Source organism: Thermobia domestica, chromosome 6 (genome assembly GCF_964235325.1).
Source record: "Thermobia domestica chromosome 6, izTheDome1.hap1.1, whole genome shotgun sequence".
Classification (NCBI taxonomy): domain Eukaryota; kingdom Metazoa; phylum Arthropoda; class Insecta; order Zygentoma; family Lepismatidae; genus Thermobia; species Thermobia domestica.
Genome location: NC_137459.1, coordinates 104,360,508 through 104,432,596, shown reverse-complemented (window position 1 = coordinate 104,432,596; position 72,089 = coordinate 104,360,508).

Genomic DNA, 72,089 nt, shown 5'->3' with positions numbered 1-72,089 from the left:
ATAATAATAATAATAATAACAATAACAATAATAATAAAGTAACAATCTGTCATGTTAAGACTATGTTCGATCTCATAAGGATAAGGAATTATCTTGTTTTAATTACGATCCTGGAATATATTCTAAGACCCAACAAATGCTTTCTAAACACACAGATTCAACGCCCATTCTCAATCATATTTCGAACAATGGTTGAGACTTACCTTTCACTTCCCGGCTTTACCACGTATTATATCCCACGCTCTCTTTCTCTCCGTAATGCGTCAGAAATCAACAAACTATCGTAACATACAGCGTGAAAACACTTATACAAAAATTGATACAACTATCAACACATATGTAGCAACTTGATGGTTTAAAAGAGCTCGGAGATGCCAACTGCTAATGTCACTATATCTTTAAATATAGCATTGGGTTTGTTTCATTACACGGCAGACTATCGTCAACGATTTTCGTTTCTTGGTTCACAAGTTTCAGAACATAAACATGTACACTTTCTTTTATTATTAACACAACGAAACACACCACCACACGATGGACAAAAACGAATTATTTAGAAACACAAGCTTGACTGAAATTCCGCAGCCATTACGAACAAAATACCACTATTGAATGTTCTGTAATTTTTATTAACGCTTTGAACCGGAACTTTGTGCGAAAGCTTTTCGGAATTATCCTACATCTTCATTGAACAAATATACAAATGCACATATCACCGAATATGTTGTATTATATTAATTTCTTTTTTACCACACACACATACACACACTGTCGACCTTTCAGGAACAACACACCCAATACTCGCGAATAGTGATGGGCACTATCGAATGAATACTATCGAATTATTCGATAGTTTTGTACTATCGAATGTATTCGATAGGCCCGACAGACTATCGAATGATTTTTTTTTCTTTGTAGAGGCAAACACTTGAGCTTAACTATCTGACAGGCTGCTTTCGTTCTCCAGACCAGACTATCGATAGTTTACCGTTAGGCGGCCCTGCTGCTTTGCTGTATGTTGAAAGGGAAAAACCAGAAGTGTTATTACCCCCTATTCCGCCCACGTGAATGAATGTTTCTGAACCGCAGCGAGTGAATTCCAGCCTGTTGAAATGTTTCGTACTATACATAGTTATATTAAGACTTCAGGAGCCGTAGTGTCTTTCTATGAGGCCCTGAAGAAGGCTTAATATCACTACTAGTTTTTCGCTACCGAATGAATTTCAACCAATAGTAGACTGTTAAAAACTATCGAATGAATTTCAGCCAATGGCAGGCAACGGAGAATTGTGGAAAGAAGTGACTGCATACATATGCTCATTTTACAACGTTATGGTGTCACCAGAAGAGAGAGGGGAGCGTATAATTCCCCTTCAAGTTCCATTTCGAGGGGTATTGCATCCCGAAAAGAGATGCACCGATCTAAGAGGAGAGTTAATTTACCCTACGTGGACAACTGTCATTTAATCTCAGCAATTTTCAAGCGCGCACCAGTTATGATAAAGATAAAATATATGTAGTATATGCTGCGAAGAGGAAAATCTTGTGATTTTGCTTACCGTAATTAAAATTTTGAAAATACTAATCTTTCTTTCTTCTGACAATATTATAATTTCATAATTGGACTGAAAATATTTATAGGTTCTTAACTTAGTGATGTTTAAAATAGGTTTCTTAAAGAATTTAAGGTAGAAATGAAATCAAATTTAATGCTCAACAGTTATGCCTCTAAGTGGAAATTCTTTTTTTTTCTTTCTTAGTATTATGAGATAAGCGGAAGGTTGGTTAGCGCAAGGGACATTATGATACCAGTGGCTTGAGAACACTTTCTGACTGGCATACACAGTCATCATATTAGTATTCTTAGGCACTGGCGCAAATCCTGGGGGAATGAAGGGATTAATTCGTCCCCCCAATAATTCGATTTGAAATGTGCTTTTTCGGGAGAAATGTGATGATTTTTGTCCGACTTCCTTCCAGTGTTGAAGACAACTCTGCTCCCCTGATCCTCTACAGCAGTGGTTCTCAAACTTTCCGATAACGCGGACCCCCTGTTCATTCGGAAAGTGAGCTGCGGACCCCCTTGCAATGCTAATTTGAAATTTCACATGCTATTAAAATATACTAATTAGAATTATTACTGGCAAGAAAAATAATGCAATAAGTAATTTATTCTAAAGATACATGGTTGTTTCCTATTGAAGGAAATTTCAATTGAAATACAGTAACTTTCAAGACTAAAAATCATTAAAAAAAAAAAAAAAAAAAAAAAGAAAAAGAAAATTCACTTGATAAACAACGTTCTCAAATCTGTGGGGTCACTAATGTGAGAAATGAAATTCTTTGTGTTTCTCCATAATTGCATTGAAATGTGGAATAATTTTTGTCACCACCAATCTTAGGTCCGATTCCATTATTAAGACGATTTCGCTTTAAAGTTTTAATACTGCAAAGAGCAGGAAAGGTCTGCTTGCATAGGTAAGTGGTAGGGAAAGGCATCAAATGTTGCAATACCTTTTTAGACAACTCTTTGTACTGACAGCACACACACAAATCAATTTGAGTCATAAATTACTCGCAGTGGCGGATGTAGGAACATTTTGGGAGGGGTTTCTCATAGGTTTTTAGTTTCTTAAATACCAGAATTGGGAGGATTGATGTTTATAAGCATAGAAATGAATAACATTTACTTTTTAAAAAATGTGGAATTGGTCGTAGTGCTGGGAACTTTCCGCCACTTGAAGTTGAAATCCATGAAATTCCGAGGCATCGTACAGTTAATGTAGAACTGCTCTTGAAAAAGTGTCCTAACAAAGAAGAAATTTCTCGCACTTCAAGTAGTCCTATATAACGGTTGACTAGCCTCAGGGCAGAAATTTAGTAAAGTAGGAAAACATTTAAATTTACACACGTAGGTGTAATTTCTAATTGCTTTCTTTTTAGTAACTGCTTTAGTAACCGAAAAAATACTTCTTGCCTAAGAGGTGTGAGTTCCATTTTATTACAACACATTTCAATTTTTAGGAGTCACAGACCCCCTGGCTAGATTCCACGGACCCCACTTTGAGAACTACTGCTCTACAGTATTGTTTTTCAACTTTATATCGTAAATATTTAAAACATAAATAGAAAAAAAAGGAATGATCGTAGCCACCCCCCCCCCCATGTTGAAGAAAGAGTTTCACCGATTTAGGCGAAGCATCATAAGCTATCTGAATAGACAAATATAAAAAAGGGGGAAAATAATGAAAATTAAAAAAAGTAGATATTCTTTATCGGTCTATGTCTACTCTACACACAAATACTGTTGCAGTCCCAACAATTAAGGAGATTGCAATCGTTATTTCAATTCTACCACGTGGCCCTGCGTGGCATAGTCGCTAACGCTCTCGCCTTTGGTGTGAGCGGTCTCCGGTTCGATTCCCAGTGGGGTAACTCGGTCGAAAAGATGTAACATCTTTTTGTGGTCAGCCATCCTGAGTGAGGTTTTTCCTGGTTTTCGTCAGTAAAGACTGCTTCAGAAAAAAAAATCGCCAAGCAATCTTTGCATTCTCGAAATGTATTTTTTGTTCCACTTTGAATGCTATCAATAATATGTTTGATATAATAGCATGAACATCATAAAATAAAAAAAAAAATAAATAAAATAAACCAGAGATTGGATTGAATAGTAGCTGAGGGAAAAGTCTGTTATAAACACTGCAAAGGAGAAACGAATTTCTTTAGTCGCCGACCTTTCATTCGAACGACGCGGAACCGCGCTTCTGCTTCTACTTGTAAACAACGCTCTTCCCTCCTTAACCGCCTTGTCAATCTGCGGACCTCTCCCTAGAGACTCCAGGGAGTCTAGTCCAGTGTACATTTGCCAGGCAGACTATCGAATGAATGTTTAGGTAGCAGAGAAGCACGTTAAGAACACGATATTTGAATGAATGAAAAAACTATCGGACTATCGAATAAAAACTATCGATAGTTCAAAACAACTATCGAATGATCATTCGATAGGAAAAAGTATTCGATAGTGCCCATCACTACTCGCGAAGCGTATGCTGAATGAACAGCTCTCTTTCCGAGCTTGTTCTGTGCACTTCGCATGGGGGGAGAAGAGCACAAGATCCGTTCTGCGCTTGCGTCAAACGGAGTGTGGAATGTTTGACTGTAGTGGTGGCAACAGGGTGTCCAACTATATTGATTTTCACTCCGCTTTTCATGAATTTGTTCCACATTTTGATTGTTTCGTTCAGGCCTCTACACTATAATCATCATTTATAACCTAATTTGGGGATTTTCTTCCCTCCACAAATACACACGTTTACAGAGGTTTGGTCCTTAATGAATGCTACTTTTAAATGAACAAAGTCTTATTAATAATCCTTTACAAAGTAAAGAAAAAAGGAAAGGAAAAGCTCAATAAATAGTATCAACAAAAAGCCAAGGAAATTTATCGTGGAAAACGAGTATTGATAATCGATTAATGACAGCTTTTCTAAAATCATATTTTGTTTTAGCCTTATTACCTTTAGGAGCATAGAGTCTGCGGTATTTTTCTTTTTGTTTATTTTTAAAAATATTTCGCTATAAACAAGGTGTTTTGTGTAATCAGTGGCGTACGCAGAAGTTCGTCAAGGCGGGTGGATTCATGCTGCCAAGTTTATATAATTTCAGGTGTTTGCATACGTATGTTAATATGGTAAATGTTTATTTTTGCATATCTTGTTCAAGAGGGTTAAAACCCTAAACTTCTTGTGCGTGTGTCACTGCCGTTAATTATAATTTTGTTTGTGGAACCAGTGACGTATGTTACCAAGGTCTTCCTTGAGTTACCTCGTGGACAAGTGATTACCGGTCAAGTTTTTGTCGATGTAGATTCAAATTTGAATTAGGAATTATGTTTTTGGGCATAAACTGCAGGGGCGTCCGAAGACAATTTTCTAGGGAGGGGCCCATCTCCATGTTTGCTATATTACGTCTGGTATTTAATATACGTGGTTTGCTATATTACGTATACATTTTGTAAACCAGCGGGATACCCGGGCCCCGCCCTACCCCAACCTTCGGGCGCCCATGATTAACTGGTATCTATAGCCTAAGACAGTCTCACATGAGTGTTGATGACGTCTACCGACGACCACACTATCCAAGGAAGGAGGGAAGGAAGGAAGAGGTCTAGTACCTTTATGTTAGGTACCATACCGGTATTTACCTGGTGTTAATAAGGAAAATCTAGAAAAAAAACTCATTCAGGATGGCTGAGTTAAAAGGTTCAACCAAATATCCCACTGGAAATGAGATTCGGGCTAGGGTGGTTCAGTGGTAGAGCGTTCACCTCTGGTATATGGGGTCCCTGGTTCGATCCCAGCTCGCGCCAAGTGAACTTTGTGGTGGACAAACACTATATGCGTGGTTTTCCCGGGGTTCTCCCATTTCCTTTCACTTTCTTCATTCCACCATTTCATCCATTCTCATCATCACCGTTTCTTTTAGCCTAGCCGGCATAAGCGTGGGACATAAAACTTAACAATTTTATTTCGTGATTTTGGGAATGGGATTCGGATTTGATTCCTAGTTAGACATTGTATATTTCTCACCCCATGTTATGCTGTCCGTCCATTTCTCCTACAATTTCGGTGTTGAAAAGGGATGTTTGAAAAAAAAGCAAGTCCTCTGCGTCTCAGATTCTATAGTTTTATTTTTACGTCCTACGGTTATGTTCTTCAAACAAAAAGAGACAGATGATTAATGAAAGAATTGGTAGAATGATCATGTTGGAGGAAACATGAGAACCTCGAGAAAAGACACGGACATTCAATCTGGGATCGAACCAGGAATTCCTATCATCATCAGATGAGCGCTCTACCACTGAGCCACAGTACTTCGTCTTTCTGCATCTCAAATTCAACTATGCACCAATACATTGAAGATAGAAAGAACCTGGAGCCTTTCAAACTAATACAACTTCAGTATTTGCATGGTTTGTCTCAAGAACTGAGGAAACTTTAGTAAATACTATTGTTATATATGCTTTTCGCTTTTCTTTCTTTAGAGTTTAATGTCCCACAATTTATGCGTCGAGGCTAAGAGAGAGACGGTGATCACGCTGGAAGAAAGGAAGTGGGAGGAAACAGGAGAACCCCGATAAAAACCTAAGCACATGGTGTTTGTCCTCCACAGAGTTTACTTGGCAAGAGCTGGAATCGATCCACGCACTAGAGCTGAACGCTCTACCACTGAAACTTCCATATGCTAATGTTCGTGACTTTATTTTTCGGCACCTTTCTTGTCACTATACTTCTCATATCGAATGTATGAACAATATATTAATGTTTTGTGTATCAATAATAAATAAGTAAATAAAAGTATATAAAAAGTTCGTACCTTTGTGCCAAAATATTCAGAAGAAATAGCTAACATCAGTCAAATTCCTCCTTCCTCTGCTTTCACACATCGAGGAAATTTCGTATAGCCTTTTCAGCACTAAGGCTATATCAGACGTAGACCTACACTTTATGGTGGAATTCACACCACCATGATGCATTCAATGTTTTCCCAGGAAGCCGGAAACGCACGCCGCTAGCCACTAGACCAGCGCTGAGGACTGAACACTTGTTCGTGTATTTAACTAGGGTTTCAAAGCCAGAGTTTGAGTCTCCAACTTTAACAATTTGAGCCCTCTTTTAATTCAATTGGTTGGGTAAATTAATTAGTCTCTTGTTACACTTGTCAGTTAAACGTGCAGTTGAGTAGCAATGCATAAGGTCAATTTAAAGTCTCCAAGTTTAGAGGTTCCAAATTGATCCTGCACAACTCCATGGTTTGGGATAAATTTGTCCCCTTTCCCTCCTTCGGGGTTTCAATTTTTGGAAAAGCACTCGAACACAAAAGTATTTGTTTCCGTGAGATTGGGTATTCTTTGGAATATACATTTGAAAAATTATTATTTATCAGTTGCCCAGAGACAAAAGTATACTGTCCAAATTTAAGGGTTCTGAATATAGCGGTTTCGACTAGGTTGATTAAATGAGTCACTTTAGGAGTTTAATTGCCTAGGCGAATCCAATAAGATGTAAGCTGAAAACCAAACACGTCAAATACAAGTGTACTGGCCATACTGCGCAGTCACTAGTAGAAGTGGGTGTCCGTATCCACCTACACAAATTCTTCTCTCAAATACTTTAGACAGAGCTGTTTCGAGTTAAACGTTCCTTTTTAGCACCGTGGACGTTGTTACAACTTACCGCGGGATATAAGCAACATGAGTTTCGGTAGAGGATCGAACTCGTGTCTCCTGCGCCGGAGGGAACTCTAAAAAAGTTCAGAGAAGAATGTGACCAGATTGGATCAGAATTTGATGTGAAACCATGTCTGCTTTAAACTACAGAAATAAGAACTAAACAAATGGTGTCATTTCAAAAGTTTTGTTTATTTTTAAATGATTTGTATAGCCGGATTCTAAGTTTTTTTTCGCGATTGTACAATAGAGCTCCTACGTTATCAGGGTGTATTCTAATACTGATAAAAAAAAAGTAATCCTTAAAAAAAATCCATACAAGATATCGAATAGATTGAAACGTCTCTTGTTCACGTTTTACCAGAAAAAATATATACATAGGTAAATTGAAACACGCGTGACTTAGCGTGTAATAAAATTAGAAGAAATATGATTATTGCTTCTTCAAGACACTTTAATCGAATTAGAATTATGTTATCAGAGAAAACGAGAAGATGTCAAAACCATGAAAATAAGTTTTTAACATTTGTGAGAAACTAAAAAAAAAAAAAAAAAAAAAAAAACAATCAATACGATTTTCCTACAAATAATTTGGAATATAGCACTTTAGTCACCCCCCACTATCATAAATACTCTACTGTGCATGTCACCACGCTGTCAGGCCATTTGCTGTAAATTTAAGTATCTTTCATGCACGACGCTACGTATTAATGCCCTTCTTCAATGTAATTTTATTCTCCTCAGGTTTGTGTTCCGTTCACTACATCAACTACAACGTTCTTTAAAATGCAATGTCTTCGCAGTGTCATCAGTTCTTTATCCTCTTCTTTATTCTAATAATGTTCGTTTTCCGTTACTATTACTAATATTTTCATCCACCTAATTTTCTCCATTCTTCTCCATGACAATATTTCGAAGGTTTCTAGTCGTTTTTGGGTGAATGTCCCGTCTTTATGCCTTATTGGGTTAGTAAGATTGATGGTAAATGAAAATGAAGATGAAATTAATTTAATTAGTGGAGAAATGAAATGATTTATTTTTTGAGTTTAAAGTCCCACAATTATGTCCTTTAGGTTAAGGGAGGCGGATGATTAAGGGAAGTGAATAGTGATGGAAGAATCGGTGGAATGAGAAAGTGGGAGGAAACGGGAATACTCCAAAAAACCCACAGACACGATGTTGTCCATCACAAACCTACTTGGGCGGGGATCGAACGAGAGACCCCACGCACTAAAGGTGAGAGCTCTGCCATTGAGCCATCGTGTCATCATCTAATTAGTGGAATGAAAATGGCGATAGTCGAGAAAATTCATAGCCATTTTAAATATAGTTATTCTTTGTAAGACAAATGCAATATATATATATATATATATATATATATATATATATATATATATATATATATATATATATATAGACGAAAAGAAGTCTAAATTTTGCGGTACATTCGAGTAAAAATATGAACATTTGAAGAATACAAGAGTGTAACATGAATGTACAGTAACCATCAGAAGTAAATTTCTCCGTTCTCACTTGTTCTTTTAGCAATAAATTAAAAAAAAAGGCAATTTTAAGTCCTATGAGAAACTATATCAGGATATCGTCTTCTATACGTAAAGAAAGGGAAAGTATGCAGCTTTAGTATTCTACAGTGGCCAAAACCAAAAAACTACCATTCTTATCTCTATTGGATCAAACTGCTTCATTTAACACACTAAAACCTTATTCTTTGAGGTCCTCCTATTAATCCTACGATTTTTATAAGAACGAAAACGAAACTAAACTAGCCAACTTCTTGGTGTTAACAACCAACGAAAAGCCAGATGTCTTTTAGTTGGGTGATGTAGGTCAGCACATTGGCCTCTATTATCGTTATTCATGATGTTCTAGCAGAGTTCGATGCAATTTCATTCAAATACCCCCCCCCTCTTATTTTCAATCAGAATGCACGCACAACAAGAGATATTTCCTCCATATTGACTCGATCACAAGGGAACAATCATAGCAACGATACAGCAAAAAAATAATAAAAATAAGTGTTGTATTTATTGTCTTCAAATCTGGACTTTCATTCTATCTCCTGTATTTTTCATTTGTTAGAATGGAACGTTTTAGATGAAAATTACATGTCTCGACTATAAAATCAGTAACAAAAACCCACAAATGTAAATTGGTTGTCTCTCTAAAATGAAATGGCGAAAATTTAATTCAGTGTCTTAGCATTTGATCTGTATAGTGGACAAATACAATACACACGAGTTTTCTTAATTTAATCCTATTAATTTCGGTGATCTTTTCATTGATCATTCGCATTGCTTGTAGTTTAGCAAACCTTTCTAGCACCAACGCTGTATGAGATTACAGACACAGTTTAATGTGGAATCCAAAGCACATGTACTGTCACAGGATAGATTCTTAATAAGCATTTAGCCACGAACGAGATTGCTTACCTATATTATCAATTCTTTTAATCTAAAAGACAAACCAAATTAAACATTTCATTTTGTTCCATTTCAAGGTCATGAAGTGAAAAAAAGCTCCGAATAATTTTCCAATTTTTAATCTAATCTAAATTTGAGGTTTCGTCTTGTCTAAAATGTGATAGATATATCTTCAGAAGGAAAAATGAAGAAAGCAAAATGGGCAGGGTATATACTGAAAATACCAACTAGCTACTTATCATCTGTTTAAAGCAAATAATTAGAAAACGGGGAAAGTTAATCTTCTTTTGCAGGATTCGAATCTCCTGGTTGCCATCATACAGTATCACTGTACTGACCATTTAATTATGAATAAATTTGTATACGAAGCAACCAATCTATCTATAGTGAAAATATTGGTATACGTTAGCGTACACGCTTTCGGCGTGGAAATCCAGATTAGGCTTTCGGTAGGAACTTGCGTAGTTTAGATTTCACGTCGAGCTGTGGGTCAGCGTCTCACATAACCTCTGTTGTAAAAGGGGTATTAAACTCCAAACCAATCCACCGAACACATACAGGATATAAACCATTCTACACTGGAATCCCAAACAATGTATGAAATGATTTTTTAGACGGAAGTTGGCTAGGGCTTAGATGTTTTAGTACCATCGCGTCATTCATCCAGTGGAACTGAGAGGCAACCATGAAAAATAATAATAATAATAATAATAATAATAATAATAATAATAATAATAATAATAATAATAATAATAATAATAATAATAATAATAATAATAAGAAGAAGAAGAAGAAGAAGAAGAAGAAGAACAGCCATTTGAATGATTCAAAACTCGCAATACTCATAATGTTAACCGTTATGGCAGTCACAGTATTCAATTTTCGATTTTGTCTGTATTAGCTATAGATACTGTTTATCTCCATTTATAAACAAAATGTTTATTAGATTTTAAGTGGCTAGTGTGTTTGGATCATCGAAGCTTAATGAGTTGGAGGTCAACATTAGATCTAAACCAAGGAACATCCCAAGTTGGATTAAATCCAAATATCTCATTCCAAAGGCAAAAACGTTAACTTAGCGGTACACGCCTTCCACGCGAAGACCCGAAGTCAATTCCCGGTGAGAGATCATGCGGTTCGGATCCCATACTAAACTGTAGATCCACGTCACGTATAGCTTAGGCACTGAAAGAGGCGCTAAATACCAATTCAACCAGCTAACCTAGCACTGCAGCAGACTACGAAAGCTATACCGTTAATTCCAAAGAACAAAAGCATACAATGGGACGAAAGCTAGAATAACATTAATATTTGGGTATATCTTGTTGTTGACGTCGAGACTCAAACCCTAGTCAATCAAGCAGTAACATCATAGAGACTGAGGTAAATGCATGGAGATTTACTATTCTTGAAACTAGACTCAAATACTGTACTGTATGTCTACAGTATTTCTCATAGTTCCTTCCTATAGTTGTTGCTTTGTCATTATTGGTAGAAAACCTTAACTTATTATCTAGGTTTATTCTTTTAATGTCAGTAGTATAGTCACATGTAAAGTATGTACAATGACAAATAAGTAATTAATTTATGCACACACAGAAAAAAAGCGAGAATCAGAAATTACTTTTAAAAAATATAAACTGCTTTCACGCGTCTTTACATCTGCACAACTTCAGTGTATCAGTATTGCATCCAAACAAAGAAGCTTTATGTGACATGGACAACTTTCGCGGCCGCTTTCTCTCGGCTTTTGAAGGCATGTGAAGTGGGTTGGAAGTGCTGAGACAGCGCAAGAAGACAGAGCGGGGGTTGATGGGTCTAGTAGCTAGCGGAGAGTCAAGCAAGAAGAGCTTAAGGCCTTCAGCTCTGAGGAGTTGGTAAACCTGGGAGTGGGAAGAACTACAGGAGTTAGGGGCAATGTTCATTACCCGCATTCTTCAGCCACGTTCAAAACCAGCTGCCACATAATAATGCCCAATCACAGTGAAACACCGACTATTGCTTTCCACGTACCCGGAATTTAAATTTCCAACACAAAAATATTCTGATTTCTCATTTTCCTGACAACTTCCATTAATATTAATGTAGATATCCAGCTACAAATTAGCATACAGAGATTTTCTCCCAAATCATTCTTTGAAAGAAGGTTGCCTTCCAGCAGAAGCATAAAATCCATACTGTTCACCATGTTTGGGTCGTTTTCATATCACCCTTCGTGGGCATACATTTCTTTCTTCGTTCGTTTGCAGTAGCACTGGTTTCACTCCTTTACTAACATACAAGAATAGAAGTACTGTACATAACTCTTATTGAAAAGGTAGTAGATTACAAGACTGGACTATACACAAACAAACAATAAATAATAAATAAATAAGAAAGAAAGAAAAATAAATGATAAAATAAAGTTGGACAACAGTAAATCACTAAATCAAACATTTCAGTCTAGTAATATGAGATACAACACAGTGAAGTTAGCATTAACATTTATAGCGCATTTAGCTAATCTAGAGTTTTATTCTTAGCAGAACTTTATAGAGATTGGAACGATCTTGCATCGTTTGGCCTAATCCTCGTTTCGCCTAACCAATTATCTGACATTTTTATGGCAGATGAATGATAAGATTTGTGTCCGCCATTTTAGGCGAAATAATAATCCTCGTTTGGCCTAATCCTCGTTTGGCCTAAAATGGCGGACTATAAAAAAAATCGCGGAAGTAAGACTGGAGGTAAATTTCTAAAGATTATTCCCTACTATATAAAGAATTGAGAAATATTTTATTTCTCCAAAACTAATTTGTAGTACGAGCATTTGCTTTAGGGAAAATGCTTCGACATTTGTGTTATGGTTATTTTTTCTTTCCATTTTGAGAACATTAACTTCGAAGCATTTTTCATTTAACTTAACGCCCTCACAGCATCTATAGTGGCTATATTTCAAATGAGAAAAAAAACAAGTTACACATACTTTATTCCCTATTATTAATTTCGTTTAAAGGTGGGTGTTTTAGTTTGCAGTTTGTTTCCAAATATCTGATATTGTTAATTGTACTGCTAATAAGCATCTTAAAGGAAATATAGTTTGCATGAGTATTACGAAAATATGGATTTTATATTTCTGTTTCGTACTAATGTGGATGCAGAAGTTATATTATTGTAGGTTTGCTGGTTTTTCAGAGGATTTCATTCCAATTTCAATGCTTTTTTTAAAACTGTTAATCCATTATAAGAGATCCTATTGTGATTCTATATTATTTTAATTAATATGAAATTTGAAAACGTTTCGAGCTAGATCTGACAAGATATATCTAAATTAGCTCATAAAAATGGACAACTGTGATTGAAATGAGTGATTTGGACAAATCGCTCTACTGGCAAGTGATCTTTGCATAATTCCACAATCCAAATATCTCAATGTGGGGGTGCGGTGGCTCAGTGGTAGAGTGTTCACCTCCTGTGCTTGGGGTCCCTGGTTCGATCCCAGCTCGCGCCGGGTTCTCCACCATTTCACTCATCTCTCATCATTACCGTCTCCTTTAGCCTAATCGTGAGACGTAAAACTTAAAGATTTCAATGTATTACTAACAAAGAAAAAATGAAAATATATTTGAATTCTAAGTAACCATTAGCAAATAGCTATTGAAAATCTGTTAAGGAAATAAAATTGTATAAACGAAAAATATATATAAGTATTTTTAGGCATTTCCTTCAAATATCGTGGACAGGCATTCGCACAATCACAGATAAGGATTTGTTTACAATTTCCAGTTTTCGGCCAATCAGAAGCAAGTAGAAAAATATTTGTTTACATCTTTCAGGCGTGTCCTATCATGTATTCAAGTAACTGTCCTTTTACTTTTCTATAAATAATCCTTATATTTATAGAAATCTTAATTATTGTTCTTAGGACCTATGAAAAAGATTTGTTATATATTGTTATTGTATAAATTTTTATTTAAAATAATATTGTTTTAAAAGCAATAGTAACAATTACTGATGATACTATTATTTATTTTCTTATTTGGATGCATGTTTAAATGAATCCCAAAGTGAAGTTCGGGTAGGAAAGTTTTTGTCCACGAGCTTTCACGTTAAAAGTGGCCTGAAACAAGGAGATGCTTTTTGCCATTACCATTCAACTTTTGTTCTGGAATACGCTATAGGGAAAATCAAAGATAGCAGCCAGGGCCTAAAGTTGAACGGTATTCACCAGGTTATGGCATATACTGATTATGTAAATTTAATAGGGGATGATAGGAGAACAATAGAAAGAAATGCAGAGATCTTATTAAACGCTTGCAGGAACATGGGTTTAGAAGTAAATGCAGAGAAAACTAAATACATGGAAATGCGTCGGGACCGTAATACGGCAAATTATGGATGCCTTAAATTATTAAATAATACTTTTGATAAAGTGGATAACTTCAAATATCTAGGATCAATATTAACAGAGGAAAATCATATTCACGAAGAAATTAAATGCCGATTAAAAGTAGGGAATTCGTGTTATTATTCAGTTCAAAATCTCTTGTCGTCGCGAATTCTGTCGAGGAATTTGAAGCTTAAAATATATAAAACGACAATCATACCTGTTGTTCTATATGGTTGCAAAACATGGTCGCTTACTCTGAGAGAAGAACATAGATTGAAAGTATTTGAGAACAAGATCCTGAGACGAATATTCGGGCCCAAGAAGAACGGAAATGGGGAATGGCGGAAACTTCATAACTTAGGTTATGAAGGAACTACATAATGGAGGAACTACATAAATTATATGGTTTACCAACCATTGTTAGGGTCATCAAATCTAGGAGGCTTAGGTGGGCAGGTCATGTAGCTAGGATGGTTGAAAGTAGAAACGCTTTCAAAGTCTTGACTGGAAGACCAATCGGAAAACGACCATTAGGAAGACCTAGGCGCAGATGGGAGAACAATATTAAGATGGATCTCGCAGAGATAGGAATACAAAGTAGAAACTGGATTCAGTTGGCTAAGGATAGAGGTCGGTGGAGAGCTTTTGTGAACGCGGCATTGAACCTTCGGGTTCCATAAGCCATAGATTTAGTTACCGTAGTTTCTTATTTTAATGCTATGTTGTAATGCATTCATTTAGAATGTTAGATGACTGAAATGCTAAGTTGTGTTTTACTTGTTAACTTTAAATGCAAACTTTATTTTTTAGTTACTCATTTTACATAAAATTTTGGGAAATAAAAGTAACGTTCATTCTAAAAAAAATAATAGGTTTCTCATTTTCCTTTCAACATTTCTGAGAATTCACTATTGAAAATAAGCGTAATATTTTATTTTTTCGTTTGTTTAAATCTCATTTTTTTTGCTCCAAGGCTAAGAGAGGCGGTGATGATGACAATGAACGAAACTGATGGGGTGAAGAAAGTGGAAGGAAACGCATGAAGCCCAAGATAACCCTTACACAAAATTTGTAACGTGCACTTGTAAATGGTATTTCATTCCATTCAAACATATCTGCTATTTGTGTAATTATTTAGTACTATGATGTTCCGTTATAGATTTTTTGTTGTTGTAGCAAGTGAATTTCACATAATACTGGAATATTTCCCAGTACAGTATTTGTTCAAATCTTAGAAATTCGCTACAAAGCTCTTCCACTATTTTCAACATTTGTATTTTTTATTGCAGAATGTTCTGAAGTATATTAAGGTCAGATGTGCAGGAACACATCTGAAAGAAGCTCAAGATAAACAAATATTCTTCATACTCTAGCAGTTTTTTATACCGCACGTCTCTGCTTCATTTATAGTTTTGTCGTCCCAATACAGTACAACTTGAATTTTCTCAAAGCACTTAACTAGTTTTTTAAAATTATTTGCATTGGTGAAATTATAACTTTTGAATTCAAATTTCACTCGTTTGACATACTGCCGGAACGTCCATAGCATAAGTCTCTGATTAAGATTGCTACGTCTCGGAGATGATGTAAAAATTGAACAAATTTTAATGATACTAGTTAAGGATAATCCGGAGTTGAAGACACGAATGATACAATCAAATTTAACTGGTGTGCATAATAGTGAATCTAACATCCTTATTGCATAGTAGTGATATTTTTGTCTCCCGAGCGGACTCACTCTCTCTCTCATACAGACACACACACACACACACATTATATATACGGACATGGTAAATACATAAAGGAGTTCTACTAATCCTAACTGCTTGAAAATATTGACCGCGGGTTAATATAATATCAATATTAATTTAAAAATTTGCATTTCTTCCTAGGGAATTTTCTTTTGTAATTTCCCTCTATTTGAATTTCCGTGATTTTTTTTATTGTCCGCCATTTTAGGCGTAACGAGGATTAGGCCAAACGAGGATCCTTTTTTCGCCTAAAATGGCGGACTGAAATCTTATCATTTATCTGTCATAAAAGTGTCAGATAATTGGTTAGGCGAAACGAGGATTAGGCAAAACGTGGCAACACGGATTGGAACTGGTGTTGTTTCTTTTTAAATTCTCGAGGAAGATTATTCGATTCCATTTCCGACAATAACAGCAATACAACAAAAGAGCTTAAAACTACTTGTTTTCCTATTTGTTTGACTTTATTTTTATTTATTTATTTATTTGTTTTTTTTTTTTGTGAGTTACTGGATTACCTGAACATGTATTTATAAATGTGACATTGTTATTGTTGTTGTTGAAGTCCCTTTTCAACACCAAGACTAAATGAGACATGAACCTGCAATAGACCTATATGGTGGGATCCGAACCACAGTAATGTGTTCAAATCTCATTACTCTCTCACTAGGAATCGAACCCGGAATGTCGTGCATCAAAGGCTCACACCCTAACCACAAGACCAAGGCTAGAGGAAGAAGTGTTGCATGACTATGCGGATCTTTTGAAAGTTCGGTGTATTGTGTTCGATGTTCTAGTATGATATCGAGATACAAAATGAGGATACTTACTATTAAGCAGGTATCTCAAACACTATCTGAGTTTGCGTGCAAGACGTTTTGCTTCAATAGAACTTAAATTTATAGAGAAAAGAAATACATGTGTTAAAATTGCTTCAAGAAGTCATCAAAAATGAATATTAACCATAATGATGCAGGAAATTACCAAACTAATAATTACAAGAATAAAATATGGTGCGAGAGGTCCTGGGTTCGATTCCCGGCGGGGACACTCACTCGGAAAGGTGTATGAGCTTTTTCAGGCAGCCATCCTGAGTTAGGTTTTTGCTGGAGTTTCTTCATCCACATCAGGCAAGTGCTGGGATGGTACCTAACTTACAGGTCCCAGGCCGCTTCCTTCCATCCTCACTTCCCAGGATAGTGTGCTCGCCGAAGGACGTCACTCTCTTACGTGACGTGTTTAAGGTCACCAATGCGGATAATACCCAGAAATATTTATAAATAAATAATAAGAATAAAACATAATATGAAATACAAATAACATATATAAATTAAAATATTTTGTACGTCACATATACTTCTAATTTTAGCTCCCTCTCTTTTATCCTACCGGGTATATTCGTGGGACGTTAAACTGAACTATTTCGGTTCATTTCAAATTTTAGTATCTATGAAGATCAGAATGTTTGCGCACATTTTAGATGCGTGTGGTTTCAAGTTCATTTGCCGGTGGAGTCACAGAATGGGAACAATTGGGGGAACTACTTGAATTTAGATGTAGAACACTCGGGATTAGAAAGCCAAAAACAGTGGTGTTGGTAAATAATGCGTTGACCACATATTACCTAAGCGAAAGTTCGTTGAGCTGTAGCTTCAGAAGAATTATTTTAGTTTATACTTCCTGATTTTATCAGCTAGTAACACAAAAGGCTAACAAAACATCCTTCAGATAGGCATCTATGAAACAATGAGGGCGCTTGATGATATTTCTGATCTTTTGCAACAAAAATGGAAAGATGTATCTGTATTCCGACAATCTCATTAAACAAATATCTGATGCTCTCATTCTTTTCTGCTTAATAAACAACAACAATAATAAATAACATAATTATTCTTTTTTAAAAAGATTAAATTAAAATAAATGACAACATTACATTGCAATTATCGCCTCCATGCATTCCCATGTTATCACTTAATAAAATTGTTTTAAATAATTAAGCAAGGTTATCAAATTATTAAAACTTTTATATTTTCTTTTTAAAAGCCTATTGTTGCTTTTTTGTAGCATTCATTGCAGCTAATTAAAAGCAGGTTGTATGTAAAATGTAAGTGTCATTATATTCACAATAATACACATAATTTCATAATAGTTAAAATCAAACTGGACACACCGTTGAAAATACTTTCTTAAATCTGAGAAACTGTTTCTTATCTGTGCACCTAGAACATCTTTTCTTAGAAACAAGTGTTTGAAACTCTCGCTAATGAGAAAAGAAGAAAAGTAGATGAGGTTGTATAAAGCGGAACGAGAAAATATACTATTACTTTATTTATGAATGAGAATTGCCAAATCTCATTTCTAATAAAATATTGTCTCGGTGCACAGATAGCAAACTGTTTTCAAATTTAAGAAATTATTTTTAACAGTGCATAATTATTATAGCTTGAACTTGTTTGAATAGAGAACAGATAGTCCCGTATTGAAATTATTATATTGATGGCTTTGTGACTAACGAAAACTATAAAGGATAACTCGTCTAAGCCACATTTGAACTCCTCCAATTATTCTGTTTCTGAGCTTATAGCAATGTTAACCACTGGACAGATCTACACGTTCTCCACTAGAATTCGTATCGTTAATAGTGCTGGAAACATTTGAAGGAAGCCGCTCTTACTGTTGCAGCCGAATACATGTTAGGAGATCTTCCGAAAGAACGCTCTGAGAACCGCAGATATCATTTGTGTTTTTAGCTTTGAAGGAGAGAAATGAACATACAGAAAATAGTTTTCACCACCACTGCCAATGTTCTCGCTCAACGCACAGCCATTTTTCCACCCAACTCACCGTTTGAATTGCTAATCCTTGGGTTGGAAGCTGACACACTGGACCACCGCGGTATCGCGACGACGACCGGGGTCATTTCGCTCGTCTGCCACAGAAAAGTCGGGAAGAAGCCAACTCTACCCCTTCCTTAACCACAAAGTCCACTATATGTGAAGATCTGGGATGCAAAATCCTCAAGCCCAATGGCGCTGCACACCTTATATTTCGAGTTGTGCTCGCAAAACCTCTAGATTAAGTGATTATCATTTATGGTATGATAAACGACAAGGTGAAAGCCTGATACACGAACAAAGTAAATATAATCACCTGTGGAAGTTTATGTCTACAGATTTAGGAAAGTTATTCCTGTGATATAAAGAGAGAAATAATCGATTTGTAATCCAACAATGGAATTCATGTATGATTTAAAACAATACCATCAAACTGGAAATGCGCTACTATTTGTCGTATGTAATTATTAAACATCTTACAAATGAGTGTATTTATAATATTACCTTCCACAAGGCTGGAAAAATGTACAACTATGTTGTTATATTATATCTAGAGTAATTGGAAAGTAAATTAATTAATAAAAGCATAATAAACAAATCATCGCTTATACTACAGGCAACCTAGATGAACATCAACTGTTTGGAAAGGTACATAAGACTTCAATTATTTAATAAAATTATCACACAGGTGGCACTAGTGCCAAGTAAAGCAACAGTGGCTGCCAGTTGCGGTTATGGACTGAGAAATGCCTTTGTCTTTGGGAACTTGTTCTAATATTTTTAAAAGCATCCTGACAAAATATAATCTTATAGCAAGTTTGTCAAGAATAATACAACTGTATTGGGGAAGCATAATTTCGTGCTAGTGCCATCTGAACGACAATTCAATAAAATTCATCAAAACTGCACATTACTGTCCAAATAATTGTAAGCATTGGGTTATTTAAGCTTATAAGAAGCGACAGTGGTAAATAAGTTCGTATCTTTCGGTGATAGCTAAATCATCTCTAGAGAGCAGCCACAGTTCTTCCATCATCAATAAATTGTGTTTACCTTCCTTTAGCCCAGAGAATATTATTATGAAGCTTAAATAAATATATACAATTATTTTAATTTTGATTACCTATGGGTGTATGTAGATATACTGTTTCTGCCAAATCACTGATCATTTACGTACGAATACATGTTAAACTTTTAAAACGAATATGAATCAGTGGCGCCCGAAGAAAATTTTCTAGGGGGGCATCTTCATGTTGCTATATTATGTTTAGTATTTCTGGTATTTAATACACGTGTTTTTCTGTATTACGTATACATTTTCGTGAGCCAGGAGGGCGGGCCTTTGCCCCCCTTCGGGGACCCATGATATGAACACTTACTATGCATTCATTTAATCTATCTTTTATATGATAAATAAGTGGGATGGTACTGCAAATTTGATTGAATAAGCATTAGTTAGCTCATATATCTAAGTATTTATAAGTTCTACCTAAAGCTTCTTTGCGACTAAATGGTCTATCTTTGGTGAGAGAAGCCCGGGTTCGACACCTGGTAGGAGCTTACGTGGTTTATATCTCACGTTAAACTGAAAGTCCACGTCTTGTATTGGAGCCGGTGCTGAAGAAACGTTTTATATATATACATAAAGGAAAAAAAGGTCCTCGAGGAAAACAAGTAGATTAGCGTCTTCAACATGTTTTGTCATCAAATTGAAACATTCAAATTGGAATTGGCTGATGAATAAACAAGGAATAAAATAGTGAGTGTTATTATATTTAAGAGAAAAGATAGAGACATATCCGATAAAACCTCCAGATACGACTTTTCACTACAATTTTACATGCTTGAGATCGTGTACATACGACTCCCTTGGATTTACAATGCAAAGGCTCTTGGCTGACCAGAGAATGTACGTTCAACTAGGCGGTGATCATTCCACCTACCAATGTTATTACTTCTGGCTGTTTAGTTCAAAGTTTCTACATCTTAGTCCAACTACCTCCCCAGCTGCCTCACGATACTGGTTTGAACAAAGACAATTCTGTGGCTCGTATGAAATATATATTATACATTACATTACATATACATTACTAAGCGAGATAGTATGCAAACTTAAGTAAAAACACTACTTATGATTGTGAGTGAATAGTGAAATAAATACACAGAAAGAAACATTTGTAACTACAATTACTTTTCTGGTGAATTTGTTGCATTACGTTGAACAATATCACAATGTATCCGAATGTTTCGTTCTTACAGTTGTTATCCATCGGTTTTCCCCGAGTTAAAGAGGCACCCAGATAACCGGAAAAATTTGATGACCAGAAAGCCCTAACTTCCGTGCGTGCCGGATAACAAAGCTTTTGCTGTGTGATTTCTGTTTACCCGTGGAGAGGAACAATGCGGTCAGAGGCTGCAGCACTATGTTAGCTCTGAACACTTCGCTTGTCTCGACAGGCTATCGTTAATTTGACATCAGTTTCTGTAACACTCATTCATTAGTACGTTCATTACATAGGTTACAACAGTACTTGTAATAAAGGAGAGATCGCTTTTAATGGATTCTTCATGCTTTGCAAACTTTCATAACGACGTAAAACTATGTTTGACAGAATTTGAATCCATATGAGTCTTTAAAAGAACACAAGTATAAATTTTATACAACATACTTTTCGCTTTAAAACAATAACATCTTACATTCGAATGCTGATATTTAGGGCTCGAATTTAATCCTAAGGACCAGATACAGTGTAGCTCACCGTCAATGCATTCACTTGTTATGTTAAAGGCCATTGATTTGATTCGAGAACATCATGATGTTCTGCTTTTTGTGTGTGGTTCTTCATTTAGTCTTAGTTTTTTCATTGCAGCAAATTATTGCGTAATCATTCGCTTTATTTATCATCTGTCTCCTATAGTCTACAGAGCATAGCTACAGTAATCTTGTTTTCTGAAACACTTCAGGACCAAGACCATATGACACGATTATCTCAGAATAATTATGTTTCCGGTAAGTTTAACATGCCATACTGAACATGACGAATTCTATAGATATTATTATTATTATTATTATTATTATTATTATTATTATTATTATTATTATTATTATTATTATTATTATTATTATTATTATTATTAATAATAATAATAATAATAATAATAATAATAATAATAATAATAATAATAATAATAATAATAATAATAATAATAATAATAATACGAGGGTGCAAGCCGGTGGCATACTTGCACGCATGTATTAATGAACATGTTTCAAAAATTCGTGTCATCTGTCATGATTAACCCTCAAAATAATATGTCGCACTGTCCACAGCACACCACCATTGATGTAAGAGACGTCGAATACCATCAGCAGCGCCATCTTCTCCAACACACTTGAAGTGCTTGAACTGTTGGCGCACAGCATTTTCAATGTCCAGGCGGGTCGCATATCGTGTACCACGCAGTGGTTTCTTCACCTTGGGGATGAGGCCAATAAGAGAAATAGATGATTAAGCCAAGTGAATGATGATGGAATAATTGGTGGAATGATAATGTAAGAGGAAATGGAAGTACCCCGTGAAGTCCCATGGATACGATATTGTCCATCACAAACTTACTTAGCCAGGGATCGAACCATAGACCCTACGCACCAGATTACACTACCACTGAGCCACCGTGCCCACACAAAACTAGACAATAAAATGCATTAGTACACACGAGCCTAATTGACATATGCATTTCACCACTTTCCACATAGACCTACACACTTTTTTAAGATTTACTTATTTTTTGTAATTTTTGTTACATTCTAATAAACTGCGTCAATACAAGGAGTAAATCAGTGACCTGTTTCACGTTACAAAATGAATCAGTTCATTTATATTAGTACTTAAAATCTTTTATTTGTGAACTTGGAGTTCTGCATAGGAACATATCATTGTATTTGATTGTATTTTCTGAATGAATGATGCGAAAGACGACTTAAAACTTTTAAACATAATTAATTGTATTTTCCGAACAACGCCTTCATCACTTTATAAATATTATAAGTTTTAGCTGTGCTAAAACGCTTATACTTTTTAGGGTTATATTTTATTTCTGCTAAAATTACTGAAGCACGAAGAAGCTGTGTTTTTCTGCGAAGGATGCAGGATATCCACAATATACAAAAGGGACAAGCACAGCTTGGGTGTTAAAAGAGTGTGCAACTTTTCAGTTCAGAAAGAATTGTATATCAAAAGAGGAAGTCAGCTAGTGCTTAATTATTAAATTTATCTCGCCTGGCGCCGACATTAACTTCCGTAATGGATTGCAGGGGCCTCACACAGCTCTTTAGACGATGCACCATCTTACGTTTCTCCTAACAGAGAAACTCAGATTAAGTGACTAAAGCACAATGTCTAGATTTTTTGGTCATCACGGGTATTCTTCCATCTCTCCATCTGTTGTTTTTGTGATAAATTCAGAAAAAAATGGAATAAAATATAACAAGTGTCTTAACAATTAGATTCCAATACCTTTTGCTTCCCTTCTACTTAAGCAGTATACGAGATTTATGGAATTATCACTTTGATCAGAGAGGAAAAAAATATTTGAGTCATTACTAGTAGAACGTAGGCAGCAAACGGAAAATTACGGTCCCCAATACCCTGTTCGTCTTTATACACAAAATCTGAAGCGTCCCTTCCATACCTCCTATTACATCCATTATAGTATTATATCATCTTAAAGAAAGCTATAGTAACAGTTTCTCTTTCACATATTAATTTAACTTCAGTAATTCTTTATTTACCTCTTGTTTTCAACACTTCTTGGGGAGGATGATGGGTCAGTGGTAGAGTGTTTACCTCTGGTCCATAGGGTCCCTGATTTGAAGGTTTTTGAGGTGGACAACTTAGTGTCCGTGAGTTTTCTCGGAGTACTCTTGTTTTCTCCCACGTTCTCATTCCACTAATTTTTCCATCATCATTCGCTGGCCTTAATCATCATTTCTCTTGTCCGGAAAGGCATAATTGTGGGACGATAAACTGAAAGATTTCATTTCATTTTTAATACTTCCTAACTGATTTTTCGTTCCACATAAGTCATTTTCCCATTTTTTTCTCTATCCACTGTTGAGGTCATTTCCCTCTTATGTTTTAATGTCCATAATTCGTCACATATACTAAAATACTGAAACGAAATAACTGATGACTTTGATTCTGAATTCTCTCCTCCGTCGTAAATGCCTCTTTTCCTATCCCTATTCTTACTGGGGGGTCACGGTCGTATAGTGGCAGAACGTTCACCTCTGATGCATTGATGCGCAGGGTCCCTCGTTTCACCCTAGCTTTGTGGTGGACAAATACCGTGTTCGTGGGTTTTATGGTGGTTCTCCCGTTTCCTCCCACTTTCTTCATTCCACAATTTCATCCATTCTTATCATCACCGTCTCCTTTATTCTATGTGGTGGACAAACACCGTGCTCGTGGGTTTTCTCGGGGTTCTCCCGTTTCCTCCCACTTTCTTCATTCCACCATTTCCCTCATTTCTCATTATCACCGTCTCCTTTAGCCTAACCGGCATACCGTGGGACGTTAAACTTAAAGATTTCATTTCATTTTCATTTCTCCTTTATCCTACACAATATGACCGTGGGATGTAAAAGTGAAATATTTTATTTCGTTTCCCTATTCTTACTTTGAATTATTAGAATTTTTAATGGTGTAATTTGAGTGTAAAAGGATATTATTATTATTATTATTATTATTATTATTATTATTATTATTATTATTATTATTATTATTATTATTATTATTATTATTATACTCGAGGAAATCACAGTAATTTGAAAATACTGCTTTAAGCAAAATATGAGGAAATTAATAAGTGTATAACGTACTTAGTACTGAAATTTAGAGACTGCTAGCTGAAGTGTCAGTTGTTTGCAGGGAGAGAATAGATTTATGGAAAATAGTCATATTATGGACGAGATCCATCGTCGTTCTTAAATTTGTTAAACCACCGTTGAATTGTATGCTTATTTACCACATCCCTGTCGAATACCTGGCTTATTGCTTTTTTCGTCCCATTTTCGTTTCTTCTTAGTTTCCACTTATCAAACATACAAGCTTGTATAACGTTATTTGGGGTTTCCGTGTTTCACCTACTCTCAATGACTTCCTCATTTATCTGTATCGATCACAACATGCAAACTAGAAGAAGGTAGTGACAAGTTACTTTCCTCTCTGCTTATTTTTCTTCAACTGCAAATAAAAGGTTTAAGAAGCGCGTGCAATGACATCGCCATTTGGAACTTGATAAATCATTTTTGTGCACGTGAAGTAAGTTTAAATTTTGAATCATATCCTGTAAGATATGCAACCCAACAAAGTCTTATGCAAAATGGGTTGCATATGTGTTAGGTGAATATTCACTAAAACATTTTAAATATAGAATCAACTATGCTAAAGGCAGTAGAGATGATCACTCCAAATATTTCCAAGTATGGGATATGGATAGACACCGTTACCCGTTAAGATGTTAACGGGTTTTGACTCCAAAAAACGAGCTAGCTATTTGTTGTGAAAACAATTCAAATATTCGCTTACATGTACCCTTCCGTATATGGTGTAGGCTACAGATATATGTCATTATCCGTTACGATTGACTCCATTAACGAACTTGGTTGAGGTAATTGTTTTAGTTATCTTTAAAAAAAAAAGACTGAATTAAAAAAAAATGCTTGCATGCATGGGATATGGAGTATATATGGCCACCGTTAAATTCGACGTTATCTGTTAATACGTTAACGGATTTGCTTCATTAACGAACTCCGCCAAGATAGTCTCTTAGCTATCTATTGGAAGAAAGACGATTTTAGAAATCGCATTTGTTCAAGAATTATTGTGCGGAGTATGAAACGGAAGTACTAAGAACACAATGTTATAAGTCTTACTGTGTAATACCTAACCAAGTCAAACGATGCCACCCACATATATAGATAGCTTTACGGTTAGAACATTTACATAATTTTGAGAAATTATATATATATATATATATATATATATATATATATATATATATATATATATATATATATATATATATGTGTGTGTGTGTGTGTGTGTGTGTGATAGAAATATTTCTTATAGTTCAAGAGATAATTGCGTTTGTCACCAAATGCAGTATTTACATATGTAAGAATGGAACAAAGAAACAATTTCGTTGTTTGAAATAGCTACATAACTGAATACAGTAGAACCAAAAATGCATCAAATGAAATTCTGAATCATTAATGTGAAGTCTTATGATTCAACTAAGCGTAAACAAACCCGTTATATGTTTTCCGATGTTTCTTTAGATTGGGTAACCGTGAAAATGGTTTAATCGGTCTTTGCTAAATTTTGCACCCTAACAGTAAGTTTTGTGCCACTTAAAATATGGGTTGGGTAACTTCGGTTACAACTCTTTGGTTGTCCAATGAGTTTCATAAAGTGGTTGTTCAACCTACCTTCACTATTAGATTTCATAAAGCTGACTAATAGAGAACCGAAGAACAAGATATACGAAAAGTCGAATAGGAACTATTATTACTTAACTATGTTGATAAATTAATTAGGTAAGTCTTGATTTTAAGAGAGACTTATTTAGAATCAAATTTTGATGAATGGACATTTCAGAAGTGTATGTAAATTTTATCTCGGAAACGGGTCTAACAAACTGTCCACCATCGTCGAATACTACAAAAAGGAAGAACTTGGTCTCAAGTTTGAGAAAATCATTTAAAAGTAACTTCCGGTTTCCACAAAATTAAATGTATTTTTTCAGTTCAATTTTGTATTTCAGATTCGATTATCTAGCACACTTTTGTATTAAATCAAGGTATGGTTATGTGTTAGATTTGATTCCAGATGCTGATGTGGGTGAAATAGAAAAAAATGGAAGTTTCACCCTTTAATGGGCAAGCATTGATACCATTACCATTAAAATATTTAGTTTGCTTTTATGGTTGAACAATGTCTTCCTGACTATAATTTCGTAATTTTTAAAGTATTTTTGTACTTTGGTTACAAAATATAGCGTGTTTGTTTCAAAGAAACATTGCCATAAAATAGGTCTTATGTGTAGCTACTAAGCAGCATTGCCCTATTATGGTCAAATGTAAGAATACTCTTAATAATTACCAACAGTTTCGTTGAAATATTTGCCTACAGAGCAAAAAGCTACAAATAAAAAAAAATAGAAAAAATAACTTTCGCAGAACCTAGGAGATAAAGCTTCTACAATACCAAATTTGGCTGTCCCCTGATGACGAAGATTAGAAGTATCTAAAGAAACGACCCGCAAATAATGATTTTGATTATTTTGAGTTTAACGTCCTTTTCAGCAGCGAGGCTATATGAGACGGGGACCTACTGATTAACGTGGAATCCGAACATGAGCTCCCTCCAGGAATAGAACCGCAAATCATGTAGATGAATATTGTATGAAAGGAATACTGCCAATTAAATGATCACTGAAGTTCTAATTCTTGCGGAAAAGGCAATAGAATGGGATGTTTCTTGAGAGCAACACTGCCCATTAAAGGGTTAAAAATACGTATGTGGAATACGTACATAAATTAGTGAATGCAGCAAACCAAGCCTCTTTATTATACGAAATTCTACGATCAAATAGCAAAAAGACTGCCAGGAAGATTGTCTCACATAGTTTTAATTATGATGGGTATACTTACATTATTAAGTTAAAGTATCAATATTTGAGTAAATAATATCCTGATTTTACACAAATTATTATTGAAATATAACATATCTTCTATAGACATATTTATGAATAAAGAAAATAATAAGTAATTTAAAGTCATTTCTTGATTTAATGAAAAAGGTAATAAATTGTATCACAAGTACACACATCTAGGAGATTACCCCCAAAACAATGACATGACACATTTTCAATCACAGTATCTTATTCATTTGATTTCTTGCCCAGTTTTTTTCTGTAATACATTGAAGATTAGGATAAAAAAAAGAGAAAGAAACTTAAGTTGCAGTTGACCCACAAAACAAGATGAAACGAAGTGTTCGTATTAAGATTCGAGACTAGACAGAGCCCTTGCAATAGAAGTCGTACTTTTTCGAAATGAGACATCACTTTTACAACACATTTTTAAAACGAGACAGCCACAACTTTGTCTTATGTGCATTCCTAATTGTATGTGAACTTGTAGTTAAAAACCAAACCGACAAGAAATATACATGCAAAATATTAAGTGTTTTGCTCAATATTCTAAACGTAGCAAAACGTCTTCATTGTACCATTTATAACAGTATAAATATTGTTATCTATATGTTAAAAAAAATACAAGTGGTTTTGTTTCAAGCTTATTTCATGGGCATGTGGCACTGAAAAGTGTGTTTCCTCAAACTTCACTGCCTACAGAGTAAAACCATGATTATATACTCATCAATCAGAGTGCCGTTTGTAGTGATGAACCTGGATTATGACTCTCGGAGGCCTAATTGATCAACCACTGTGACGAGTAGAACACTTGATTAAGTTTTGCTTCCACAAGCTTTATAAGTCTTCGTCTTCTACAATCCCCTCTAGTGGTTCAGGAAGTCATATTTTTTCACTTTGAAGTCCTATTATGTTACCTTGTCAGTTTTAGTTAAGAATTCTTAGCTTTAAAAAAGAAGTAAGAGCTACCTATATCATGCAATTATTATTCAGGAGTTTGTATACCATACAATTGTTATTATTTAATGACGGATATGACTCTTTCGATCAATGTATTAAAAGCATGACATTATGGAATTTTGAGAAACATAATCCTACCTTCTGACTCTCAAATAATTCTTGGAGAATATATCTTGTTTGTTTAAAGTTTAACGTCACTTGTCGTTTAGTACCGAGACCATGAGCAGTGAACCTACTCATACTCCCGAGGGGAATCAAAGCCACGTTTTCTACACTACATGTAAAGACACCAAAAATATTGTCAAAGCTCTAGTACATGTCTTATTTATCTGTTACTCTTCTTTCATTGGTTCAGTAGTGAGTGGATCCACATGTAATCTGCCAAATAAACTCATAGTTGAGCTTCCTCAGCCCTCACAAACAGTATGGGCTTGCTGTATTCAACCTCTTAGTAATGAAAACCTTATTGAGAACACGGACAAAGTATCGAATACTACACAATGTAACAAAAAGAATTAATATTTATCAACAGACGCAAAGCAAATAATGTAATATCTACAGTAATGATGATAAACTCTGCCAAAACGTTTATTCACTAGTTTTCAGACAACACAGAAAGGTAACATAACTCCCTTTTGCTACGCAGTACGATCACTGCATAGTTGCAGTACGGTCTAAATGGGTCAATTTAGAATTGCGTACGTGCTTTTGATTTTGAAGTATCATGATATATTTATGCACTTTCGCTGTAAGAATATCTATTCAAACATTCCACAACGGAAATGTACAGTGTTCAAACGCTCACAAAGTATGAGTGCCGTTGGAAGTATTGTGGTTCCAGTTACGAGAATGGTAGGTAATGATTTGGAAGAATTTGTGGGGACTGCAATGACTATGACCTGTTGCTACTGATAAGTGAACAGTTATGAAAAGCTGGTGGTCGACAAAGCATGTGCAATCAATCGGAAAACACTGTCATGGCTAGTTTTGAAAATATTTCTACCGCACCCTACAGAAAGAGACAGAATGGTAAGTAATGATAAATTAGGTTGGTGCTGACTTTAAAAAAAAGTAAAGTTAGAAGGGATTCGTTATCATGTGCATTCACCCACAGCAGTTGGTAACCAACAATTAATTTCCCTTAACATTATTTGCAACTCAATTGGTAAGTTAAGAACGGAGGAAAATGTCAGAAAAGATAAAGTATTTGCAACCAATCTGTAAAGTCTTTGTAACGAGTGCAGTCCAGCATTAGTATTAGAGAAAGCCAAACGTTAGAATTTATAATGTCTCATATTAAAAGGTAAATTAACTGTTATGTATTCGATTTGTAATAACAATTGAACATAATGTATGTACTCTTTTAGTTTATTAAGAAGAGTAAGAAATATATTGTGTTAAGTGCACAAGATACATATCAGACACTGACTCAAGATGACAGTAATTATATCTTCTTGAGAATGAATTTACCCGTTTGATCCCCTCTAGCGATATCCATACTGTAGTGTTGTTCTCTATGACCTTAGTAAACATTCTTACAATGCTTTTAGAATCTGTTGTGCATTCCTGATCGTGAATGCAAAACCCGTTTCCCGGATGCTTGGCTACTTGTACGAAAATAGTAAACGCTTATCTTAATGTCTTAATAAGGAATACACGAACATCTCACCCACAGGACAGAGTACTTGTATATTAATAGAGACATAATTTACTAAAACTGACTACAGAAGTATGTCTAAGATGTAGTAGGAAGTACCATATAAAGCCTCCACAATAATGAGAAAAGAGCAATGCTATGAGACTGCCCTCACGAGGTTTAGCAGCCATGGATATCGACAGATATCACACACAGATCTCAGGAGAATGATCACTTCTGCAGTTAATTAGCAAAATTGTTATATCGCTCTATATTACCTCGAAACATTTTTTGCCTTTTTTTAAAGTTCTATATTACATTCCTAAATGGTCACAATTTAAATTAATATCAGCATACTTTTTTTTTAGTTTCTAAAAGCAGCGGCCCTATTAGCTTTAAAAATATCTACGAAGCGCTCACCGAACAGGAATACTTTTGTTTGAAAGTAGCAACTGCGTATATGATAAAGCGGAATTTACGTTACATACCATATGTAGTTTACATTGGAGTTATGTAATCAAAATAAATCATAAATGGATTAGAACTTCAAATGAATCAATGTGTCACTTAGAACTAGAACCAAGGGTGCTCACAAGGGGTTTTACGACGCAGGCTGTGTTCATGATCTTTTTTGAGAAAGGACGTACTATTTGATTGAAAATGGCACCACCAAATTTTAATTATATCAAAACAATGCTGTTAAGAACGGAAAAGTCCCGAAATTGAACAAAATTTAGTCCACAAAGCAAGTTACCTTAATTTTGGAACAACTAACTTCTGTCTTCTCTATTACTTTTTCTTAGGGGGGTGGTAAATTTGGGGAAATTGTGTCCAAGCACTTGAGGGAATGGGAATCTCTGCAAAAAGAGCTAAACTGAAAATCTTTGCTATTGGTAATGTAAAAAAAAAAAAAAAAAAAAAAAGTAAACAACTGTGCCCCTATCTGGGAAACTGATAAATTTAACAAAATGTCATGAAGCAGACTAATATTTTGAATAATCTCCTATTTATAATAATTATACCATATAGTGCATATATATGAATAATCACATAGGAAAAGAACAGAAAAAAAGACGAAGAATTTGTTTTTCTGTACTTTTGCACACACATATGAATTTAAAGCTAGATACAAATTGCTATTCGCAGTGCTCAGGATAAATCTTTCAGAATTGCCAATTTGATAATGTCAAAATACATTGTTGATACGTGATGCAGTACTTACTACAAAACTCATTAAAATTCGTGACAGAGCAATCATTTGAACTACGCTCAACTCAAACAAGATCTCATTGAGAAAAATAAACATAATATAAATCTTGAGTCTTCTCATACGAAATTAAATTGGTGCTACAGTGCACGAAGAGCCGACCAGACTTCCTTGAGTTGGGCGATATGTGGTCAGCACATCGACTTCGATCGCCGTTGGTTCCGACATTCACGACCGAAATTCACTCTCTCTTATTTTATGTGCTTCACGATGCTGCGTCAGCACAAAGAATAAGTTTACAAATTGAGTATTTTTATCCAGCAGGGAGACGAATTTCGCCCATATACACGTACATACCCAACCATCACATCTCTCTCTCTCTTTGTAAAAGCAATTCTTGTCCGTAAACTTTCGGGAAAAAAATGTCGCAACATTTCTATCAAACTTTTCTGAAACCAGTCTCTCTCCAGAGAGCAAAAGCGACCGTACGAGAATTCATTCAATGGTGTACAAGAAACAAGTGCCTTTTCAGTATGCCTACATAAAAAAAGTTGTACCTCGTTTCTTTTTTTCATGATCATTTGAAAAAAAAATCTAGAGAGAAAGGGAGAAAATTTCCATGCCACAAATGAATATTTTCTTCTCCTTGGAGGTATATATTTTTGTCAGGAGGGAAATTGCTGGCATTCACTCCTCAATTTACATACTGTTAGAAATTCATAACTTCTACAGGAAATCAAACCTGGAACTTTTGACAGTGACACCAAAATTATACATCCTAACCGTTCAACCAACACAAATACCGTACTGTAAAGGAGAGAACTTAAGATATTTGGAGACATATTTGAATGTAAAATTTTCCTCTTCTGAAAGAATGAAACAATAAAATTGGACACATCTCTTGCTGTAAACAAAAGTGGATTGCTTATTGAAGATATATAGAAAATGATAGACTAAAATATTGTCAAAGCTCTAGTACATTTCTTATTCATCTGTTACTTTTCTGTCATAGTTCCAATGGTGAATGAATCCACATTCAATCTGCCAAAAACTCCTTCAGAACTTACACTTACTGACAACTTATGACATTAACATAAGTTGTGAACATAGTCAAAATAACAAATGTACTCACTTCGTTGTAAGTGTGTGGATATGACCGTGAAAGTTGGAAAACCTAATACAGCAGACAATCAAAAACCTATGGTATTTACTAAACATATCTTTTATTTAGAAAGAGATAAGATAAAGAAAAATAAACATTTGTTAACTTTGCTCCAAAAGGACACCAATTCTTTCTTCTTCTTCTTCTTCTTCTTCTTCTTCTTCTTATTATTATTATTATTATTATTATTATTATTATTATTATTATTATTATTATTATTATTATTATTATTATTATTATTATTATTATAGTTTGATTGTTTTTCAGGTTTGTTTTTGATCACAATATTTTAATAATGCGATTAAGGAATTTATTTGTTCAATTGACTTTTATCTACATAATGTTTTATATTATTTTTTTCTCTTCATCAAGTCTAGGAGGCTCAGGTGGGCAGGTCATGTAGCCAGGATGGAAGAGAGTAGGAACGCTTTCAAAGTCTTAACTGGAAGACCAATCAAAAAACGACCATTAGAAAGACCAAGGCGCAGATGGGAAGACAATATTAAGGTGGATTTTGCAGAGATAGGAATACAAAGTAGAAACTGGATGCAGTTAGCTAAGGATAGAAGTCAGTGGAGATCTGTTGTGAACGCGGCATTGAGCCTACGGGTTCCATAGGCCATAGAGTTAGTTAGTTAGTTATTATTTTTTTTTCTCTATTCTTCATATGCATATTTTGTTGTATCTTAAGTTAATGATACGTCATTGTACCACACAAATTGTTTCAAACTAAAGGAGACAAAATGATAAATGAAAGTAAATGATGATGAAAGAAATAATGAAGTGAGAAAGTGGGAGATCCTTTAGAAAATCCATAAACATAATGTTTATAAACAAGCTAACATGGACAAGGATCAAAGGTAGGGAGTGACCATTTGAATCAGAGCTGGGTGTTCTTCCGAATAGAAATGTCGCATAAATAATAAAATAACACTTTGAACTTTATTTTATTCTTTATAACACCCCCACATGTATTATATATACACAGGGTGTTTCAAAACAATATCGACAACGTTTGGGAAGTGATTCCTGACACCCATATAAGACAAAAAATACGTATAGGCAAACCTGGGTGCACAAATGCTTCCTTTCGGAGTTATAGGCTACCGAAAGCATGAAAAGGTGAACTTCTAAAGCTCCAAAACTATGGGACCTACCGTAGTCGGGTCAAGACTTCAGTTAGGAACTAGTATGTGTCCTATGCAAATATCCAAGTTTCAGATTCCTACGGCATTTCCGCAACAATTTTTATAAAGGTAGTTGGTGAGTACTTCAAATTAAATGCTCATAGTCAAACTCCTTCTATAAAAATTGCTGCGTGAGTAACTTAGGATTCTGAAACATGTATTTTCGGATAGCGCACATATTAGTTCTTAAGTGATCTCTTGACCCGACTACGGTAGGTCCCATAGTTTTGAAGCTATGGACCTTCAATGTTCACTCTTTTTCGTATTTTCGGCAGCCTATAACTCCGAAAGGAAGCATTTGTGCACCCAGGTTGGTCTATACTTTTTGTCTTATATTGGACTGGACAAAACGAGAAACTATGGTTTAGCCCCTCCCTTGATCATATTCTGGATCCGCCACTATATATATATATACAGTGGACTCTTTTTAATTCGAAGTCCAAGGGGACACGAAAAAACTTCGAATTATCCAAAATTCGAATTATCCAACAACATTCATTTTCAGATAAATAACAAAAAAAAGTACTGTGCATCAAAAACATATTCATATGGTGTAGACTTTACCTTTAAAGCAGCTTGTTATTTGCGTGATCGAATACCGCAAACTAACAAACGACATTGACTCCACATAAGTCAAGCTACGTGTACAATGAAAAATGTATTTACGTCCAACACTACAACATACTTTGAATAGCCCAAACAATTAAACACCAGTAACAATTTGAATATTCTGTTCTAACTTTTAAGAAGTCGTAAACCTCATTTGCTTGAATTTGATTGTTTTTTTACGGTCAATAAATCTTGAATTTCATGTATTGCGTAGAATACGATATTAATAACATTTGGTTGACTTTATCAATAATTCATCTTAAATTTTCAACCAATTCTGAAACAAGATGAGGTTGGCACACGTTCTCTATCTTTACTTCTTCCCCAACTCACCTTCATCTTTATCATTATACAGATTTTCTATTTATCTTCTGTATTACTCTTCCCTATGGCTGCATCTGGATAACTGAAAACACGTTAAAGCTGTATTTCTCTGTTTACATCTGTCCAACATTAAAAATTTTCAACTGTATTTACTTCGAATTATCCAAAACATAGGTTCAAAAGTTCGATTTATCCGCGATTTTTTACTATTGTTTTCAATACACTTTTCAAGGGGAATGGACTTCTGTTCGAATTATTCAATATTTCGAATTATCCAAGTTCGAATTAACGAGACTCCACTATATATATATATATATATATATATATATATATATATATATATATATATATATATATATATATATATATATGTGTGTGTGTGTGTGTGTGTGTGTATGGGAGAATTTTCTCTCTTTGCCAGCTGATATGTAATTTACGGACATTTATAACAAGTCTGCCACGAATACTGGTAAGTGGTAAGTAACTCATCAACACAAGATTGCTCGGCCGTGGTTTATATTAAGTCTTATTCCACGAATTTCTAAGCCAATAAGGAAGATTATCGTAAAGGAGCAGGACCTGGTTAAACCGCACTATTGAGGAAAACAATTTTTGTTACATTTTCCAATCATCCACCGAACAATAATGAACAAGCAGGAAAGTTCTATCTTCCAACCGCTACTTAAAAGTTATTTCCAGCACACCGTTTATTGCATTTTCTCAATGATGTAATGACCTTCTAAGACCCCTACAATGATGACCGTATCATTTACAATAGGCTATCTGCGCTTTTATGACCCAGGTAGTTGCAAAGATGGGTAGTAATAAGGATCCCAAGAGGTCGTGGCAATTCTTCCATTTAGTAGTTGTTTTTACATCCTAACTAACGGTTGTCTATTTTTAAATTTGAGAGAGAAATTTCTACATTCACAGCTAACTAAGACCAAGGACAAGTAACAAAAGCTAATGAGTAAGGATACGAACGTCGAAGTAGGTAGCATAAATGACCTAATGTCCTTAGCTACAGGGCATGAAAAATGGTACCCTACCGGGAAACCTGACAGAAACTCGTTTATTTTCTTTTTCTTTCCTCAAAAAGTGATTTCGCTTTTCAAATTTTCCAACATTGTAAACGAAAAGAAAAAAAAATCGAAGAATGTTTCCTGTGACTGTCATACGTTTCTAGCAATATTCCTTTGAGTTCCATTGCGAAATAAGGAAACCAAAGGATGTAAATGTTAGTTGTGCTGATAAACAAATGATAATAGGGATACTCCACCTCCAGTTGCGCTATTTCTTTATATATAGCAAACCTATATACTGAGCTGTTATCAAGAAAATCACTGAAATGAATATTCCACATTTTAACATTTTTTTCTTTATTGCAGGTTTAAATCACTGAAACTGGCTTTGTGGATTCAGTGCTAAGCCTACGCTACAACAAGATTCAGAACATACTTTGCACAACTTAACAAATTGAACTTCAGGTTCGCAGTTAACAACATGAACAATAACAAAATCCCAAATGTAATAGATATATTTCGTTTCCTTTTTTTTCCCGACGAATGCGAAGAAATAGCAGAGGCTCTTGCTGTGTTGTGTGTGTAAAAGAAGCATTTGTAAAACATTTGAACTGCAGAACATTGATCAGAATATATCTTCTTCTTCTTCTTCTTCTTCTTCTTCTTTTTCTTAATATTATTATTATTATTATTATTATTATTATTATTATTATTATTATTATTATTATTATTATTATTATTATTATTATTATTATAAACCAATATCGTTCTAAATGTCTGAAAAATGTGCACATGATTGAATGATAAAATACAGGGTGTTCTTGCATACGAGTTTAGAACCTCAATACAAAAAAAAAAAAAAGTTTATTTGCGATTTTGATCCGAAATACCTAATTACGGAGAGGCGCCAATTTAAGATAATTAATGAAATTGCTTGTAATGTGATTACTTTAAATTGGCCCATTTCCGTAAATAAGCGTTTCCAACCAAACTAGCAGATATATATAACTGTTCAACAGTTTACAACACATTACAGTAAATAGAAAAGAAACTGAAATAATATTAGAATACACTCTACTTTAAGGCTCCATTTTCGGGCTCTGGTTATTTCTAATATTCTTGGTGCCGCAAAAGTCAGTTAACCAACACACAAAATTCTAGTTCAATTGCAAAATTCAGTTACATTGTGGACGCATACACAAATTATCAGTTTCAATGGTATCATTCGGTTTGTTCCCCATTCTTTGCAAGGCATTTTGTGCAATGATCAACAGCATAGCATATAATATTCGGTAAAGATTTGTGCTCGTCATTTTTTTGGATAAACTATCTTTTGAGCCACTTCAAATTAAGAGCGAGAATAACATTATTTGAGTATGATAGTGCAGTATTCTGACACAACTGAAGATTTGATAAAATATTTTAAGGAAGATATGTCTATCTTATATTCTTGGTTGTGTATTAATTCGTTGTCACTAAATTTAAAAAAAAAAAAAGTATTTGCGCTATATTTCATAGAGGTCATTAAGAATAGAAATACCCAATATAATAATTATTAATAATTGGTGATAAAAAGAGCAGAATGTGCGCTCAATATATCACAAATAACAGTTGGGAAATACGTATAGGAAAGAAGATAGTTTCAGTAGTATGTGTCGCCTCAGAACTGTCCTGTATACAAAGTTAAAAAAAGTATACGAATAAGCTTACGTAGAAAGCCATGTAGTACAGTAAAACCTCTGAATAACGGATATCAATGGGACATGAATTTTTGTCCGTTACTGAAAGGTGCTGTTACAGAGACGTTACAGAAATGTAATTTCTCACAAAGGTAATTGTATACAGTAAATACATTATATATGAGGGTAAATACCTCAAATTCAATATGAAAATACTCTATTTAGAACGTATTTGAATTACTGGGAGGGATAAAGGAGAAATTCATTTCTGTTAAATAATATTATTGATGGGGGATGTGTTAATATATTCGTGTACTGCAAAAGATATATGGGATGGGAAAGCGTTTTTCATTTATTTCAAATTCTTAGAACCTTCTCAAAAGATGCGTCCGGCTAAACTCTTGTTTAGCGAAAAATGTATGCTTTTTCCTCTACAAGGGTAATAAAACTCATTAGCAAGGGTCGTCTGAGAATCCTCAGTACAGTTGCCGAAGAAACATATGTGTGTGTTGTTAATGTCAATTTGTGTACTGGCACGGTATCTTTGTTGGCGGAATGGATGAAAAAACAAGTTATTGGAAGTGCATATGTTTATTGACCCAGCTCCAATCACAAAGAATACCCTCTTAGAGGAAGTGAGAAACAAAGCCGGGAAAACTCCAACCCAGACTTGTTCCAGTATCATAAGTAAAAGAAAAATGTTGCTTTTGCAAAAAAGTAAGAGATGAAACATTGTTCGTTGAAAATGTTATTGTAAAATAATGTCTGTTTTGCTATCTATGAAATTGTCGGGATGCATGCAAGGTCCAGAGGGAAAAAAATGACTAAATTTGTTAGGGAAGGGAATATCTTTCGCATAGAATTTTTGGCCATACGACTGATCCTGCGTGAGTTATTTATTATTGATTTCTAGGATTTCTACCAGAAATCAGTTAATTGCGGGTAGAAAAGAAGAAGGATTTCAAGTTCAGCTTGAATCTGTTCTGTTTGATGGTTCACCAAGTCTAGACTCATGATAGATACACTTGTGGGGGAAAGACTCCTGTCTACTGGAATATATCGCTGAACTGAGAATAATTTCTGTCCGTTACGAAGAGGTTATTGAAACGTTTGGGGCAAAAAGGACTGTCCGTGTCCGTAAAAGGGAGGGTTTTGTTCCGTAAGAACACATGTATTTTTGGCAAGACAAAATAATCTGTCCGTATTATAGAGGTGTCCGTTAAGGGAGGTTTCACTGTATATGCGAGTACCATACTCAAGCAAATTTAAATTAAAATCACTACATTTGTTGCAAAAGAAGGCATTTGGAGTTAAATAGACAATTTACATCAACAGAACAGAACCATATTTTTTTAAAATAAATGTTATTTCGTTTAAGATATTATTACTTTTTTAATCGAAAAAGAAAAAAAAATAGTTTCATACATATCTATATCATACGAGACACAAAAACAAAATTGATATACGCCATACTAAATTAATAATTTATGAAGTATATATTTAGCTTAACTCGAATTTATAAAAAGTTAACAAGATATAAATAAAACTAGCAGCGTTCACCCCGCTTCGCTGCGGTCACCCCGGAACGCAATAAACTTTGTTACTTAGATAATTTTTACTTTTTCGCTTTCAAGTGATATGATAAAAACCATAGAAGATTGCAGTAAATGTTAACATTATATCGCCTGTCATTTATGTTAACCCGCCCCGCTTCGCTGCGGTCACCCCGGAACGCAATAAACTTTGTTACTTAGATAATTTTTACTTTTTCGCTTTCAAGTGATATGATAAAAACCATAGTAGATTGCAGTAAATGTTAACATTATATCGCCTGTCATTTATGTTAACCCGCCGAGTGACACGGTCATGCGGGTTGCATATAAATACGTTTATTTTTACCTATGATGAACTAACAAAGGATTTGTACGTTATGGACACTTGAATGGTCAATTATCTCAAGACACTGGTAATTAAAAATTAAAGTGATATGATAAAAACCATCTAGGGTCCAAATCCTAATAACCCCCCAAAAATGAAAGAAATTGGTTCAGCCGTATTAGCGTGATGAGGGAACAAAGGATTTGTGCGTTCTCTTTTATATATAAGATATATAAAATCAATCCCAGTGTTTAACCGGTTGAGAATGCTCCAAGAGCATTGCCAAAACGAACTTAAAAAGAATGGAGAGATGGGGCGGAAAAGATGGATAACTGTGTTTGTTTCTACATATAAAAGTAAATCTTTTTATCCGCACATTGTTCTCTTTCTTGCAAAAAATCGCAAAATATCATCTCTCTATGACTTACAGTTCCTGAGATATGGCTCCTTAAATCTCCCGAAATTCGAATTTTTTTGACCAATATCTGGAAAACGGTGGCCAGTTGGCCGGTAACCAGTTGATCAGTGGCCACCGGTTACTATATGGTACCAAAATATTCACCATTCTTTTATGTATTGATTAACGCTAATATGATCTCTCTATAACTTATGGTTCCCGAGACATGGCTCTTTAAATATCTGGAAATTGTTTTTTTTTTTTTTTTTTTTTTTTTTTTTTTGCTAATATCACGAGAACGGTAAGTCATAGAGAGATGATATTGGTGTTGATTATTACCTAAGAGAATGGTAAACACTTTGATACCGATATTAATTAATAGCCACTGGCCAAACCAAAATTTTGGTACCAAAATTTTACTGTTCTCATAGGTATTGATCAACGCCAATATGATCTCTCTATGACTTACCGTTCTTTAGATATGGCTCCTTAAATCTCTCGAAATCAGCCATTTTTGGCCAATATCTCGGGAACGGTAAAAGTGACGCGAAAAATTTAATCACTTTCTCAGATAATTTTTGATGCTCTATCAAATGCAGGGTTCAAAATTGAGAAAAATCGCAAATAACAGACAGACGGACAAACACAGATATAGAGAATTCAGTTACGAACTTTTTAAGTTTGTTGAAAATAAAATTAAGAGAAAGTACTTCTGGAAGCAATATAGCAGAATAAAACATTTCTTTGGTTACAAACATGAATCACACTAGATAATAGGATTTGAAACATTAATATGGAATGCTGATATTCTGAAATCCATTCTTAGTGTGAGTTAGTGGTCGTTGGTACTATCCAACTGGGTTAGGTATCTGATTTTTTTTTTTTAAATTATTGTCTTCTTTTAATTATTTACTCCTTAACTGTATTATATTCGTTTATAATTTCATAAAATTTATATTATTTACTAAATATACTCCCGGAATATTTCGCATGAAAACAGCACACAAATGCAGAAACTCCATAAAAAATACAAACTATTAAAATAATACATACTAAAGAAGTTTCTGCTGCATATAATCAGAAAAGCACATTTGTCGATAAGCTGTATCATTCAATAAATATATTACAATAATAATACGAATATAGTATAATATGAATACGCTACTAAATCTTTTTTTTTTTTTTTTAAGCAAGAGGAAAAACAATTACCTTTTAACTTAAGAAGGAAGAAAAAAACTGTATTGCATACTGAACGAACTATATTTCAACAGCACCGTTGAATGTTATTTATGGTTGGGCGTCTGTCAAGAAGTAAAGGAAAGCTACGATCAAAAAGCCTCAGCTCAAAAAAACTAATAAAAGGTGATGCTTGAGCGCGATCAATTTTGTCGACGTTGTTTGGGATGCTTTCAGTTACGTTGGAACGGTGTGATGAAAAACTTTGAACCTTTAATCGAGTTTTGATCAGCGGGATGCTTTGGGCAGGAGAGGAAAGCTTCTAGGATGAGAGAAGTCTTCTCGGAAATAAACCTGCAGCTTGGAAATAGGTGGGATGGGAGAGAGGTTTGATAGTTTCATACTGAACCAGAACTCAGCTAGTATGTACTCAGGTTTCCTTTGAGATGATATTGCTAATTTCTGCACTAGAAATTGCTCATTTACTTTTGACGATATATATATCAACTATCTTTTGTTCTACAGAGTGATTTAATATTTGGAGAGACTTTTGTTACAAAGCGAATAGTTGGGGAGTAGGGAGTATCATTATCGACAAATCAGTTGTTCATTAGTCCAATTGCAAGAAGGAAAGATTGCTATAGTATATTCCAATATATTTCAAAACATATAACATATACCAATTTAAATCTAGATTTTTTTTTTTTTCATTTTCCACGATTTTCCTCAGTATGAACCTTTTACTTTATACGCAATTATTTGAAAACATATGAGTCAACAATAGGAACAATGTTTCGAACGTATTAATGATTATAATTTTATTTAATTATATTTTACACAAAAGAAACTGGAACATTTATCTTTGGCTTTGATCGTGTATTTATACGGCTATGACTAGGAGGGACATTGAATGTTGCTAGCTTCCATACTGACACTTTCATGACAAAGCGCATTTGTCTGGTGATAGCAGAACCTGCTTCTGTCACTGGTTCGAAAATTAAATAAATATGAAATGAAACATTTTAGTTTAGCATCCACAAATATGCCCTTTATGATAAGGGAGACGGGTGATTAAGACAAGAATTATGATGGAAAAATGGTGGAATGAGAATGTGGGGGAAATGGGAGTATTCTGAGAAAATCCAACACAAATTTGGCTAGGAATCGAACCAAGGACAATATGCACCAAAGGTAAGCGCTCTACCATTAAGCGACCGTGCCCCCTGTCACTGGATCGAATCGCACTCACGACATAGATGTATATACTTTTAACCATGCATTTCATAAATTTCTCATGTCTTTAGTTTGCCTTAAGGGCAGAACCACGGGATTTCAAAATACAACACACATATAAACTAAACACTATTTTCATTGTAAGTCACTTTTAATTCTCATTAATACGTATTCTTGCTTTTTCTGCCACTGGTTCGTTCAGTGAAAAATAAGTTAAGCCTGAGAAATGATAGTTAAAAAAAAAAAAAAAAAAAAAAAAAAAACTGGGAGGGAAAATGCATCGTTTAAGGATTCGGACGAATAGAAAAATGTTAGCGAGGTCCGCAAAACTAACATACGGATGTGCTAACGGCGCTAGAAGATCAAACATGAATGAGAATATTTTTGTAGATGCCATTAATTTCAAATTTTTAGGCGGACGTCTGTTATGGAAGAGATTTGCAAAGAGATAGTACGATACATTTTAATATCACCTCCTTAAAATAAATAAATAAAGAAAAAAAAACTAGAAGTGCAATTCTTTTCTCGAAACACACAATTCCCTTCTATTTGATTATTTACCAGAACTATTATATTTCATTTCATTTGTAAATGTCTTCACCATGGAATGAAACCTATTAATGTGCCAAAATCTCTATCTTGATCGCGTACTTAATTTAGCAGCTTATCAGTTCATCTATGCATTAATATACTATTATTCGTCTGTAAATTAAAAGATATTTTAAAATGAACACAACGAAAGCACAATTACATAGTGCGGAGGAAAGGAAAGCATTTCTCTTGTACATTGAGACTAAAAACCACGTAGTAAAGATGCAATTGAAGACTAAAAAGGCATAATTAACTCATGCATAACAAATTATTCAGTGCACATTCATCATTACGCTTCTCTGAAAATCTCCTAAAAAGATTTAAAAAAAGAAAAAAAACACGAAAGAAGAATATATTATGGTGAAGGCCAGTAGCGTACCCAGGAATTTATTTCGGGGGGGTCCAAACTAAATATGAAGCTATTTTATGTTAAAATTGCTAAAATTGCCCCTAAAATTAGGCTAAATTTTTAAAAAGTCGAAATTTCGGGGGGGGTCCGGACCCCCGTGTCCCCCCCCTTCCGTACGTCCCTGGTGAAGGCTACACACAAATGTACACATTCTCTCATCAAATCCTTAAATAAGATTTTCTGGCAATTTTTACACAATATAATAATTTTAAAGATTCCAACCCTGGAAGAGGACTTCCAACTCGTTATATAGTTATACTGAGTTACTACGAGTTTTACTTTGATATCTGGATAACATAACCTGCTTGCTTTTTGCTCGAGAAAATTAAGCAAGCCAGAGAAACGAGTCACTCCAGATGCGCGATTAAAATTAGTAGGCGAATACAAACTTATGATTGTAACTTCTTTCATTAATTAAAAACAAGAAAAAAAGCGCATACAATTCTAATTATTTCTTAATGTAAGTTTATTATTTTAAAGTTAGTAGCTGACTCGTGATTTCTGACTTTCTTCCCATATATCGCGACTTGCAACGTTCTATTTACAATTGTGCAATTGCAACGTAGTCTCTTCATCACCGTATTGGAATGAACATGTTAGAAAATAAATGACACGGTGCTTGGGCATTGACTTTTGTCTCCCATAGTGTTCTGTAAACACTAAAACGTGTGATTAAACTTAGTTCAAAATTAAGGATTTGCCACGTTAACAAGAAAATTCCCGTTGTTACGAGCGAGTGGACTTTGGAGTTTGGAATGCCAACGATCTGTTGTTGGACTCGTCTTCTGTGAAGTGACTCACAAGCCTTTCTTCTCCCATTTGACGTTTGTATCTGCTTCTCCCACCACCTACACACATATACCATATAAGGAACACCATGTGTGTTGTTGAAGCTCCACCTGGTAATAAAATTCCTTTCCTACACCTCGCTTCAGAGAACTTGTTTCGAATGGAACTTCAAAAACAATCGTATTGATAAAAATGCAGCATGAAAATCAAGACACGTCTTCTGCCCACGTAGTTACAGAATATAAAAGCAAAGCAGAGGCTAAAAAAGACAAATAAATAACCCATCTGGTCTGCTTGAATTAACCTACGAAGGACGACGAGTTAGTTGTGTTCCATTTTTAGCTACCATTGTCCAAACAAACTACCTTGAAAGGTCGCAAAGGGGATTTTTACTACAATTCAAGGATGAAACACGCAACGTATATCAATACACTTTAGTATCGATGTACAAATACCGGTAGCACCTAGAAGTAAGTTATTTACTGCACGTTTACATGTAAAACCACTTCGGGACACACATTCCTTAGCATGCAAATATACGTTAAAGGCTAAGTCCTGATTCTTTTCTTTCTTTCTCTTCCTGTTTTACGTCAATTGTTGCACTTACACAATCATGGGCATACAGGCCTATTTGCAAGCAGTACACCAACAGTACTATTCACCAAATATGGAGCTCTGCTAGCTCGGGAGCTCGGCTTCTGGGATCAATCGGGCTCAGGTTCAATAATTGAGCACAAACAGTATGAGTTGACATCAAGCTACAGCCAGAGTTCGAGTGAGCTAGAGCTCCAATTTGATTAGTGAGCTCAAGTACAAGATAATGTAAATCCCATTGAAGACAGGGAATATGGGCTCTTAGTGATTGCGAGTGCAATGAGTCTTAATGAAAGCGAGCCTCAGCTATCGAGAGCCTGAGCTATTGAAATTATTGATCGCGAGCCTAATTGAAGATAGTAAAACTATCCTATCCGCATTGGTTTTTCATAAAACCAAAATTTTGCTAATTGTTTTACTCACTTGAAAGCACAGCGTGTGCATATTTGCTCGCATGGGTTCCAGAAAAGTGTATATTCGTTCAGTTCCAGAAAGCCGAACCCGAATCATTTCATTTGTTTCGAATTCAGTGACAAATTTCGTCAGAAGTATACACTTTCGTTAGGTTATACGGCTATCTGAAATCTAGAGTTCCCTTAGTAACACCAGTCACTCTGGAATACTTAGAACTAGCAGGAAAATATCATGCTACTTGCATATATCTCTTCTTAATATATTCTGAGTGAATCTAATGTTTAGGTAATACCATTCCTTATATTATAACGATCTTTTTTGTATTTAAATTACAGATAAATACGTCATTCCATGTCAAAAGTAAAGCTCAGCGAAATGTGGTGTTCAAGTAAGGTGCAATCACAGGTTCAATTACAGGCTATGTTAGCTTGTGAGGATAATAGCGCGGAGTCTTCTACATCCTTTCATTTCATGAATTTCATTCCTAGTCAACCCTATTTACGTGATTAGTCTGCTACCTAGACAGAAAACAAGACACTACTTAAGACGTTAATTAAACTATATATTACATTTAATTTCGATTTTAAATTTACGTAAATTTAAAAAAATGAAATAAAATCTTTCAGTTTCACGTCAGACACTTATGCTGGCTAGGCTAAAGGAGACAGTGATGATGAGAAATTAATGGAATGGTGGAATGAATAAGGTGCGAGGAAACGGGAGAACCCCGAGAAAACCCATGAACACGGTGTTTGTCCACCACGAAGCCCACCTAGCGCGAGCTGGGATCGGATGCACCAGAGGTGAACACTCTACCACTGAACCGCCGTGCCCCCTCACGCAAATGTAACTATTAAATCCTGGCGATTATCTGTGCATAATATAAACACATGTTCATTAGCAGACATATATTAGTATTTATCATATTATAATCACACGCTGTACAAATAATAAACGACGAGTGGAAAACAAAGGAAAAAGTTAGCTAAATCGTTTGATAACAAACTTGCATAGGCTTTCTTTCTTTGCATTAGAAAAAAAAAATAATAAAAACGAAAATGCTAGTTGTTAATATTTAAAATGCACGATGTCTAATCACGTACGAACATTACTCGTTCTAAATTACGTGAATATTTTCGTGGTGGAAAAGGAGAGGAAGCAGCCTTGTGAAATCATCCCATTACAACAATTGAGCTTCCCATGTTCGACTTGGGAGTTGGACAACATGAACAAACACTACAAAAGAAAAACAATGTTTCTTCTTGTGTGTTCAAACAGGATCAACTTTTCTTTCTCACAGTAAAACAAGCTAAAGAATTTACCTAATTAAAAACTCGTGTTCTTTTCCTGTTCATGGCGTATAAACGATATTATTGTAGATTGTGTTTATAGCGATATTCATTTTTCTTCTTTTTTTTTTTTAATTTTCAATGCCTAACGATATGGCTGCAAACTATCGTTGTTATATCCATGTGGCTGCAGACAAAAGATTTGCGTATTCTATTGATTAGATAATTGTGAGGTTAATTCGAAATACGGAAGAACAATTCTCAAATGTTTTGCTGAGATAGTGCTCTATGGGTTCGCCGTTTTATTGTTGTTAACAAAATAATAACAAATCAAAGACGTACTTAAGGTTGGGCTTCACAGCGGGCTAGTACTGTTGAAGTACTATGAAACACAATAGTTTGTGTACTTGAAAAAATATACCACTGTGCAGTTTTATTGGCAAATGTGTGATGCCGATAATTCAATGCCCTTCTCTTAATTTATTGAAATTTACAGTGTAAGTAATGGCGGTTCTTGAGGAAAGTCATCGATAAACAAAATTAATTTTGTTATTAGAAGATAAGGGAAGACAACTTATCAAAGGAATTAATTCTTGTATACAGCTTTCTGAAACTGTACGAAACATTTTCCCATTAGTTTGTAGTGATATACAGGGTGTTTCAAAACAACACCGACAACGTTTGGGAGATGATTTCTGACACCAAGATAAGGCAAAAAAATGTAGACTAACATGAGTGCAGAAATCTGTCATTTCGGAATTATAGGCTGCCGAAAACATGAAAAAAAAAAAAAAAAAAGAAATTTAAAGATCCATAGCTCCAATACTATGGCACCTACCGTAGTCGGGTCAAGATTTCATTTAGGAACTAATATTTGCGCTATCCAAAAATGCATGTTTCAGGATCCAGCGGTACTCACGCAGCAATTTTTGTAGAGGGAGTTTGACTACGAGCATACAATTTGAAGTACTCACCAACTATTTCTTTAAAAATTGTTGCGGAAGCACCGCAGGATTCTGAAACATGAATATTTGGATAGGACATATACCAGTTCCTAAGTGGTCTTGACCGATTGACCCCTTTGTATTGGAGCTATGGACCTTTAAATGTTATTTTTTCATGTTTTTGGCAGCCTATAACTTCGGAATGGCGGATTTCTCCACTCAGTTTGATCTATATTTTTTTCTTATCTTAGTGTCAGAAATCACCTTCCAAACGTTGTCGCTGTTGTTTTGAAGCACACAGTATGAGCGGCTCGGGTGTACATTATGGTAAGCTTAACTTTCGTTGAAATTGAGTTATTAGGTGGAATGGGTTATGATCGAACCACAGAAGAGTATGCAGTTAGTTTTTATTCGGAAATGTACCTGCAGAATGGAGAAGCTTGTTTGTTATGGTCTTTGCACTGAATTACATTGAAATGGTCAACCTTCTTCCCCAGTTTACTCGAAAGTTGGAAAATGTGACATACCATTATGTTCGCCTGAGCCTCTCATATATTACCGATGTGACTTTATCTCGCGAGCCGCCACTGAATGTCATGATTGATGCACTGGTTACTATGTGCAGGAAGTTCGTACAGATCATCAAGATGTTCCCTCGACACCATTTCCGGTATATTAGTATATCTAAATGTCCGCTTCCGTCCCGACTTCCTGCGAGATACTTCTGAGGATCACTTCTAGGCTCTTTGCAGACTAATCATAAAAATACTTTAGGCCATGTGAACATTGTCCCGCGGCGGGTATGTTCTGCGTTAATCCAAGGGAAATTCTGCGGATATTTTCATTATCCTTAAAGTTACCTCTGACACTGAGAGCAACCCCATTCAACTGCACACATCAATGCACTTCTAAGATTGGGTCTCTCAGATTTTAAGTGAATAAACCAAATTCTTAACATGAATACAGTGAAGAAAGCACACACACATACATATACGTACACAGAGAGAGAGAGGGGAGGGGGGAGAGCGAGAGCGAGAGCGAGAGAGAGAGAGAGAGAGAGAGAGAGAGAGAGAGAGAGAGAGTTACGTTCAGAGCTACTTGTACGTCAGATTATGAGTTTAGCAATCACTAAAAAGAGTTTGCGAAAGGAAATGGAACACGTTTTAGCGTTATCATTTGGCAAAATATACAATTCATGATTTCAGTCCAATTTAATGAAAGTTGTGAGTCAGTCTTTATCCTGTTGTGTATTTCAAAGGGGAAATATATTTGTCACCTTTTGCGCAGTACGGAACGTGTCTTTTTGACGGTTTCTCTATCATGACTGCAGATGAACTTTGGTATGGACGACTCATACTCTTTCTTTAATTTTGTCTTGCATACATTTCCTTTTAAACAACGAACAAAGGCGCTTCAATATAGTCAAATCAAAAAGATGACGTATGCACTGATATAATAGCAACCCAAAGAATACTTTATCTGTAAATTACCTGTCGAATTTATCCCGACAACATGATATGTATATAATGTTTTCTCCTGCACCTGCCATAGAGAGATTTGATCTATATTTAATCCATATAAAATATATGTGATGCGAGAAAGATTTATTCACATGTGCATTGGGTTGGTTGGTAAATAGTTGAAAAATTAATAACAGAAAAAGGTTCGAACAAAAATTTCCTAGTAAAAGATTGCTCACACATTCATCAAAGACCCACGATACTGAAGGTGTCGCAGTCTCCCCAATGATCAATTTCTTTTAAATACCATATCCCCCCTTTGCTTCTATTTGTTTTCAATTTATTGTCTTCAATAATAGAAATCTATTTCAGTGGCACACCAAAATGAATCATTAAACTAATGAAACATCCGTTTCCATAAAACACTTCCTTTAAAAATGACGTCATTGAAATGCGACATGATAATTCTAAAGTCTGAGGCAAGATATGGGTATAAGTTTGAGGCTAGACAAGGGCACAGATAGAAAACCAAGTGTGTTATCAGCAAATTTTACAGACTAATATGTAGTTTCTTGTATGCCAAATAGCCAAAATTGTGACTTAACTTAAACGTTAACCTTTTCAAGGGTATATGTGATTGGAATGGTTCGTTCAAGTCAAACATGTGAGTTCAAAATGATTTAATTATAGTACGAAAAGTTCCATTCCATATTCATACAATTACATGGATCATTATTAATACATTAGCACACATTCTCCAACAAAAGTTCTTGTTCTCGTTCTTTCACTGAAATATTTATTCATCTTCTTTTAAAGAACTTTAAAGCAATCGCCTTTTCCAAAAATTACAATATAATGTTTAAAAATATCCACGGGATTCTTAAAAGTATTTTTGATGGTCAGTATGAAACGCGTGGTCGTAGGGCGGGAGCGCTCAAACAAGAGACTGTGTAGGATCCTGGTATATTAAAATATACCATGAGTGCACAAAATCCATTGCGGTGGTGCTACATTGTGTCAATAGTTTTTAGTATTAATGAACTATTGAGATAATATAAAGCCCTAGAGATGCCCTGACGCGAGATCTTTCATGGTATCGAACTCGCATATATCGAATCGATCCGTCATATTAGAAGAGAATAAAGAGGTTTTTTTTTCACGTAAGGCTCCATAGTAATTTATGTATGTTTTATTGTTGATTGTCTGTGCTCCTAGGAAAAAATGCACAGAAAAAAAAGGTTCTCTGGAATTTCATAATATGTGAAAGGTAAGTCATTTTCTTTCTGCTTTTACCGTGTAACAGTCAATAATACAATGTGGTTGTATACTTGTAATAACATTGGGGAAATAGGCATATGTATTGTATTTATTGAATATCTTTGGCCGAGCAGTATTGAATATCTTTGGCCGGCGCCCTATAAATTTTAACAACTTTTGGCTCGAGCTCGAATACTTACTCCTCCGGAACTCAAACCCAGAACCTCGTGACCGATGTCCTTGCTTTCTGAAGACTTTTCGAAGACCGAGATCCACAGTCAACTAGTTTTCAGTATTCAGATACAAACCGTCTACCTTTCGTAGTTATACACGGTATTATTATTATTATTATTATTATTATTATTATTATTATTATTATTATTATTATTATTATTATTATATCAGAGGTTGTATTAGTAGTAGTAGTATCATTGATAATTACATTGTCAATGTAGGACATTTGAAAAGAGTACTTGGAACTACACACAGGGTTTAGCTTGAATTGGCTTGTTTTGGCTCGACTCGACTTGAAACTCCGCCCAAATTCGAGTCGAGTTTCGAGTCGAGTTGGAGGAAATTTTTCTAGTCGAGTTCTCGACTCGAGCTGAAAAAATGTCTGTTTCGAGTCGAGTCGAGTTTCAAAGAAAACTGGCTCGTCATTTTTTTTTTTTTTTTTTTATTTTTTTTTTTTACAAAAATTCATCTCCACTACCCCATTAGGATATGTATTAGGTCTATGACGAAAGCGATATGGTAACATTCCAGTTTGGATTAAGACCTAATTATATACCAAAAGTTATTTCATTTGACTTTTCAATTTGGCCATGATGATCAGGCACACATAGTAACATTCATTTTTTATATATTAATTTATATAATATTACAGTAATTCAAGAAGGTACTTTTCCCAGTAGTTAGCTCCTCTAAACACTCATAGGCTGTGTATCTCGAAAGTCAAGTAGTAGTATAAGTCCTGCTGTTATTATTACAATTACAAATATCAGTATCCAAAAGTGCCTGAAGTTCATTTTTTACTTACATATACTCAACTCAGGTAAGTAAACAAAAAGAAATGAAAAAGGAAGAAAAATAGAGGCTTTGAAAGTAACACGTAGACAAATCCACCAGTGTTGAGATGCTGTCTACAGTGCAGTGAGCAAAGTGGGTCGGTAGGTCAGAGTGGGTCATGATTGGTGGTGGATCGCAGTAGGTCACGGTGAGTGGCGGGTCGCAGTGGGTCACGGTGAGTGGGGGTTGTAGTGAGTCACGGTTGGTGGTGGGTCGTCATGGTAGGTGGTGGGTCGCAGTGGGTCCCACTGACTTACTCAGAAAATTTGACCCATCGACCCGCCGACCCACTCCATCTCTGATAGTGACTTCTCAAAACTTGCCTTATCCACTTTTTTTTTTTTTTTTTTTTTTAATTTTTGGGTTAGTAATTGAATTCAGTAATGTTGGATATGCTCTCTTCAAATCCCATGTCATTCTTGTCAAAAAATGGCTACAAATAACAATAATTCGAATTTGAATTATGGTTGCCGGTGCAAAACGCTATATTTCCAAGTAGTGCCGGTGCAAAATTTGTTTTATCCATTTCGACCAATGAGGTGGCTTGTTTGTGACGAGCAGGGACTATGGGTGCTGCTATGTGATCAACGACTATTAGCAGACGATAATCTTGCTCTGTAAGTTTCTGATGTCATCACATTAGTGACTGTCAATTCGTATTATGAGGAAACTTGGGCAGCACAATTGATGTCCTGAGGTTCTACAAAATGCTCTTTGAGTTGTACAGTAAGGACATCGCTGCAGATGAGGAACATTACTCTTGTGAAAATCCCGCGTGCGAACCATCAGATTGTGATCCAGATTGTCTTGAATCTATGATCAAATATTGATTTTGCAGCTTTATAAATCTCTGGGCTAGAAACTAATGGTAGTTGGTTCACTGGAGTCTCCTTACAGGATTTTTGTTGAGTTTTACTATAACTAAACTAATGATAGCTGTTTCAATGTGGCCTACCTACAATATTGAACTTCTTACTTTTCTAAACTACACTAAAATGAAAGAAAACCCTGTTCTATTAAGACAATGTTGCGTAAACTTAATAAATACCACATTGAGCAAAACCCTTTTACTTATTTTTACCTATATTTACCAAACGTAACCTTAATTTCCACAACGTAACTTGCCTTATCCATATTTCCTGTGCAAAACTTGCTATTTTCAATTTTCAAGGGATTTTTTTTTTCATAATGTACGCGCATTAAAAATTAAAATGAAGTTATAAAGCCATCTTTAGGATTACAGAGAAGCAACAGTCAAATTTTCGTGTACTGAGATTAGAAAATAAAACAAGGATTTTTTTTTTTACGTTTTCTGAAAAATTTACTAAAATGGATAAGGCGAGTTTTGAAAAGGCACTACTCAATTATGAACAAGGAAAAATAGAAACGGATTAAAAAAAAAAAAAAAAAAAAAAAAAAAAAACCATGAGCTAAACGGATAACAGCATTCACCTGATAAGCTCTCGTTTGACAATATTGTTAGCGTAAGGCGCGAAAGATCAGGGGTAAAATCCCAATATGGGCTGATGTGGGTTGGATCCCAGACGTGGATTCGCATCTTACTTACGGTCGATGCTTAAAAGGGATATGAAATTCTTAACCAAACATTGCCAATACAACTATCTGGTAAGAATGAGGAAAACCCAGTTAGAGTATCCGGTTATTGAGATTGCACCCGTGATCTTCCGATTACGAAGAGCGAATACTAACCATTCACTCATCATATGAAACGTGAAAATGATCGCAATTGAGTTGTGTTTCAATTCTCTTACTGTGTTATATTTGATGCAAAGGTTATTTATTAAACTCGTTATTGCATTTACATATTACGCCAATACATATTTCACTTTTATTTTCTTTCTTTTCTTTCTTTTTTCTTTTTTTTTAGATCAATGTACTGTTCGTGTGAAAGGTAAACTTCTTGGTATACGTATGAAAAAAAATCTTCATATGACACATTTTGTTCTACACATTTATAAAATTCAACTAACGATGAGATGGAAGCTAAACAAAAGACCATGTTGAAAGAGTATAGAAAATCGTGTCAGTGAGAACGTGTATTTAATCTTCAATAGAAAACTTCGGAGGCTGTACTCGAAAAGGAGAATCTTTGGCTCCATTGAAGTGAAGGAAGAAAGAAGTGAATACATAAAATATTCTGAACGATTCCGAACGTGTTAAAGTAGAGTAAAACTTGATGCATAAATATGAGAAACAATGTTGCGCTGCAGGTAAATCGTCTGAAGTGAGCACTACCTAAAGCACGGAAGCTTAGACTTTCTGGAGCCTTCTTTTATTAGTTCTTCTATTTATTTCTATAGTTTCATCACACATGGATAGAAGATACAAAGGGATACTTTGTAGTTACTACGTAGTGTCTTATTTCAAAATCGCATCGTCTATCATGAAGTTGGTCGTAGCATCTATGCATTTCAAAATTAAACGTTACGTAATATATACAATATAATAATAATAATAAACCGCAAAACCTAAACTTTATTTGGATTAGCTGTTCGGTATTACATACTGTTCGAAGAATGACAAAAGATTGATCAGACACATGCAGTACATAGACAGTACGTATAACGTGTAGCTGATAGTCAAGGGCTCTTGTCTTTGGGTCTGGCGACACAAGTTCAATCCCCGGTGGATGCATATGTTCGGATTTCAACTTGAACTGCAGGTTCACATCTCATTGTGGTTACTCACCAAGAAGGGACGTAAACTGCAAAATACAATAACTAAACTAACTGTATGGCCTATGGGATCTGCAGGTTAAATGCCGCGTTCACAAAAGCTCTCCATTGACTACTATCTTTAGCCAACTGGATCCAGTTTCTACTTTGTATTCCTATTTCTGCGAGATTCATCTTAGTATTCTCCTCCCATCTGCGCCTAGGTCTTCCTAATAGTCATTTTCCGAGTGGATTTCCAGTTAAAACTTTCAAAGCGTTCCTACTTTTTTCCTTTCTGACTACATGACCTGCCTACCTGAACCTCCTAGACATGATGACCCTAACAATGTTTTAAACGATATAAATTATGTAGTTTCTCGGTATGAAGTTTCCGTTATTCCCCATTCCCGTTCCTCTTGGGTCCGAATATTCGTGTCAGAATCTTGTTCTCAAATACTTTTAGTCTACGTTCTTCCCTCAGGGCATGCGCCCATGTTTCACAACCATACAGGACAACAGGCATGATTATCATTTTATATATTCGAGACGACAGAGGATTTTGAACGGAATAATAACAATAATTGCAAAATACAATAGGAAAGAAAAAGAAAAAAAACTAGCTACTTTGATATAACCTCACTGAATCTTACTCTCAGGTGACTTGTAATCTGAAAGTAAGATTCCATGACTTAAATTGAAGTAGGCTTTCTTTTCTATTTTCTTTCTTAGTTTTTTCCTTTTGTTATTGAGGTTTGACGTCCCTTTTCAACACAAAAAAGTCTTGGATTTCTGAACAGTGCTACGCACGACACGGGACAGGACACAATTTTCGTGATAAGATACGAGACGAGATAAGGATCTCCCATTAGAAACAAATATACTTTCCAAGACGAGAAAGCACCTTCACTACACCATTTCCAGACGAGACAGCTGTGATTAAAAAGCAATACAAGTCCTGAAGCTGTGATTAAAAAACATAATAATTGATTACTATTTTCATTTCTTCGAGTAGACTAGTGGTCTACGTCGTTCTTTGGAAACAATCATACGGTGAAATACGTACAAACAAGAAATCACAATTTAGCGCAGCATGGACTAAACTATACTTCTTATTTCTACAGTCAACATGCCACCAAAGATTCCAATAAGAGAATCAATTAACTAGACACAAAACGAACAAAACTCACATGGAAACCGAAAAAAAGTAATAGCTCCCTTTTATGTGGGATCCACCCCAAAAGTTTTACCTTTCCTGGATCCAATCCGGGTCGTGTCAACTTCTGTGATAGATATTTATTTTTATATGTTGAGCGGATGTCGGTTATATGTTGATAACCGACATTCAAATAATTGGCCGACCGTTTTTACTCTGCACTGCAATATTTATTCAGTCTGACGAAGTTTTGCTGATGAAGCTGTACAATATTTCAACATTGGAGTACAGTGACATACATCAATATTGTGATGAAAGGATGCTCCAGTCACAGTTGATCTTCTTCCCTTATGACGATGATGGACATTTTTATTTAGGTTTTTGGGGTTAAAGACATGATAGAGTTGGAATAATCGACTCATATGGTATGGCAGATAACACACGCATCGAGAGATTGAAACAACTCATTCACAAATTGTATCACAAAGCAAAACCTGGAGTAACTGTCTCTCAACTCATTGAACTCTTATACAAACATAAATGGCAATATAACACAATAGACTGTGAGATATATTGTGTCCTTTTCGCAACTTTTTAATCCCATCAAAATTTTATTTACTATTTTAAAGTAAATGAAATATCTTGCAGAATTTTCACATTCCTACGAATAAATTTAGCAAAGTTCCCCACGAAATAAAATTGTAAATGAGCCACTGTATGTATCAGTATCATCTCGAAATAATAACACAAATTTGTAGTGGTACGATATAACTGTTAGCGTGGTGCTCTTATACTTCTTAGCGAATGCACATAATATTTGTTAACTTAAAAATAATCCGTTGTCTTTATGTTATTGTAAACCGTTATTAGTATCTGGCACTAAATAAATAAATAAAAAGAAAAAAAAAACTTTTCAAGCACAAATAGTGATGTTCTAGAAAAACTTTCCTACTCTTCAATGTGACCACTGGGTGTTGGTATTTTGTGCGGGTAAGTGTGCGTCATCTGCTTACGTCCTTTTTAAGGTCCCTGTAACGTATAAGAACTCTTTCTATAGATTAAAAAAAAATCAATAATTTGACCTTTTGACCTTGAGAGTGACCCTAGACGGCTGGTTCCGTTGTTGGATCTCCGTATCGATTTTAGATACCTATATACCAAATTTGAGCCTCCTAAATGTTACAGGTAAAAAGTTATCTTGTTTACAGAGAAACGTATTTCACCCCATTTGCGAATTTGTATAGCTCGTACCTCGCCATATGGTTCAATAAATAATGTTATTATTTGACATCTTCATTAGGAATCTCCATCCCATACATTTTTCTTACACTAACATTATTTATTGAAATACTAACATTCTTGTTCACTAACACAAACCGGTTGACCATTGTCTCGTTCCATATTTCGCGTGACACCAGAAAAAGGTCCCTTGTAAGTACTCAGTGAAGATTTAAAATTCCTTAATTTAGCTTTACATTTCAGGATTACACATTGCAGGATAATGGAAAGCACGAAGACGAGGCCATTGATAATCAAGCACAGGACCGCTCGCACCGAAAGCAAAGCATGGTAACTAACGATTCGGCTTTTCAGGATTCCCCAAGGATTCACCCTTCTGATTACGAACAAGTTCAGGTACCAGGATGAGGAAAATTATAGACACTAAGTTCTATCTAACAGTATGAACTCGAATACAGGCTTTATTGTTCTTGTTTTTGGTTTGGAATTTAGCGTCTTTCTTCAGCACCGAAGCTACAAGAGACGTGGACCTGTAGTTTAACGTCGAATGAGAGCTACATGAGCTTCCATCGAGAATCGAACCTGGGTCTCAGGCACCGAGGGCGCGTACGCTAACTAATGTATGTAACCACGAAGGATGTACGCTTTAAATCTTTGTGGGGAAATTGTGCAGGAAATGTGTTCAACCGAGAAAAAAATACTGCTAATAAGAGGAACTTAATGCTATTATTACCTAGCAACCAAGCTCAAGTCCAGACAACAAGAAGCAGCAAGTGAATCTCACCTTGGATATTCAGTCTGGCGTCTTAAATTTCCTTCTCATTATTACCAATATACAATTTCGCCTTCAGTGTTGTTATCTGGGAGCAGTCAAGAGGTTGTGTCAAAAGCAACAATGGCATCTACTTCGACTAAATAACTCCAACAATGCCTTCAGTGACGTTGATAACAATACGAAGAAAAGGTGATAGGTGGGAGGGGAAGTGAAGTGTTGTGGAGTTTCAGCTAGCGAGAATGTTTGTTAATCCACGCTTCACTATTCTGATGCTCCTTTAACTCTTGCTTCCGCGTACAGGTTGCAATAGAAAGCTAGTGAATGATGGAGAGAGAAAGAGAGAGAGAGAGAGAGAGAGAGAGCAAGAGAAAATAAAAGCGTGGGTGTACGATTCCCGGATGCTCAACATGCGAGGGCGGGGCCACGGGATCCCCTTCCGTTGCTATGGCTACGAAAGGCTTATTATTCTGGAGCATGCGTATCCTCAGGGTTGTGTCTGTAAATATAATGAGTCGACGGACTAAGTTACCCAACTCGAAGAATAGAAAGGGGTGGGTGGCTTGAGTAGGGAATCAAGAGAAAACCGGGAGGAATAAGGTAAGGTGAATAAGGTGGGTAGTGGGAAGCCACCGACAAGTTTGGAAACCGTCTACCAAAATGCCACAAAACCTCGAAGGCAAAATCAGTGTAAATCTTCGTACCCTTCTATTTGCTATAGGCAGCTCCTTAATTACTAAGAATTAGAAAATCTCATCCTTTCATCTCCACATGATTAATACACGAAACTTAATAACCTCATATCGTATAACCTCCTGAGAAATCAACTGTGTAAATATTACAGCAGCTTTAGTAAGTTAAGAAAAAAAGCAATTCCTTTTGCGTGCACTATTTTAATACGTAACAATACCAATGTTCCTAGACAGCTTATTATTATTAGCGTTTCTTCAGGACATACGGAGCTAAAATTTCTTTCCTTCTCGAGGTAAATGTGAAAGGTTGTTTATATGCCTGTTTCTGGACATGAGTTAATAACACATGACATTACGCAGCTGTAATAAGTTTGTTACTGGCTTTTACCATTTTCCCTGGTCTAATGTGGCATGTCTTTGACGCACAAGGTCCCATGTTTGATTTCCGGTGGAAAGCATGGTTCTCGTTGTGTTGGTTTCGATCTTACTTTAAGCTGTAGATCTCATCTATTGCTGCTGACAAGGGACATGAATACAAATCAAGAAATGCAATCATTACTGGCTTTTTATCCAGGAAAGGAAGGATGAATCATTCATTCGTATCGAAAAAAAAAAAAAAAAACGCTGAAAATGAAAATTTCTTGATGCTACAGAAATCAACAAAATCACCTTCAAATTGTATGAGTGGAGATCTTTTTCTTTCAGTTTTGAATCAAATGCTTCCAAGGAAGAAGAAAGAAGAAAATGGAAATGAAATTTTTCAGTTAAACGTCCACAATTAGGTCTGTACTCACTTGGATAAGGGAGACGAATAATTGAAGCAAGCAAATGATGATGGACGAATTGGTGGAATGATAATGTGTGAGGAAACGGGAGTACCCGAGAAAACCCACAGACACGATGTTGTCCACCACAAACTTCCTTGGCCGGGGATTGAACCAGGGACCCCATGAGCCACCGTGCCTCCTCCATTAAAGAAAAAAAGTATTATCGAAGAAGCTCAACCTATCTTGACTAAACTTGGCACATTGGTAGACCTTGACTAAATTTTGCACACTGATAGATCTTGACTAAACTTGACAAACACACCGGTACATCTTCACTAAACTTGGCACACTGGTAGACCTTCACAAGCTTTAAGTAAATAAAATATTATGGTGTAGAGACTGTTTGTTTCCTAATTGGGTAGAACTTAGTGAAATTTTCCTAAGAACATTCTACTTTTCTTGGTAAAAAAAAAGAAAAGAAAGAAAAGAAAAGAAAAGAAGGAAAGAAAGAGAAAGAAAAATCTGTTATTAAGTACTAATTTGAGGAATAACAAAGTAAACTTTGAAGCGATTGTTCAGCTTCGTTGTAAATGCAGTAAAGGTAATTAAAACAACGTTTTGTTTTAAAATAACCAATGAAGAACGATTTTTTTTTTTTTTGCAATAAGGAAACTTTATTAAATTTATTCTCAAGAAAATAACATTTTTTAAAGGGTAAACTATATAGTAGACCTCACAAATGAGTAATGTTATCACTCAATTTTACAAATTGCTAGTAGTGCAGAGAAATGTAGAAAAATTCCAGAGGGAACTTTGAAATTTATACAAAGAAGAGAAGAACGGTTATAACCTAAAAGAAAATTGAATTTTGTGGCCTTGTGTGCAAAAGAGTAACAATTGATGCGTATTTCAGTGTAACATATTTCTAAACAATTTCTGTGTGTTTCTATATCATTAATGGTTTAGCACAAATGCAGTTGATTTTTCCTTGAAATGCTCTGACAAAGATGCGATTTTACACTCCTATTGTACATTTTAAATTAAATTTTGAAGAAAAGATTCACATTAGTGCAGCTGAAGTTTCAGATCATATGTTTGTAGAAAATAAATAAATAAATAAATAAATAAATAAATAAATAAATAAATAAATATATTTGTTAAAGAAGTGAGTGTACCTAGTTTGGTACTCAGACAGTTGTAACCTTGTGTACACTTAACATTTTGTATGTTTGTTTGCCTATTTTAATTCTTTATTAAGGATCATGCAGTAATGCACTCAGCTTAAAATTGAGCTCCAACTTGACTTCATTAGACGACTTGGAACGACCGACACTAAGAAAAAAGTGGGTGGCCCTTTCATCTGAGCAGCTATACATAAGAGGATGGCTTTACACGTTTATCTCTGTCGGTCACTTCCGGTCACCTAGTGAAATTGAGCCTTTGTGCTTAACGAATTTACATTTAAAAAATTACAGTGGTTAAGGTCTTACTTTTGATATACCTAGATTGTTCAATTTTCAGGGAGGGAAATCTGTTTACCATTTTAAGGTATTGTGTGGAACTTACCAACCGATATATATATATATATATATATATATATATATATATATATATATATATATAATCTTAATAACGTTTAATGAAAAAAATGTCAAAAGATGAGTCATATTCCAATCGAAAGATCTTACTAAGAGGAAGAAAGTGATATGCATGTGTGTGAAATCTCATGCGTACTTTTCGAGAAAATGGAAGATATTCTCGAATTATTTTGTAAACCTAAAAAATCGATCCTGTACATGAACTATGACACTTATTGAGGTGAAACTGATCCTGAAACATAGCCTCATTAATATTTGAATTAAGATACTACCAAGACGACAGTGCATAATGCGTTAATGAGATATAGCCTGAAATCTCCACTAACTCTTATTGTTTTTTAAAAAAATTTATTTAACTTAAATACAAGGAGCAGTCAAAAAGTTCCCGAAATGTTATTGCAGTTTTGATATTTGTGATGCAATCACATTGAATCTGATACAGTACAGCAGGTCCGTATTTATATATTGTGCAATCCTGTGCTCTAAATAATCCCCCCCCCACCGAAAACGACCTATATTAGAGTTTAATTCACAGTTTTTGGGGTCACTGAAATGAATACTGACAGTTTTAATCCAATGCAAGGTCATTCTCCACTCTCCAGGGAGAGGGGTGAAATTTTAAAAGTAATCTAAGACGATAGATATTAGTGTTGAATTCACAGTTTTCGAAATCGCTGAGTTTAACGGTATCAGTTTTCATGACGTTCAAGTCCACCCTAACCCATTGGAGTGGGGTGGGAGAGGATGACATTTTAAAAATAAACAGATAAACTAGCTAATTATTAATTACTGTACTTAGAGTGAAATAAACACATTATAAGAGGCACACATATAGCTATTTTCTATTTAAAATTTTTATGTTAATTTCAAGCGAAATTTTTGCATAATATTAGAATTATTTACATATCTATAGGTTAATTAAGAATATATAAGTTAGTTAGGTTAATTAGTATATAAAATAGGTGAATTAAACATTTTTATTTGGAATATAAAAATATATGTAGGAAAGAAAACCTAACTTGGAAAAGCTCCACTGAGTTAAAAAAAAAGAAAGGAAAAATGTTCCGTAGCAGTTAAAAGCTGTGTACATGCACCCAGAATTGCTATCTAAGGTTAAAGAAGAATTGTGGTATGAGAGAAATTTTATCTAGGTCATATATTTAAAATCATACTTCTAACTTAGTTAGGTAGAAGTGAGCAGAGTTACTAACGTTGCTGCAGATAGTGCCCTGGCGACATAGATCCTATTCCATTACCTTTGTGAATTTTTGCTCAGATATTTTAGCAAGTGGGTTAGAATTCTTGGGAACAATAAGGTGTTAGATTTTCTTCAAGTGACCATTTTTGACACTAGAAACTTCGAAAGCGTCGGTTGGATCCCGCCAGAAAAAAAGCCTATATTTTTTTTCTTCAAAGCGCGGTTTCGACAAGGAAGAGCTTCTGCTCTTCCTGCGAGTGGGTTTTCCCCCCATTGAAAATTATGAATGCAGTCATATCTTAGCATTATTACATATTTAGAATTGTAGAAATGTAAGATAAGATGTAATTTTGGTCAGAAAAGATTTTTCGTTGTTACCTTAACTTTAAAACAAAAGCTTATTACTTTACTGTGCTTGGTGTTGACATTGCTGTAATTGAGACGACAGCGATACACAGTACCGTGAATGTCATTGCAGCCGATGTGTGTATATTTATTGATTATTAATTCTAAATTGAATGTCACTGCTGGAATCCTATGTAAATATAATCAGAGGAATATTAGGTACAATGTAATATAGAATATATTGTTGATTCATGATAATTATTGTGAAAAAAAAGTGAAAAACCATGAACAAATGTGTGTGTGGAGGTTGCGAGAGATCACCGCTAGAGTACTCTGGCGATGTAAACAAATGCACATGGACTGGTTCGGCAAGGAAGATTGTTTACAAAGAAAATGTACAGTGACGCCGGGGAAAACAATACGAAAACAAGTATTTAACATTTGAATAACAAAGTGTATGATACACCGTTTTAAAGCTTAGTATTTCCTCTATCCAGTGGTCAAACTCAATATAGATGACAAGCAATAATAATCTAAGAATGAATGAAAGATTACATGAAAGTGTACTACCCAGACATTTTGGCGACAAAACCATTAGGGTCCGCGAAAAGGGTCTATACATTGAATTTTGGGTAGGTCAGGAGCGAGCCTTGCAAAATCATGTTCTTTTCTCTGAAAGAAAACTGTTTGACAGGGAAGGAGCGAGTTAGTTGGTGTTAAGACGCGATATACAGAGGTCATCCTCTGTGACAGTTAGTGCAAGACTCATCGTGACAATGGTCTGTTTTGTGAGATAGGCACATTTTAAATAGCTGAATTGCGACGTTACTCGAGATTGAGTTTTTTTTTCTTTCTTTCGTCTCGATCTGAAATATCAACTCTAGTAAGTCTTTCTCAGAACTTTACGTCATCTCAGAACTTAACTGTGCTTTACGGGAAACACATGTTGCGAGACGAGATGTTAAAAAAAAGGAGAGTTAGAATATTTTTTTTTTTATATAGATGCAGAGACTGAGTTTTGAATCTGCAGCTAGGACAATGACTACTAGCGTATAACTCTCGTATGTAGTTTGCCGTGTGATATATATATATAAAATTCGAAAGATAAAATTTAAAGTGCGTCATATGTGGCCAGTGTAGTGAGAACTTTGAAACTGGACCGTAGAATCAGTACATTTCCAGACTTTTGAGGCAATACAGATGATAATTATCCAGTAACACTGCATAAACCAGATGTCTTCAAATGGATCTAGAGATACTAAGAGAGAGACACCAGTGCAGCAGAGAAACAACCAGAGCAGTGCCCAGTAGCAGCAATTTATACCTTCTAGGAGGTTCCAGGATGCCGAACGAACTTCAGTGAGAAGAGAAAGGACTGAAGGAAGAAGACAATGAAGAACGCGTCAAAACAATACGTGCACGAACTATGAACAGAAATATATAATGGCCAAATTTTCATAAAAAAAATAATAATCATTTTTTTTATCGACCGGTCACTTCGATTTAATATTCATGTGAATATAAAATATTTTTTTATGTGTGTGTGTGAATATCAGTGTTTAAAATCTGTATGATTTCTGTGGAGGAGTGGAGTGTTTACTTTATCACCATTAAATATTCAACAAAATTACACGGAAGTCTTTCTTGTACGGATTCCAGACATCAAATAAGGTAGGTGGAAAATTTCGCATATGTTTTTCTTTTACAGCATGGCAAGAACATGAACAGAGAAGGGTGTATGGTTGTTATCTGACCATTTCAATGGAGCATCTGTACTGAAGTAAAGCCACTGATTACCTGAGTTAAAGAGTATTTTGTATATTTCAAATCACTTAATTTTTTTTAAAGCTCTACCGAATATTTCTTTTATATCTTAAATATTTTAAGTAATCACAAGTAATTCATATAATTCATTTACATAACTTCTGTTAATTACTTAATTTAAATACTTCTTGGGACTGTCAATTCAGGGCACTCCACCATTGTGGTGCAAATATTTAAGTATTTTAGTTTCAAATTCTGGCTATGCCCTACACGTTCACATTAGCCCACCACAAAATCTGGCGCCCAGCGTGGGGCGAGATCACTTCAGTGTCACGGGTTGTAATATTAAAAAAAAAAGAAAAAAGTGGATGCTGTCAATGAAATGTTCAGGGCCATACACCAACAATGAAGTAATAAGCTTTGTGTCCGGCAAGATTTTATTTACGAATTTTGTTTCTTTGTTTTCTTGTTTATTTCGAAAAAAAAACAGCCAAAATTACATGTTTTATTTGTAAGAATTTAGAGTTATTTTGATTAGAGTTTTTCCATGTGTGCCTGTCGGAAAATTTAAGAGGGGGATAACATTTATTTTGCGTGTTAATTTATAAGATACAGAAATTAGCATATCTTAGAAAGTTAGTGTTAGACTATTTCTATTTTACGTTGATGGTGGTCACTAGACTACAGAAGAAGAAAATGGAAAAAGAACTGGTTAACTTTCCCCAGAATCAGCTCGGTGAGTTAGCGTTAGAGGAGAGAGTTGAGAATATAGAAAGTCAGGGAGAAATTAATGACGGAAACGGAAATCATGGAAGTCAGGAAAACGAAAAGGAATCGATCCCTGGACCATCCAGGGTTGTGAACATGGAGACAATGGATCCATCTATGAATCCACTGTTTGTAATGTTACAGCAGCTGGTAAAGAGCACTGTGAAAGAACTCGTTGACAAACAGGAAAGGTCAGTAAAGGAATTAGTTGATAAGCAAGAAAAAATCGCACAACAGCAGGAAAAGTCAGTACAAGAATTAGTGAAAAGACAGGAAGTAAATAGCAGTAGATTAATGAACAGTATAGCTGAACTGAGTACTCGGTTGGATGCAACAGCTGAATCGTTCAATGAGCGATTAGCTGGAGCATGCAACGAGTTACGAGGTTCAATAAGAGCGAATGATGAGAGGGTACAGCATCTCGAGGCGAGTAACAATAGAAAATTAGATGAGATACAGTTAACTTTAGGACAAGACATTGTGAGAGTAGACAACCAGGTAGAAAGCGTCAGGACTTGCGTAGAACAGGTGACAAGTAGGTTGGAAAGCGTTGAGGGTTCAATTGCTCAAGCGGAGAATAATATGCAGCGTGTAGAAATACAGTGGAGAGAAGAAATGAGTCGATTACGCGAAGAAATTGGTCACGAAAACCAGCTTGAAGAGGTGCGGAGCGAATATCGGGATGGTATGCAAGAGATACAACAGAATATTACCTCTGTTTGCACCAAATTAGAGAAAGAACTTGCTTCTTTAAAGAAATCGGTTCGAGAAATTGATGACAGAGGTGAAAGAATAAACAATAACCAACCCGGTACCTCTCGAGACGCTCCTTGTTTTGTCTTTCGAGACGAGACAGAATCCCGCGTATCGTCAAACGCTCAGCCGCCTGTCTCTACGTGCCAGCTAGCATCAGCTGTGGGACTGATGCATCGTGATCTGTCTCTTCCTTTATTTTCTGGTTTAGAAAGTGAGGTGCAGTCTCATAATTTTCTTGTCGAGCTCGATAATTATTTTGATCTCACGGGAGTACCGGAAGATCGAAAGCTACAGTTTGTCTCGAAATGCTTTAGAAATACATCACTGCAATGGGCTCAAGTAACTCTAATTAAGTGCAAGACGTATCAAGATTTTATCATGCATTTCAAACGGACCTATCTGAGCGAAGAGAAGTTGGCGAACTTACGTGCGACCATTCTAACGGCTCGGTTTGATAACCGCTCAAATAGGCTTCCCACGGAGTACCTTTTAGACTTGCTGCATAAGAATAGTATTTTATCGCCGCCATTAGAACCGCAAGTACTTTTAAAGATTCTGCCAAGACAACTGCCATCTTGGATTTACAGGTCTCTGATATCATCCAAACCTAAAACAATCGAAGAATTGGTTGGTCTGGTGGCAGAATTGCAAGTGACGTATCAAAATAATAGCGGAAACAATAACATTAGAAGGGGGATTAATATGATGTCATTAGAAGAAAGCGATAATGAAAGGTCTAGCGGTACATCGTATAGACATCGCCCATATTCCCCACGAAAGAATCGCAATAATCAGAATCGTGGTGGAAACACACAGAGAGGTAGAGGGAACACGAGTAGGCAATTTGGCAACCATGGAACGACACGGCCACCAAGGGATAGAAATGGTGAGAATAATAACAATGAAAGGTCTCAGGGTCGTTCAAACAACCGAGGTTCCTTCAGGGGCAGGAATAATCCCAGAGGTCGGAGGAGATCATACTCTGGTGAAGAGCAGGTTAACAATCTAGAATTCAGTAGGGGTAACGGTTCTTCTAATGAAAGTGAAAACCAAAGATCTAGGTCACAGAGCCCCCGGAATATGAGACAAACAGTTTCTAGACAGTGAGAAACGTACGCACGCTGTCTAGGAGCTACAGATGACTGTTCTCTATCTGATAGTGCTAAATTTTTACCTAGTAGTGTGCGTAATGAGGATAGTTCATATCATGCTGAACATGATAAGGGAGAATGCGAAACTCTTGTCAAACAGTTAGAAATCATGGGATTGGAAAATAATAGCCGAGATTGCATACAATGCGACAAAATTATTAATAAACAATATTTTTCGGATGATAAAAGTGCCAAAGGTAAAGATAAAGAATTATGCTTGCTTTTGAGAGGTGGAAAAGAGATTAAATTAAATAAATGTCTTTTTGATGAATCAAATGCCATTTTTCGAGATTTATTGGAAACAGATGAAAGGGAGAATGTACCTACCAACAACGTTATAACGTTACCAGAAGTAGAAACCTGTTTATTTGGTAAAAAAGTATGTGGTCTTCTTGACAGCGGATCATCAATTAGTGCAATTAGTAGTGACTTATGGGCACAGGTAAAGAATACCACTCCACCCCCTTCATTCCTAAAAGCAAACAATATAAAGGTTAGTTCGGCTTTTGGAAAATCTGTAGCCAAAATCCTTGGTCAAGTGATGTTAGTAATGACATTCAGTAATCAAGAATTCTATACTGTGGGTTTAATTGTACAAGGATTAAATCGTCCCTTGATTATTGGGTCACAGTTCTTTGCTGAGAGCAAGGCTGTGCTAGATTATAATGTGGGAGTTTTGAGACTAAATTCACCAACTGAGGTTCAGGTTAGTTTTCGAGATGTAGAAATCGAAGAGAGTGAGTTAGTGGTCAGGAGTTTGACTTTAGAGTTTGAAGATGACGAGAGATTTTTATATTCATTTCCAATAGGCGAAATAGGCGAAATGGGCGAAACGGGTATAGAACCCATCTATGCATTTCAGATGGATGATGTAAGAAATAGAGAAGGGCATAGTAAGGAGATGACTTCTCTCAGAACCCATCTGGATGATGGAAAATATCCGACAGCTACTGAACTTGCCAATGTAGTGTACAGCCCGCATGAATGGAATAAAGTACAAACTAAAGTCACACCAGCTGAGATTTCTAGCCTCGTAGAAGGGTACACTGACCTCAGTGTGGTCGAAAAGCAAAAATTAAAAGAAGTGTTAATGAAGCATAGAGAAGTGTTCGATTTAAAACCAGGGTGTATAAAGGGATATGAACACAGTATAGAATTGCGTGAAGAAGGGAAATTCAAAGCTAAAATGTATCCATATGCATTGAAGTTTAGAAATCAGGTGACTAACATCATTAATCGGTGGGAAGCATGGAAAATAATTAGAAAATCTGAGACTTGCTACACCAGCCCGCTTGTTGTAGTTCCAAAAAAGGACGGAACTGTTCGTCTTTGTTTGGATGCGAGACGTTTGGCAGAGGTCACTGTTAGTCAAAGGGATCAGCCAGTCCCAGCACTTAGTACACTAAGAGACCTATGTGATAAACGTTGGAAAACTTCAATTGACTGTGTAGAGTCATTTCTGCAAATCCGAGTAAAATCTGACAGTCAAAAATACTTAGGATTTTTACATAATGGAATTTCTTACGTATTCCAAAAGTTACCTTTCGGCACAAAGCAATCTCTTTCATCATGTGTGAGAGCGATTGATTCAATCCTCTCAGAGTGCAGAGAGTTTTGCGGTAATTATGTTGATGACGTCATCCTTGGAAGTTCGTCTTTTGACGAACATATACGTCATATAGACATTGCGTTAGGCAAAATTAAAGCAGCAGGCATGACTTTACGTCTGAAGAAATGTGAATTTGCGAGACGAGAAATTAGCGTCTTGGGATATAACTTGTCCCCAGATGGAATAGGAAAGTGCCCTGAGAAACTTGAGAAGATAATGACATTTAGGAGGCCCAGAAATGTGAAAGAATTGCGTAGTTTCATTGGGTATTGTCAGTTTTATCGCATATTTAGCACAAAGTATGCAGAAGTCCTTTTTCCTTTATTTCAACTTTTGAAAAAAGGAGCAAAATTTCAATGGACTGAAATTCATGAGGAGGCATTTCGAAAAATAAGGGAAATCTTTCAGGAAGATGTGGTGTTAAAGAAGCCCCTTCCGGACAAACAATTTATTCTTGAATGCGATGCTTCAGACGTCAGCTGTTCTGCGCACTTATATCAAATAGATGATGATGGCAACATTAGAATTATCGAAATGACATCGCGAATTTTTAACGCTGCTCAACGCAACTATGTGATAACTGAGAAGGAATTTCTTGCGATAATAGATGGTGTAAACAAATTCAAGCACTATTTGATAGGGAACAGGTTCAAGATTAGATCTGACCACTTATCGATAAAATTTATTTTGTTGTGTAGAATAACTAATCAACGTATAGCAAGGTTCGTGTTAGCGTTAAGCATGCTAGACTTCGAATTCGAGTATGTGCCTTCAAAACAGAATTTAAGTGATCATTTTTCGAGATACCCCCCTAATACAGGAAAAGAGTTCGACGTTAATAAAAAACTAGAGATAAAAGAGTCATTGATGACAATTTTGACAGGGATTCCCGGAGAATTGCGCAAGTTGATCACAATCCTTCCTGAAATGCAATCATCTGATGCATTCTGTGGAAAGATAAAGAAGTGTATAGAAAGCGGAGACGTTAGTAAGAAGATAAGAAGTGATAAGCACACTTACGAAATAAGTAACGGAAGATTGTGTAAACGCGATTGTAACGGTCTGCGCATTTGTATTCCCGAAGTGCTGGTTGAACCTTTGCTGCAGTACTACCATGACGAGAGAGGTCACTTATCTGCAAGCAAGCTTTTTCCTCTTCTTTCTGAATATTTCGTTTGGCCTAAGATGAGGAACATCATCAGAAAATATACAACATCATGTGACATATGTCAAAAGGCATCACCGCCTCAGTGTTACCAACCTGGACCACTGAATCCAGTGCTAGTAGACAGACCAAATCAATTGATATGTTTAGATTGGTTAGGGCCACTTCCAAGAGGTGTTGGTAATGTAAAATATGTATTAGTCTGCATGGATGCTTTTTCGAAATTGATCGGCCTATATGCATGCAAGACAGCTACGTCATGTTCGGCCATTAGAAAGCTTAGAGAGTTCCTAAAACTATGTCCAAATGTGGATTATGTGTTAACTGATAATGGGACACAGTTTAAATCTCAGAGATGGAAAAACGAGATGAGAGAATTAGGGCTAAAACACATTACTAGTACGCCTTATTATCCCCAGGGAAATATGGCAGAAGTGAGTGTCAAATCCACAGTGCGAATGCTGAGAAAGTACTGTCACGACAGTCAGACTCAATGGCCAAAATTTTTAACGAAGGTGGAGAAGTGTTTGAATTCGGCCAAACACTTGTCAACAAACCTTAGTCCATATGAGGTACATTTTGGAGAAACAATGTCAAAAGACATCGCACGATTATTTGAAATTCCAGAGATAGAAGATAGAAAGGACATAGAGTATTATGTAGAGATAGCATCCCGAAATCTAAAAAAAAGTGCAGAAAAAAGAAAGAGGGAATTTAATAAACGGCATGCAACAGTGCAATACGAGGTAGGAGAACTTGTTTTAACTAGGGTATTCCCAAAATCTGATGCATTTTCAGGAATTACAAGGAAAATGTTGCTCTTATATTCAGGGCCTTTTACTATCCTGAAGAAGACAGAACACAATGTTTATGTTTTGGGTGACCCTGTGACAAAAGAAGAGAAATGTAGGAGAAACGCCTACCTGATCAAACGATACAAGGCAAGGACACCGCAGGAAGTCTGAGACAGGTAGTGTGGTTAACAATACGAACTTGAGGTACTCTCGAGAGAAAAAAAAGAAAAGAAAAATGTATTCACGTTCAGACTCAGATAGCTCTGTTAGTATACATTTAACTATTGAGAGGTTAGATTTGTTTGTAGCAATAATTACTTGTATATGTATGTAGAAATATCAGGTTATTTAATATGTAGAGGTGTTGAAATTTTAAATGTACTTAGGAATACATTAAAAATTTCAAAGGGGGATGTTATAAGAGGCACACATATAGCTATTTTCTATTTAAAATTTTTATGTTAATTTCAAGCGAAATTTTTGCATAATATTAGAATTATTTACATATCCATAGGTTAATTAAGAATATATAAGTTAGTTAGGTTAATTAGTATATAAAATAGGTGAATTAAACATTTTTATTTGGAATATAAAAATATATGTAGGAAAGAAAACCTAACTTGGAAAAGCTCCACTGAGTTAAAAAAAAGAAAGGAAAAATGTTCCGTAGCAGTTAAAAGCTGTGTACATGCACCCAGAATTGCTATCTAAGGTTAAAGAAGAATTGTGGTATGAGAGAAATTTTATCTAGGTCATATATTTAAAATCATACTTCTAACTTAGTTAGGTAGAAGTGAGCAGAGTTACTAACGTTGCTGCAGATAGTGCCCTGGCGACATAGATCCTATTCCATTACCTTTGTGAATTTTTGCTCAGATATTTTAGCAAGTGGGTTAGAATTCTTGGGAACAATAAGGTGTTAGATTTTCTTCAAGTGACCATTTTTGACACTAGAAACTTCGAAAGCGTCGGTTGGATCCCGCCAGAAAAAAAGCCTATATTTTTTTTCTTCAAAGCGCGGTTTCGACAAGGAAGAGCTTCTGCTCTTCCTGCGAGTGGGTTTTCCCCCCATTGAAAATTATGAATGCAGTCATATCTTAGCATTATTACATATTTAGAATTGTAGAAATGTAAGGTAAGATGTAATTTTGGTCAGAAAAGATTTTTCGTTGTTACCTTAACTTTAAAACAAAAGCTTATTACTTTACTGTGCTTGGTGTTGACATTGCTGTAATTGAGACGACAGCGATACGCAGTACCGTGAATGTCATTGCAGCCGATGTGTGTATATTTATTGATTATTAATTCTAAATTGAATGTCACTGCTGGAATCCTATGTAAATATAATCAGAGGAATATTAGGTACAATGTAATATAGAATATATTGTTGATTCATGATAATTATTGTGAAAAAAAAGTGAAAAACCATGAACAAATGTGTGTGTGGAGGTTGCGAGAGATCACCGCTAGAGTACTCTGGCGATGTAAACAAATGCACATGGACTGGTTCGGCAAGGAAGATTGTTTACAAAGAAAATGTACAGTGACGCCGGGGAAAACAATACGAAAACAAGTATTTAACATTTGAATAACAAAGTGTATGATACACCGTTTTAAAGCTTAGTATTTCCTCTATCCAGTGGTCAAACTCAATATAGATGACAAGCAATAATAATCTAAGAATGAATGAAAGATTACATGAAAGTGTACTACCCAGACATTTTGGCGACAAAACCATTAGGGTCCGCGAAAAGGGTCTATACATTGAATTTTGGGTAGGTCAGGAGCGAGCCTTGCAAAATCATGTTCTTTTCTCTGAAAGAAAACTGTTTGACAGGGAAGGAGCGAGTTAGTTGGTGTTAAGACGCGATATACAGAGGTCATCCTCTGTGACAGTTAGTGCAAGACTCATCGTGACAATGGTCTGTTTTGTGAGATAGGCACATTTTAAATAGCTGAATTGCGACGTTACTCGAGATTGAGTTTTTTTTCTTTCTTTCGTCTCGATCTGAAATATCAACTCTAGTAAGTCTTTCTCAGAACTTTACGTCATCTCAGAACTTAACTGTGCTTTACGGGAAACACATGTTGCGAGACGAGATGTTAAAAAAAAGGAGAGTTAGAATATTTTTTTTTATATAGATGCAGAGACTGAGTTTTGAATCTGCAGCTAGGACAATGACTACTAGCGTATAACTCTCGTATGTAGTTTGCCGTGTGATATATATATATAAAATTCGAAAGATAAAATTTAAAGTGCGTCATATGTGGCCAGTGTAGTGAGAACTTTGAAACTGGACCGTAGAATCAGTACATTTCCAGACTTTTGAGGCAATACAGATGATAATTATCCAGTAACACTGCATAAACCAGATGTCTTCAAATGGATCTAGAGATACTAAGAGAGAGACACCAGTGCAGCAGAGAAACAACCAGAGCAGTGCCCAGTAGCAGCAATTTATACCTTCTAGGAGGTTCCAGGATGCCGAACGAACTTCAGTGAGAAGAGAAAGGACTGAAGGAAGAAGACAATGAAGAACGCGTCAAAACAATACGTGCACGAACTATGAACAGAAATATATAATGGCCAAATTTTCATAAAAAAAATAATAATCATTTTTTTTATCGACCGGTCACTTCGATTTAATATTCATGTGAATATAAAATATTTTTTTTATGTGTGTGTGTGAATATCAGTGTTTAAAATCTGTATGATTTCTGTGGAGGAGTGGAGTGTTTACTTTATCACCATTAAATATTCAACAAAATTACACGGAAGTCTTTCTTGTACGGATTCCAGACATCAAATAAGGTATGTGGAAAATTTCGCATATGTTTTTCTTTTACAGCATGGCAAGAACATGAACAGAGAAGGGTGTATGGTTGTTATCTGACCATTTCAATGGAGCATCTGTACTGAAGTAAAGCCACTGATTACCTGAGTTAAAGAGTATTTTGTATATTTCAAATCACTTAATTTTTTTTTAAAGCTCTACCGAATATTTCTTTTATATCTT